Source organism: Globicephala melas, chromosome 10 (genome assembly GCF_963455315.2).
Source record: "Globicephala melas chromosome 10, mGloMel1.2, whole genome shotgun sequence".
Classification (NCBI taxonomy): domain Eukaryota; kingdom Metazoa; phylum Chordata; class Mammalia; order Artiodactyla; family Delphinidae; genus Globicephala; species Globicephala melas.
Genome location: NC_083323.1, coordinates 61,888,562 through 61,954,101, shown reverse-complemented (window position 1 = coordinate 61,954,101; position 65,540 = coordinate 61,888,562). Strand labels below are relative to the sequence as shown.

At 38.4% G+C, this 65,540-nt stretch overlaps 1 protein-coding gene across 7 annotated transcripts; it reads left to right on the top strand.

The window, feature by feature from the left end:
- The first annotated feature begins 10,845 nt into the window (after positions 1-10,845).
- Positions 10,846-65,091, top strand: ATF1 (activating transcription factor 1). 7 transcript variants are annotated; one of them, XR_009565588.1, is made up of 9 exons: positions 10,846-11,070; positions 17,848-17,946; positions 43,680-43,799; positions 46,067-46,167; positions 55,587-55,717; positions 58,520-58,702; positions 58,788-58,947; positions 61,573-61,692; positions 63,595-63,713. XR_009565588.1 is itself a non-coding variant. In XM_060306748.1 (9 exons), the coding sequence occupies exons 2-8, from the start codon at positions 17,854-17,856 to the stop codon at positions 61,651-61,653; spliced, it is 837 nt and encodes a 278-aa protein (XP_060162731.1). In that variant the 5' UTR covers positions 10,846-11,070; positions 17,848-17,853; the 3' UTR covers positions 61,654-61,692; positions 63,595-63,713. The 7 variants fall into 7 exon arrangements, 6 of the variants coding, with proteins under 6 accessions (XP_060162731.1, XP_030690933.1, XP_030690940.1 ...); XM_060306748.1 differs by having other exon boundaries at positions 61,605-61,692; XM_030835073.2 differs by lacking the exon at positions 61,573-61,692 and having other exon boundaries at positions 63,595-65,091.
- The last annotated feature ends 449 nt before the right edge of the window (positions 65,092-65,540 follow it).

Genomic DNA, 65,540 nt, shown 5'->3' with positions numbered 1-65,540 from the left:
GGAATGTTTTCATTTTCTTTGTGGCTGAGTAATATTCCATTATACATATGTATATATGTGCCATATCTTCTTTATCCATTCATCTGTCGATGGAGACTTAGGTTGCTTCCATGTCTTGGCTATTGTAAATAGTGCTGCTATGGCGCATGTATCTTTTCAAATTATAGTTTTCTCTGGATATATATGCCCAGGAGTGGGATCACTGAATCATATGGTAACTATATTTTTAGTTTTTTAAGGAACCTCCATAGTGTTCTCCATAGTGGTTGTACCAATTTACATTCCCACCAACCATGTAGGAAGGTTCCACACCCTCTCCAGCATTTATTATTTGTAGACTTCTTGATAATGGCCATTATGGCTGGTGTGAGGTGGTACCTCTTTGGAGTTTTGATTTGCATTTCTCTAATAATTAGAAATGTTGAGCATCTTCTTATTTGCCTATTAACCATCTGTATGTCTTTGGAGAAATGTCTATTTAGATATTCTGCCCAATTTTTAATTGGGTTGGTCTTTTTTTGTTTTTTTTTAAATATTGGGCTGTGTGAGCTGTTTGTGTATTTTGGAAATTAATCCCTTGTGGGTCACATCGTTTGCAAATATTTTCTCCCATTCTGAGGGTTGTCTTTTCATCTTGTTTATGGTTTCCTTTGCTGTGCAAAAGCTTTTAAGTTTAATTAGATCCCATTTGTTTATTTTTGTTTTTATATCCATTACTCTAGGAGACAGATCCAAAAAAAATTTCTGTGATTTACATCAAAGAGTGTTGTGACTACGTTTTCCTCTAGGAGTTTCATAGTATCCATTCTTACATTTAGGTCTTTAATCCATTCTGAGTTTATTTTTGTATATGGTGTTAGAAAACATTCTAATTTCATTCTTTTACATGTAGCTGTCCAGTTTTCCCAGCATCACTTATTGAGGAGACTGTCTTTTCTCCATTATATATTCTTGCCTCCTTTGTTGTAGATTAATTGACCATAGGTGCTTGGGTCTATTTTCTGGGCTTTCTATCCTGTTCCATTGATCTATATGTCTGCTTTTGTGCCAGTACCATACTGTTTTGATTACTGTAGCTTTGTAGTATAGTCTGAAGTCAGGGAGCCTGATTCCTCTAGCTTCATTTTTCTTTCTCAAGATTGCTTTGGCTATTTGGGGTCTTTTGTGTTTCCATACAAATTTTTTTAACTTTGGGGAATTTCCCTGGCAGTCTAGTGGTTAGGACTCAGCGCTTTCACTGAAGTGGGCCTGGGTTCAATCCCTGGTCAGGGAACTAAGATCCAGCAAGCTGCATGGCGTGGCCAAAAAAAAATTTTTTTAATTAAAAAAAAAATAATAAACATTTTTTTGTTTTAGTTCTGTGGAAAATGCCTTTGGAATTTGATACGGATTGCACTGAATCTATAGATTGCCTTGGTAGTATGGTCATTTCAATAGTATTGATTCTTCCAATCCAAGAACATGGTATATATTTCCGTCTGTTTGTGTTGTCTTCAATTTCTTTAAGCAGCGTCTTCTAGTTTTCAGAGTACAGGACTTTTGCCTCCTTAGGTAGGTTTATTCTTCGGTGTTTTATTCTTTTTGATGTGATGGTAAATAGGATAGTTTCCTGTTTGCAGATGACATGATACTATACATAGAAAATCCTAAAGACTCTACCAGAAAACTACTACATCTCATCAATGAATTCGGTAAAGTTTCAGGATACAAAATTAATATACAGAAATCTGTTGCATTTCTATAAACTAACAGTGGAATAGCAGAAAGAGAAATTAAGGCTTCTTTGATAGATAGATCATCTGTTACAAAACTACAATAAAAAATACTTAATGGTGATACTTTAGAAGCACTACCATGAAAGTCAAGATTATGATGAGGATGCTTACTGTCTATCACTGTTTCTATTCAGCATTGTACTTACTATTATAGCTAGCATAATTAGGGGAAAGAGAATGAGCTATATGAATTGCATACAAAGGAAGAAAAACATTAATATTTGTAGACAGTATGATAGTCTGTGTTGAAAATACAAGAGAATCTACAAATTTAAACAAATAGGAATTTAGCAAGATTGCTGAATACAGGATAAACATATAAATATCAATAGCATATGTCTCTAGTTTATGATAATGGTGGAGTTAACTTGGTCAGATTAACCCTCCCAAAGATAGAAATAACTACATTTGAAAAATGAAATGCAATAGGTGACATTTGTGTGTTTGTGACTTTGTGTCTGAGGACATCCCCATAACTCCAAATAGCTTAAGTGGTAGAGAGCCACACCCTATTGGCTTAAGGTGTAAAAGGACAGAGTCTCAGGTTGGCAGAGCAGCCAGAGAGTGGTTAGGTGAGAAATCTATGCAGGGAGAAAGCCTCAGAAGATGTAAGTCCCCAAATCTGCATATAGAATCTGTCAGAATCTTTGACTAATAGCTAAACTAAATTATGTGGAGAAAAACCCAGAGTTCCTGGTGAAACAGAGCATCAGCTAGAAGCTGAAAGAGTTAAGCAGAGATTTCAGCCATTGTCCATGACAGAGGAAAACGAGATGGGAAGTTAAGCCCTCTCAAATTAACTGCCTTCTGGAATAAAAATCACTCTGTAAAAGAGTATAATCCATCCCAATGATAAAACTACTAGAAACCTGAAGAAACAGAAAAATATGACTCATACCTAAGGAAAAAGAAAATCAGTCGATAGATACCAACTGCAAGATCACTCAGATGTTACAATTGGTAGTCAAGAGCTTTAAAACAGCCATTTTATATATATATATATATATATATATATATATATATATATATACACACACACACACACACACACATACATACATACATACATACATACTGGGACTTAAAGGGAAATATACACAAATGGATAAACAGATAGGGAATCTAGCAGAGAAATAGGAACTATAAAAAAGAATCAAATGGAAATTCTAGGACTGAAAAGTACAATATTGAAATGAAAAATTGAGGAACTTAATGAGCTTAACAACAGATTGAAGATGGTATAATAAAGAATAAATGGGGCTTCCCTGGGTGGCGCAGTGGTTGAGAATCTGCCTGCCAATGCAGGGGACACAGGTTCGAGCCCTGGTCCGGGAAGATCCCACATGCCATGGAGCAACTAAGCCCATGCGCCACAACTACTGAGCCCACATGCCACAACTTCTGAAGCCCACGCTCCTAGAGCCTGTGCTCTGCAGCAAAAGCCACCGCAATAAGAAGCCCATGCACCGCAACAAAGAGTAGCCCCTGCTCTCCACAACTAGAGAAAGGCTGCGTGCAGCAACAAAGACCCAACACAGCCAAAAATAAATAAATAAAATAAATTTATTTTTTTAAAAAAAGAATAAGTGGACTTGATGACTGATTATCAGTCTGAAGAACAAAGAGAAAAAAGACTGAAGAAAAAAATAATGAAGAAACCTTTAGAGTCCTTTGGAGTTCCAGGTGGGAAAGAGAATGGGACATAAAAAAATATGTGCAGAGGACTTCCCTGGCAGTCTAGTGGTTAAGACTCTGTGCTCCCAATGCAGGAGGCATGGGTTCACTCCCTGGTCAGGGAAATAAGATCCCGCATGCCACATGGTGCGGCCAAAAAAATAAAAAATGTGCAGAAATAGTGGCAAAGCCCCCCATATTTGGAAAGACATATATTTACAAACTGAAGAAACTCCAGGAACCCCAAGTGGTATATAGAAAACCACACTTAAACATGATCAAGGGCAAACAGCTAAACTTCAATAAAGCAAAAGTCTTAAAAGTAGCCAAGGGGAAGTGACACATTATATACAGGAGAACAATGATACAATTAATAGCCAACTTCTCATTAGTAATAACAGAAGCCACAAGAACAAACACAGAATGATATATTTAGAGTGCTGGAAGGAAAAAAAAAAGCTATCCAGTTCTATAACTCATCAGACTATCCTTCAAACATGAAGGTGAAACCTCAATCCGATAAAGACCGTCTATAAAAACAAATTCACTGCTTACACCACACTTAATAGTGAAAAACAGGATGATTTCTCCCTAAGGTTGGGAACAAGGCAAGAAAGTCTGTTCTTACCACTTTTATTCAACATTGAATAAAAGGCAATTAGGCAAGGAAAAGAAACAAAAGGCATCCAGATTGAACAAGAAAAATTAAGGCTATCTCTAGTCCCAGATGAAATGACTTGTATATATGAAATCCTAAGGAATACACACACCCAAACTATTAAACAAGTTCAGCAAGGTTGCAGAATACAAGATCAATAAAAAAGATATTATTTCTATTTACTAGCCACGAACATTCCAAAAATGAAATTTAAAAACCAATTCTAGGACTTCCCTGATGGCTCAGTGGTTAAGAATCTGCCTGCCAATGAAGGGGACATGGGTTCGAGCCCTGGTCTGGGAAGATCCCACATGCCGTGGAGGAACGAAGCCCATGCACCACGACCACTGAGCCTGCACTCTAGAGCCCGCGAGCCACAACTACTGGAGCCTACATGCCACAACTACTGGAGCGCACATGCCACAACTACTGGAGCGCACATGCCACAACTACTGGAGCGCACATGCCACAACTACTGGAGCGCACATGCCTAGAGCCCGTGCTCCACAACAAGAGAAGCCAGCAAGATGAGAAGCCTGCACACTGCAACGAAGAGTGGCCCCTGCTCGCTGCAACTAGAGAAAGCCCACGCGCAGCAATGAAGACCCAACGCAGCCAAAAATAAATAAATAAATAAAATTTTTTAAAAATTCTATTTAAAATAGCATCAAAAGGAATAAAATATTACTTATTATAACCAAAGTACAAACTTGTATACTAAAAACTATGAAATCATTGATAGAAACTAAAGACCTAAACAAACGGAAGTTCATCCCCATGTTCATGGATTGGAAGATTTAATATTGTTAGGATGGCAATATTCCCCAAATTGATCTACAGATTCAATGCAATCTCTATCAAAATCCCAGCTGACTATTTTGCAGAAATGGATAGAGTGATCCTAGAATTCATCTGGAAATGTAAGGGACTCAGAGTAGTCAAAACAATCTTGGAAAAGAATAATTAAGTTGGAGTACTTACACATCCATATTTCAAAACTTACTACAAAGCTATAATAAGGAGAGTGTGATACTGGCATAAGGATAGACCTATCAATCAGTGGAATAGAATTGAAAGTCCAGAAATGGGAAAACCTCTGAAACTGTCCCCAACCCAGCCAAGTTAATAAAACAATAACAATATTAATATTGCATCTCGGGGGGAATGGTGGAGATTAGTGCCATTCATAAGAATGTCAGATTCAGAGGCGTTGGTCCTTGTTTAAATTCACCAGTCTGGTCCCTGCAGAAATTCTTGGATCCTGGGGGATGGCAGTGCACTACTGCAAATTCAACCAGATAGTAGACCCAGTTATAGCTGTTGTACTTGTATCTTTGCTAGATCAGATTAATAAGGTCTCAGGTACATGGTATGTAGCCATTGATTTGACAAATGTGTCTTTTTGTATTCCAATGAAGAAAGAAAATCAGTTCTCATAACAAGGAAAATAATTTGCAACTATGTGTGGTGATGGATAGTAACTAGACTTATTGTGGTGATCATTTTGTAATATACACATATATTGAATCTGAAAACTAACATAATGCTATATGTCAATTATATCTAATTTTTTTTTAATTTTTTAAAGAATCAGAAGTAGTTCACATTCACATAGAAGGGACAGGAACATACATTTATAGCTTTGCCCCAGAATTACATTACCTGACATCACTCTGATCAGACAGACAGAACAAGAAGTGGTTAGTACGCTGAAGGTCTTGGTAAGCTGCACGCAATCCAGAGGATGGGAAATAAACTCTATGAAAGATTCAGAGGTCTAGTGGTCAGGGGCGTGCTGACATATCCCCTAAGACAGAAAAAAAACAAATGACTGCATCTTGCATCCCCTTTCTCAAAGAAGGAAGCACACTCTTTGGTAAGCAGGCCTCTTCAGGTTCTGGGGACAGTACATTCTATGCCTAGTAATAATGCCCATGAAAAAGTAATACCAGGTGACAGCTTTAAGTCAGGCGTGGAGTCATATGATATTGCAGATTCCGTGGAGGTGACAGTCGTGGAAAAAGAAGCAGTGGGAAGTTTATGGCAAGACCCAGCAGGAGAATCACAATGCAAGCTATTGAAATCCAGGAGCAAGAATATGCCAGTTGTAGTAGAGAATTGTAAGCCTTTTGAAAATAGCGACTGGTGTGCTACTGGGCCATGATAGAGATGGAAAACTTGACCAGGGGACCCCAAGTGACTATGCATCTGGAACTGGCCATCATTGGCTGGATTCTGTCAAATGCACCAAGTCGTAAAGTCAGATGGGCCCAACACCAAGACGACATAAGACAGGAACATTACACCTAGGACCAAGCCTAAGCAGAATCAGAGGACACAAGCACTATGCGTGCAGAGACAACCCAGAACCCACTGTTACCCACGGCAGTTGCACCTAAGTGTTCTTCACTCAGCTCACACCTATGGCCATAGTGGTGCATGGGGGTGGCTCCAGCTGAAGCAGGTGTAAAAAGCCTGTTTGGCTATGGGTGGGTTCTGACCATTTTCAGGGGTAACTTTGAAAGGCAGTTGCAGTGGAAATCTTCCCAATTGGCAGATATTAATGTGATCACCCATTTTGTGTGGAAGGAGAAGTGGCTCAAAGTGAGAATATATATGAACTCATGGGCAGTGGCAAATGGCCTGGCCAGTTGGTCAGTGTCTTAAAAGGAAAAAGACTGGAAGATTGGCTGCAACAAGGTCTGCAGTAGAGGTATATGGATGGATATAGGGGAGGGAAGACAGATGATGAAGATCTTTGCTTCATATATCAATGCCCATGAAAAAGAATTCACCATGGAAGAGACACTGAACATCCTAATAGACAGAATGACTTGGCTGGCTGATGTCAGCCACATACTGGCCATCTCAGTATCGGCACGATAAGCACATGAATGGAATAGATACAGTGGTAGAGATGGAGGCTATGCAGAGGCCCAATGGCACGGACTCCCACTTACCAAGGCTGACGTAGCTACTGCTGTCTCTGAATCTTCAAGTAAATATTGACAGAGACCAACACTGAGCTCCCAAGGTGGCACTATTTATTTAGGAGACTAATTGGCCACTTGATAGTAAGTTGACAACACTAGGCTTCCTCCATCCTAGAAGGGCTAGTGATTTGTTCTCATGTGAATAGACTTACCTTTTCTGGATAAGAATTTGACCATCCTGCCCTCTGAGCCTCCCTCAGCATCACTACCTGGGGGCTCACAAAGGGGCATGATACTTGCAGGCTGCTCTGACCAACATAAAGAAGTTTCCTCCAGGAAGCCGAATTTCATTTCCAAGCTGTCTTGCTACAACTCTGTCATCATAATCTTGAAGGTAAATAACTTGATTGCATACACTCCAACTAGCACAATAACTAGTACTTGTCCATTGCAGGATTTTTCTAGTGGAACCAGCTAGGAGTCTACTGCAGTTCACAATGCAAGAAATAGTGATAGGTTGGATTTAGGGGATAGTGGTGAGGTACACAGAAAGGGAGGAGGTCACATGGAAATAATTTCTCCTGTATCCAGGTGTATTAGTTAGGATTCTAGAAATAATAGCAATCAAAGTAAGCCAGTTTAAATAGAAAAGTGCTATTCATTAGAATGACAAAGGGTGGCTCATGGAACCTAAGGGCTGAGGCAGGCAGCAGGTTCTAGAACTGGGGCCTACAAAGCCACTGGGTAGCTCTCAGCTCATCTGCGTCATTCACAGATGGAAGAGGCTCATTACAAAGCTCCTAAGCTTTAGGATCATTTAACTAGAGAAAGACTAATTTTTGTCCAAAGACAAATTTCCATAGGGGAGACTCTGATGGCCCAGCTTGGGTCAGGTGCCTGCTGTTGGTAAGATATGGATGACTGTGAGAAGTTTCCATAAAAAGGAGGAGGGATAGATGGACAGCCCTGTAGTTGTCCACTACTCCAAGGGCCTCACAGACTAGCTCTAGGAGTTCAATTCAAGCATAGTTAAGATGAAGCAGCAAAGTTTCAGAGCTAAGTTATCTGGGACAACTCTGTTTTAGGAGTGTTTGCTGAAACAGTACGATTGTAGTTCATACAATTCCTGCAGGCATTTAGGACCTATCCGTATTTAGGTTTTTAATTTTTGTATTTATTTTTTAATTTTTGGCTGCATTGGGTCTTTGTTGCTGCACGTGGGCTTTCTCTAGTTGCGGTAAGCGGGGGCTACTCTTCATTGCAGTGCACGGGCTTCTCACTGTGGTGGCTTCTCTTGTTGCTGAGCATAGGCTCTAGGCGGCATGGGCTTCAGTAGTTGTGGCACGCAGGCCCTGGAGCGTACGGGCTTCAGTAGCTGGGGCTCGCGGGCTGTAGAGCACAGGCTCAGTAGTTGTGGTGCACAGGCTTAGTTGCTCCGTGGCACATGGGAACTTCCCAGACCAGGGACTGAACCCATGTCCCCTGCATTGGCAGGCAGATTCTTAACCACTGCGCCACCAGGGAAGTCCCCTTAGTTAGGTTTTCCTGCGAGTTTAGACTTGAGTATTGAGAAAGGACAAAACAACAACAAAAAAATTAAGCCTATTTTTAGACCACAAAGCCTACATTTACTAGCTTTAAATAATTTCTGCCTTTTGAGAGCTACCCTGTTCCAGATACTGTTTCACAGCTCTCAAGTCCTCCACTCCAGTTCAGTCCTCTTGTTAACCCATGAGGCTTCTCAGGGTGTGCAGCCAATTCATGTTTTTAGCTAAGTTTCCAGCAGTTATATTGCAGTATCTTCCATACTAATATCCAACATTTATTTAGTGCTTACTCTGTGTCAGGCATTGGCTCTAACTTTACAGGTGTTAAACTCATTCAATCTACAAAACTCCATGGGATAGGTAGTATTGTTAAACCCATTTCATTATAATGTCCCTCTCTCCTAACTAGAAAACAGTACTGCAGGAGAGCCCATGAGGTGTCACCACTGGCTTGACCAGTTTATTTTAAAAGTTACCTTTGAAAGGTAATTGAAAGTTAAATTTCTTTGTTTCACTCTACTTCCTCCCTTCTGAAGTCAAAGAACTGTCCATCTGGTTTTTAAAACTCGTACTATTTGGATAGAACTATGTGCATCATAACCAATACTTTTTTTTTTTCTTCATCTTCAGTTATTCCTCAAGTTGCAGAAGAGTAGTAGGTACAGCTTGTGACACTTCTATGAGAAACAAGGCCAGTGGAAATACTTGTGAGTGGCAGTGTTGCACAGCATAATATTTGATTTAGACTTAAGATACTTTATGGGTGGAAGAGGAACTAAAGAAGGAGCAGTCCATTAACATTTTGAACGTTTCAGTAATTTAGTTTCTTTTGATGGTTGACGTTTTCCAGTCTCCCCATCCCTCTTGTCCTGATCAACATTTGTTAAGCATTCTGTCTTCTAAGGAAGAAACAACTGAACAAGAAAAGAACAATAAACTTAGAACCAGCCTCCCAGCCATTAATATTCTGGATTCTAGAACGACTGTCGCTGGACTTTGTTAATCATGAAAGGCCGACGTCTGAGAATCTCTTCTCCACACCTTACTTTTATAGGGCACTTTGCTTTTCTGTGATATATGACATTTTGATTCTTTAAATAATGTTGGGATATGGGATGAGTATTACACTTTTCCCAACTTTGATAAGAAGAGACACTTAAGAGAGGCTGGGTGATTTGCCTAATCAAAAATGTAAAGTAAGGGCAGTTGCCTATTGTAGGTTTTAATAGGTAGTCAATGAACGACAACTGATAAACATTAGTGAGTTCTTAGGACAGTCGGGCAGAGTAACTCTTGAGCTTTAAATCACATCATCTGGCCCTAAAGGTCAAACCAGGAACGGCTCTATCCACTCAATCAGTTTTACTTGGAGATCTCAAACTAGTAAAATTTCAGAAAAATTCTTGAACTTTCTATAAAGAGCAAACTGAAAGGTTTATCATTTGTTGTTTATTATCACTAGAAAGCCATCAAAGATTTTGCAAGGAAATGAATAAAGAAAAAAATCAGAATAATGCATAATCCCTTCTCCATAAAGGTGGACACACATTAAAAAATATTTTTTTAAGTTTCTGTAATGTATTAAAATGACGGTGTGATTTTATTTTACGACACTCGATCGTACGTAACTTTTTTCTAGTTTAAAAGCTGGGGTAAATCTGTGCTTCAGCGTGACACACTTAAGTCCCACTAACACACTAACCCTACGAGTACCATGTGGGTGTGGCTTTTTAATCCTTTCACGTGTGTTGAAAGATACAACTCTTAACGCAGATTTCCGGGATTAACATTAGTCTGGGTGGTAAGAAAAGCTGAGGACAAGCCTTCAAGCTTCAAGTCACTCTGTCTACAAGAGGCGGGCAGGTCAGGCGTGGGTCAAGGCCGGGGAGGACTACACCTCTAGGCCACAGCAAGTAGGGGCTGAGCGCGACGCCCCAACCGAAGAAAACTGCCCCACACCGAGCGGTCTCCTGACACCCCGAGCAGGTGCCGGCCTCCGAAAACACGTGTGGGAGCAGTGAGGACAGAGCTCCTGAAGTAAAAAGGAACCGCAGGTAACTGTTACGCCCCGCTCTCGCCAGAATATCACCTCCGCGATACTAACTCGCCACACCGGAGTGCCCCGGCACAAGATGGCGGCGCGTCACGTGCGCAACGCGGTGACGTAGGACGGCGGCTCGCAAGGAGGGACGGCCCTAACCTCACCCCCCACGCTTAGTTACTCAGTTTTGCCCCCCTTCCCTCCCCCGCCCCCGGCCTGGTGTAGATCATGCCGCCAGTGGCGGCCCTGACTGCCGAGGAAACGGTAGCCTAGGACAGTTAGCTGTTACGTGACACTGATTCTCCCCGCCCCGCCTGACCCCCGAGAAGGAGGCACGTCCCCGCCAAGTGAGGGGGTGGGGAAGTGGGTAGTGAATTCGGATCCACCTGGGAGGGGGGAGTGGAAGTTCCCACCCCGGACTGCGGCGAGGCGGCAGCCACAGGTAAGCAGGGGGCGGGGGTGGGACGGGCTCCCGTGTCCCCGGGCAAGGGGAGGGCGCGGGGGCGCGGCGCCGGCGGGGACGCCAAGCCGGGTTGCGCGCCTGGTGGGGGTCGCGCGGGGCGGCCAAGGTGGGGGAGGGGCGCGGAGGGCGCGCGGCGGAAGGGGGAGGGGCTGCTCGCGGTTCCGGTTCTCCTGCCTTGGCGCCCGGTGCCCCTTCAGTCGACGGTCTCCTCCTTCCTCCCTCTCGCCTGCTGCCCCCCCCAATGAAAAATAAACCGAAGACCTCCTGCCGCAGGGTGGCTTTCGCCTCTGAAGCCGCCGCGCTGTGGCCCAAGGCGAGCGCCCTCCGTCGAAGGTCTCGGGGTTGGGGCGGGAGCCGCGGGGAGGGCGGCGTGGCCTTGGCCTCCGCGCGTCTTCCGCCGAGCGCGGCCCGCGACCGGTTATGTCCGCCCGGGACCCCGCAGAGCGCGCCGGGCGCCCTCGGGGTGCGGGGCCCAGGACGCTCGCTGTGTGGGCAGAGCCAGCCCTTATCCGCTGGGAGCTTCCAGTCGAGTGGGGAGACGTAGAATAATCACACACACCCTAAATAATCACGGAAAGGTGCAGCCGGCAGGCGAGGAAGGGGAGTGTGGAGTGACAGAGCTCGTCTGTTTACCCCCGGACAGACAATCAAACTGAGCAAACGTTCTCTTTGATTTTCTCCTGTATCACGAAAGTAAGCATGGTATTTCATAGCGTCAACTACGCCGTGGAGCGTCCCCCTTGATCTCTTTACAGTTATTGTAGATGTTAATCACTAGTTGTTTTGTCAGCTTTTGAGGCGTAATGGGCTAAAATAGTCATTGGGAGCCTTTACGTTTCTGAGGCTTATTCAGCATAGATTTGGCAAGCATCTGTCAAACTGGCCTCGTTTGTGGTTAAGAGTTTGTACACTATGTTTGCTTATGTTCGCAAAATTCGTTTTATCCTGAAAATTTCATTACCAACAGAAATATGCAGTTTTATTAAAATGCTGTTTTTCCTATAGACTTTATAACATGCAGTTTACTCGGTGTCTCAATTAGAATCACTACTGTGTTGCTAAGACGAGTATGTTAGGTCTGTTATTTGCAGTTGTCCTTTAAGGTTCGGCTTCGTCTGTGCTACATCTGTGCAGTACTACTGTATCACCAGTAGGTGGTAGTACCTTCAAAAAATGCTTTTTTTTTTTTTCACATGTCATCCCATTTATTTATACTAATGAATTTTCAGCTCTAAAGTAGGGTGTTGTGCCTGAATTTTCCTGTTCCTAAAGCTAGGCTGGAGTAATTGTCTAAAGATATTTTGTTAACCATTATTTCTATCAGTTTTAAGTAGGTAAACCCAACTAAACACATTGATTTATTCAGCAGTAGTTAAGTGCAAGGTATATTGGGAACAGGAAGTGGTCTTTGACTCCCTAGAGCTTGCATTCTGGTAGAGAGACAGAAAACAGGCCATTACTATACTGTGATAATAAGTGCCATGAAAGGTGGGGGAAGCATGTGCTGTGGGGATACAGCCAAAGCTTCTAGACCAGTCTAAAGGAGTCATGAAAATTTGCCTGGAACTATAACTTATAGGAATAGGCCGCTTGAAGAGGAACAGTGTTTCTGGCAGACGGAATAGCATACATGAAAGCCTGAAGGTGAGAGAAAGCAGCGCAGGCACATTTGAAGATCTGAAACAAATTCAGTATGACTAATAGCAATTTTGAGGGGAGATTATGAGTTAAGTTGTGGAAATGTTGAGCAAGAGACTTCTTGCCCACAGGCTTCTACATCATCTGTAGGTGGAGAAACTTAAGACCCTCTTCATTCATCAGATGAGAAAACTATATTTGTTGATGTTTACTATTTTACTGCATACGTGACAGTCTGCTGGGCACAGAGCATACATTCACAAGATAGAGGCCCTGTTCTTAGGCACCTTAAGACTGGCGAAAACAGACATGCCTATAAACACAGTTCAGAATGTTAAGTAACCTCATTAGAAATATCTGCAAGGCACAGTGGAACAAGCATTAAGGAAGGAAGGACCTAGAGCAGTTGGGAACATAATGTTTGGGATGAAACTTTGAAAATGAGGAGTTTGCCAGGTGGACGAGTTGGGGATGTGAAGGTATTCTTGGAAGAGGGACAGTGTGGAATGAAAGAACATGGATTTTGGCTTAAAACAGTTCTGGCTTCAGATCTTGCATTCACATCTTACTGTGAGATCCACAGAAATGGCAATTCCTTTGATCCTCAGTTTACACATCTCTAAAATAGGGAATCCAAAAACATAATAATAAAGAATCCAGGTGATGATATATAAAGAACTCTTAGTTTAGTGCCTAGCATATGTTCCTTTCTTAACAAGCTTTCTTAAAGTGCCATGCCTTTACTTTAACATTCTTCATATGTCAGCAGGATCGCAGCCTGCTGTGATTTAGCTCCCCAAATTCATTCCCATTGATGGTACTTTTTTTTTCTTCTTTCAGTCTGTTTATTTTATTCATTTGAAATCCAGTTCGATTCTTTTTTTTTTTTTTTTTTTTTGCCACGCTGCGTGGCTTGCAAGATTTTAGTTCCCCAAACAGGGATTGAACCCTGGGGCCACGGCGGTGAAAGCACCGAGTCCTAACCACTGGACTGCCAGGGAACTACCCCATTGATGGTACTTTTGAAGCTGTGTTTCACTGCCCACTTGTGATTCTGCCCAACTTGGGATTGTTTCATGTTAAGCTTCCATCTGCTGCCTTGGGCTTACTTTATTTTTACAGAAAATGTATGCATAAAATTCTGTGTTGAGCAAGTTTTTAACAGATTGTTAATCTTAACCTTAATTTTAGGAATAATAGCTTTAAAAAGTAAGCAAATAAAGGTTACACATTCTGATAACGTCACTAAAAAACTATGTATGTATTGTTAATAATGAGCCGAAGGTATAAAGGCTGCTTTCATTTTGGAAAAAAAACTGATTGGTTAATTCCTCTTTTAAAAAATCATAGAGGGCTTCCCTGGTGGCGCAGTGGTTGAGAGTCCGCCTGCCGATGCAGGGGACGCGGGTTCGTGCCCCGGTCCGGGGAGATCCCACATGCCACGGAGCGGCTGGGCCCGTGAGCCATGGCTGCTGAGCCTGCGCGTCCGGAGCCTGTGCTCCGCAACGGGAGAGGCCACAACAGTGGGAGGCCCGAGTACCGCAAAAAAAAAAAACAAAACAGAAAATAGACTGTCTTCTTTTCTGTAGGAAATATAGTTGTAGTAATTGTCCAAAGTGTTATTTGCTGACTGTAGTGGCTTTTACTATGAAATGTCAGATGTTTTGTTGATGATGTTAGTTTCCATTAGATATAAAATTTCTTAATAATATTCTTATGGGGGAAAATCAGTGAGTCACAGTGAAACAGAAAAGTATCATTTTCAGTAATTTAACAAGGTATTATAAAATCTTTTATAGTTTCTTTCAGTGCTTTAGCACTACATCTTTTTTTTTTCTCTCTGCTCTATATTCTTATGTCTTCTGAAATGGAGTGTTTAAAAAGGCATTTTCAGTAGCGATAGTATGTAGAAAGTATAAAATTCCATCTTTGATGCTGTCTGTATGTTCAGTCTTTGGAATTACACTTCTCTTAGTGTAGATTAAAAATCACTGCACTCTTCCTAAAGAAGGGACTATATATAGCTTAAAAGCAGTTCAAGCAGTTCCCTTAAAAGCAGTTCAAACAAGGGGAACACTAGATGAACTTGTCAAAATTTAAAGTTTTAAAATCATAGTTACTGGAAACATTTGTATCAAAATGAAAGAAATAAAATTTATATGAAGAAATAATATAGGGTAATAAGGAAAACACAAGATCTGATAGATGGATGGACAACTAATATGAACAGAGAGCTCACATAACTAATAGAGAATTAAAGAAATGTAAAACAATGTACCATTTTCCATCTATCAGGTTAGTCATGACTAAAAAATTCACTGGACTTCCCTGGCGGTCCAGCGGTTAAGACTTCACCTTCCAATGCAATGGGTGCAGATCCCTGGTCAGGGACCTAAGATCCCATATACCTCGGGGCCAAAAAACCAAAACATAAGAAGCAATACTGTAACAAATTCAATAAAGACTTTAAAAAAAAACCCTGAATTCTTAAAAAAAAAAAAAAAAATTCCCATTGCTTTCTCATGTGCTTCTGGTGGACTGTAATTCTTTCAGAAAACCTTAAATATTCATTCTCCTTAACCAAGTAATTCTCATTTTTAGAATATATCCTGTGGAAATAATTTTAATTACAGAAAAAGCTTTATATGCTAAACATATTAATCTCAGTATTGTTTTGTTTGGTAAAAAATGTGAATTATGTACATTCACTGGATGGAATATTATGTAGCATTTAAATATGTTTCTATTTGAAACCTAGAAAATATTTGTGATAAATGAAAACAGGATACAAAATTGTACGTACAGTATGTTTATGATTTTTTAAAAGTTGTGGAAAGAGAAGACTGAAAAGAAATTAGACAATATTATAATTAAGTTTTTATCATCCTTTCTCTTTCTGTTCTACATTTTCCATGTTAGAAAAAAAGGCTCATGACATATTTAGAGGGAAAAGCATTAGAAGCACTTTATGTTTGAGGTGATTTTATACCTTTTCTCAATGGCTAAAAACAGTAGCATCAATCCAGAGTTAAGAATGAATTTATTTTCTGCTGTCCAAAACGGGAAAAAAAAAAGAGAAGAAAGAATATGCAGGCTTAAACTTCACAATTATTAAATTAATGATGCTAAGGGCTAAGTACCTAGTTGCCCCCTCTCTCTCTAAAAATTCTTTGAATTGTGGTAAAATACACATAAAATAAAATTTACTATCATAACCATGTTGAAGTATACAATTCAGTAGTGTTTAAGTACATTACATTATTGTGGTGCCAATATACAGAACTTTTTCATACCCATTAAACAACTACCCATCTCCCCTCCCTCCAGTCCCTATTAAGCACCATTCTACTGTTTCTATCGGTTTGACTACTAAGTACCTTAAATAAGTGAAAGCATTCAGAATTTGTCTTTTTGTGACTGGTTTATTTTACTTAACGTATGTCCACAAAGTTCATTCATGTTGTCACATGTGTCACAATTTCCTTTCCTTTCTTTTTAAAGCTGAATAATATGCCATTGCATATGTATATCACATTTTGTTTATTCGTTCATCCACTGATGAATATTTGAGTTGCTTCCACCTTTTGGCTATTGTTAATAATTCTCCTATGCACATAGGTGTACGAATATCTCTGTAAGACCCTGCTTTCAATTCTTTTGGATATACACCCCAAAATGGGATTGCTGGATCGTATAGTAATTCTATCTTTAATTTTTTGGGTTACCACCATATTGTTCTCCATAGTGACCGCACCATTCTACACTCCCAACCAACAGTGCACAAATGTTTCAGTTTCTCCACATCGTTGCTAACACTTACTTTCTGTTTTTTTTAAAAAAAATATTAGCCATCCTAATGGGTGTGAGGTGATATCTTAATGTAGTTTTGATTTGCATTTCCCTAATAATTAGTGAAATTGAGCATCTTTTCATTTGTTTGCTGGCCGGCCCTCTCTCTTTTTATGTCTTTTCACGTAATTAGAAAAACCTTAAATTCTACCCAAATCTTTTACCAGCCTCTTTCTACGTAGTTCTCCTATTTGACATATTCCATCTCTCATAACCCATTTATTCTCATTCTTACCCAGCCTACATGTCCTGCAATTGATTATCTAGATCATCTAGATCTTCAGAAACTCCTTAGTTATGGTTTCATTTATTTATTTATTCTGTTCAACCTTTGCTCAATAAGTTCTCTATATTAAACTATGTATGCAATTAGAAACTGTTCCCTAGGGGACTTCCCTGGCAGTCCAGTGGTTAAGACTCCGCACTTCCACTGCAGGGGGCACAGGTTCAATCCCTGGTCGGGAACTAAGATCCCACATGTTGCAGGCCAAAGAAAGAAAAGAAAAGAAAAACTGTTCCGTAGACTGTAGAAAAGAATGCTTGGGCTTCCCTGGTGGTTAAGAATCCGCCTGCCAATGCAGGGGACACAGGTTCGAGCCCTGGTCCGGGAAGATCCCACATGCCATGGAGCAACTAAACCCGTGCGCCACAACTACTGAGCCTGCGCTCTAGAGCCTGTGCTCCGCAACAAGAGAAGCCACCACAATGAGAAGCTCGCGCACCGCAACGAAGAGTAGCACCCGCTTGCTGCAACTAGAGAAAGCCCGCACGCAGCAACGAAGACCCAAGAAAGCCAAAAATAAATTAAAAAATTTTTATTTTAATTTAAAGGAAAGAAAAAAGAAAAGAATGCTTGTGTTCCTGCACAGAAGACTATCTTATGTATACCATTTATTAAATTTAAACATGTTCATGTGGATCAAAATTCAAAAAATTTAAAGGCAAATCTCTTTTCTCTCTCTGTACCGTAGCTACCAATTCTCTTCCGTGGAGGTAACCAAGTTACCAATTTTTAAGCAACTATAGAGTATACTATCCATATTCTGTAGCACTTTTTATTTTCCATTTTAAAAGCTCTTATCATAGGTCACTACACACCCAGAGCGAAGGTGTGGAAACATGAGTCTGGATAAATTGAGCTCAGCCCTTAGTATAGAAAAGCCTGTTTTGTTCCTCTTAAAAAGTATGCATGTTAAGAAAAGAAATGTCTTAAGATTTTTTGAAAATGAAGTTAGAAAGCATCTTTTAACTTTTTTTTTCCCCTTACAGTTGATTATGGAAGATTCTCACAAGAATAACGCTTCAGAGACAGCACCTCAGTCTGGTTCAACAGTTCAGGGAGCTCATATTTCTCATATTCCTCAACAGGTAAGGCAGGAACGAGCCAAAACATTGAACCAGTTAGGAATATTTGTTATGCAGATTAAGCTGTTGTTGCAGATCACCAATTACTAACGTTCAAAAAAAGAACCAAGCAAAAGAGGAAAAAGACCCTGTAAAATGTTGAAATGTATGGAAGGAAGGAATTATCTGATTTAAATATCTTGTCAAGATCATTCAGTTTTATTTTCTGTTATAACATATTTAGTGTTTTAACATGTATATACTTCTCAAAACTTGGGGAGGTAGAGTTCATTTTATGCGGTACATGATTATTTTAGGTTTTTTTTCAGACTAATTTTGTTGCTGCATAAGACAAATGAAAAATTATTTGGCCCTTTGGGCTGACTTGAAATAGAGACTAATAGTTTCAGGAGGCAGACCATCTTCAATTCAACAGATGTATTGTGGATATAAAAGAAATATTTTTGCTGAACTGGAAAATAGGCATATTCATTAGAGAATTTAAATTGACAGACATGCATATTGCAGAACTGATGATATTTTTAAAATTTCAAGTTGTCTGATCCATGCACCTGACCCACTTCAGGGAAAACAACTGAAACTATGTATTGCCAGTGACAGGATTTGAACTTTCAAGTAAAAATTAGAATTTTGGATAACTTGTATTCACCATCATGAACTTGACAGCTTCCCAGTAGCTACCAACTTTTTCGTTACAAAATTGTGTTACAAAATCACGCATGGTATAAGATCCATTCAGAATGCGAGATACACCAATGGATTTTAATGTTAACAGAATACACAGAGTTCAAATTGTACATTGCAGACAACCTTTAAGAAACGGCAACCTGTCAAGTTTTAATGTGGTTTCAAAGGAGAATATCCATAGTTATCTGCAAAAACAATTAAAACACGCCCCCCCTTTTCTGACTACATACCTGAGTGAGGCCAGACTTTCTTCATATACCTCAACAAAACCACATATGGCAAATATTTAATGTAGAAGCAGATAAGAGAAATCAGCTGTTTTCTATTAACTCAAACATTAAGGAGATTTGCAGAAATGTAAAACAGTGTCATTTCTGTCACGAATTTGGGGGGGTATATTTAGTCATATTAGTGAAAATATATCATTTATGTTAACATGTAATGGATTTATGATTGTTGTTTTTATTTTTTTATTTTTTATACATTTATTTTATTTTATTTTTGGCTGTGTTGGGTCTTTGTTGCTGTGTGCGGGCTTTCTCTAGTTGCTGTTTTTAAATGAACTGTTAAATAGTTTTAAAATTTCTGTTTAAATTTTAAATGTAAGTATTAGATTAAAAACTGACATAAATGAAATTTCTTTGGGGTCCTTAGTAATTTTTAAGAGTATAAAAGGGTCTTGAGATGAAAAAGTTAGAGAACCAAGCAACTAAAGGATTAATCCTTCAAGCTTGAGGTATCCTTCTCTTATTTGGCTATATCTGTGAAGAATAATGATATCTTCCCTAGATGGTACTGGAAAAACAATGATAGAGTCTTTCATTTACCTTCTGTTAATAGGGCCCTTCACAGAAATGTTTTAATTCAGTTGGCTTACATACACATTTCAGTTATGTTGGTTAGATGTGAATGTTTTACAGGTTTCCTCAGAAGCATATTTACAGAGATAGAATAAGTAAATTTCTAGGCGGTAAATAATTTTATAGTGATTTTAAAAAATAATGTCACTGACTTGCTATCCAAATTCTTGTGGCTTGACTGCTTTATTAGACGCTAACTTCTGTAAGGAAGAAGTATCTAATAACAGTAGTATTTATTCAGTCATTCAGTATAAGGTGGGGATATAACAGTGAACAAAAGTTTCAGCTCTCATGGAACATACATTCTAGTGTTGGGGAGAATAAAATGTATCAGTTCGTAGTATGTGCTGTGGAGGCTGATAAAGCAGGGTAGGAGGAATAGGGGGTTGTTGATGGGGATGGGGACTTGCCTTTTTATGTAAGGTGGTCTGAGAAGTCGTATCTGTGGAAATACCTCTTCAATTATATGGACCAACAGCTGTAAACTCTGAGACTGATATGTGCTTGGCATGGTTAAGGAACAGCAGGGCAGCCAGTGTGGTAGGAAAGGGATGAATGAGGGGAGAGGGATACAAGATGAGGCAGAGAGGTTTGGGATGGCAGAGGAGAGTGCCAGATAATGTAGGCCTTGTATGCCACTGTAAGATTTCTGGCTTTTAATCTGGGTGAGATAAGGAACCTTGGGAGTGGTTTTTGAGTAAAAACCTGATTTGACTGATATTTTACAGAGAAAGCACTTTGATATTTTAATAGGATTCCTCTGGCTGCTTTGTGGAGTGGAAGTAGGAAAACCAGTTAGGAGGCTGTTACATTGATTGTGCATGAGACAGTAGTGGCTTGGACCAAGGTGGTATTAGTGGTGGTGGTGAGATAAAGTTAGATTCTGGGGCTTCCCTGGTGGCACAGTGGTTGAGAGTCCGCCTGCCGATGCAGGGGACACAGGTTCGTGCCCCGGTCCGGGAGGATCCCACGTGCCGCGGAGCGGCTGGGCCCGCGAGCCATGGCTGCTGGGCCTGCGCGTCCGGAGCCTGTGCTCCGCAACGGGAGAGGCCACAACAGTGAGAGGCCCACGTAACGCAAAAAAAAAAAAAAAAAGTTAGATTCTGGATATAATTTGGTTGTGAAGCCAACAGTGTTTGCTTTTTTAAAAAAAAAAAATTTATTTATTTATTTGGTTTCACCGGGTCTTAGTTGCGGCAGGTGGGTTCCTTAGTTGTGGCATGCGAACTCTTAGTTGCAGCATGCATGTGGGATGATCTAGTTCCCTGACCAGTGATCGAACCTGTGTCCCCTGCACTGGGAGCACAGAGTCTTATCCACTGCACCACCAAGGAAGTCCCCCAGTGTTTGCTTTTGGATTGGATGTAGGTGTAGAGGGAAAAAGGAGTCAAGATTGACTCTACAGTTTTTGACTTGAATAACAGTAAGAATGGAGTTGCTGTTTACTGAGATGGACAACATTGGCACATTTTTTTTTTCTTTTTGGGGAGATGTTGGCAATCAGGAATTTAGCTTTTGGGCATGTTAAATTTATGATACTATTTGTTAGTTTTCTTTGCTGCAAAACAAATTACGACAAATTTAGTGGCTTAAAACAATACAACACACATTTATTATCCTAAAATTTCTCTTAGTTGGGTTCTGTGCTTCAGAGTTTCACAAGCTGCAGTCAAGATGTTGGCTAGGGCTGGCTTCTTACCTGGAGACTAGAATGGAGAAGAATTCACTTCTAAGCTCACTCAGGTTGTTGGCAGAATTCATTTTATTGCAGCTGTAGGACTGAGAACTTTAATTTTTTTAGCTGGAGGCCACCCTCAGCTCTTAGAGGTCGCCTGCAATTCGCTGCCACCTGGCCCTCTCCAATAAGTAGTTCACAACATGGCAGCCTCCTACTTTAAGTTCAGCAGGAGAGTGAGAGTGAGTCTGCTGACAAGACAGAGTCTTATATAATATAATCAAGGGAATGATATCCCATTCCTTAGCCATAAAATGTGACATAATCACAGCAATGACGTCCCATCATCTTTGCCTTATTCTGTTGGTTAGAAGCAAGCCACAGATCCCTCCCACACTCAAGGGGAGAGGATTACACAAAGGCATGAACACCAGAAGGTGGGGACCATAGGGGCCGCCTTAGAATTTGTCTGCCAAACCATACAAGTAGATTTGTCCAATAGGTAGTTGGATATATATGGTCTGGAGTCCAGGGGAGAGGTCCAGACTGGAAATGTAAATTTAGGCATTGTAGATATATAGGTGGTATTTAAACTCATTGGGTGATTTCTGGCTTCTCTTTAGGACGTAGAAAGCTGGAAAGCATATTGCTCCCACTGTAAAACAAGAGTAAGCTATAATATACAAAAATCATAACTTCTTTCAACACATTAGTAGTGGCATGTGGGCATGGCTCACCTGTAGCAGTAGCAGAGTACAGGAAGAAGGCAGGGCTGTCATACAGGGGGAAATAAGAATTTAGCTAAATTGAGGCTTCGCCGGTGGCACAGTGGTTAAGAATCCACCTGCCAATGCAGGGGACACGGGTTCAGGCCCTGGTCTGGGAAGATCCCACATGCCGCGGAGCAACTAAGCCTGTGTGCCACAACTACTGAGCCTGCGCTCTAGAGCCCGAGAGCCACAACTACTGGAGCCCACGCGCCTAGAGCCCATGTTCCACAACAAGAGAAGCTACCGCAATGAGAAGCCTGCACACCATAATGAAGAGTAGCCCCCGCTCACCGCAACTAGAGAAAGTCCGTGGGCAGCAACGAAGACCCAGTGCAGCCAAGAATAAAAATAAATAAAGTAGATACAACATTAAAGAAATTAAAAATGGTCAAAAAAAGAGAAGAATTTAGCTAAATTTTTATTGAATTGCTAAAGTCTAAGTGTAGGCTAGTATGAGAACATAGAACCCTTGGGAGCTGCAGACACAGGGTAGGTAACACCCACTCCAGGGATCCCCAAGAGTTGCTCATGAGAAAGATTAGGGGAAGCAAGGGAGACAAGAGAAAGCCTCTCTAGGTGGTACAGGCCTGCCTGGACCCTTCTTCCCTGTGGAAAAGAGCTTTAAGCCACTGGGGGAAGGGAATAAACCCCATTTTCCAGTGTGGGTAGAAGTGAAAAGAAAAAGAAAATACATAAACCCTGAGGGAAGGGCAGAAAATTTTCCTGGGTTCAGACCATTAGTTTTCCTACTACTTGGAGAAAGCCCTACCCCCTGAGACTGAGACTAGGCCAGGATAACAGAGCAACTTCTCAGTCTCCCCTTAGCTCCTCCAGCAAGTAAAGCAATAGCAGTTTATCCCTGGGGAGGACTAAGAGTATGGAGAGACACTCTGGGTCAGGTGCACAGAGAAAGCCTAAAGCTGAGGGTGGAGCAGGATCACTGAGAAAAACCCTCTGGCAAACCAGGCCCCACCCTAAGCAGAAGGTCACACTAGAGGAATTTAGAGCTGGTTGTGTACTTAAGGTAATCATAACAAAACCCAAACCCTGCTCAATTCTTGGATAGATTGACTCATCCCTCCCCCAGCCACCACCTGCACTAAAAGCCTAGTAGAAGAAGTACTGAAGAACTACCACGCCATTTTTAGGCATGAATACTGTTTCCTCAGTCTCTACTATCTTACTACACATGATGTCCATCATTCAGGCAAAAATTATGAAGCACATACAAAAAAGCAAGGAAATAATCACCCGCTGTCAGAAGTAAAAATGATCAGTAGACTCAGGATGACTAGTTGTTAGAAGTATCAGATAGTGAATTTAAAATAATAATAATATATTAAAGGCTATAGTGGAAAAAGTGGACAACATGTATGAACGGGAGGTAAATTTCAGCAGAGGAATAGAAACTGTATGAAAGAGTCAAATGGAAATGCTAGAAATAAAAATTGTGACATAGATGAATTATGTTTTTGGGCTTATTAGTAGATTGGACACAGCTGAGGAAAGAATCAGTGAACTTGAAGATAGGCCAACAAAAATTATCCAAACTGAAAAAAGAAAAAAAAGTGGGGAGAAAAACAGAACAGAGCATCTGAGAGCTGTGGGACAATATCTAAATATTTAACATAAGTGTAATTAAAGTCATGGGACTACATGACATTACTGGGGGTGAGTGTAGTCAGAGATGAGGTCAATGGATTTGACTCTGGGACTTTCCAACATTTGGGGGTTGGGGAGATTGAAGAGGGATGGCCAAAGCAGTAAAAAGAAAATCAAGAGAAATGGGGATCATGGAAATTAGGAACGAGGTGATGATCAACTATGTAAAATGCTGCTGGTAGGTCAAATGAGGAGTAACAGTAACTGTTATATAGTCTATCTTCATTATTCAAGGATTTTTTTTTTTTTTATTGGCTGCACCTTGTGGCATGAAGGATCCTAGTTCCCTGACCAGGGTTCAGACTTGCACCCCCTGCAGTGGAAATGTGCAGTCTTAACCACTGGACTGCCAGGGAAGTCCCTCAAGGATTCTGTATTTGCAAATTCACCTACTTGAAAAAATTCATTTGTAACCCCAAAATCAGTATGCACTCTTGTGGTCATTAGTGGACATGTGTGGAGTAGTGAAAAATTTAAGTCACTTTCTCAGTTGAGCTCGAACAATGCAATACTCTGTCTTACAATTTTAGGTCTCATACTATAAACAATTCTCCTTTTTGTGGTCTAGTTAGTGCTGTGTTTTTCACATTATTGTGCTTTTTGTTGGTGATGTTGCTGTTTAAAATGGCCTCTAAGCATAGGGCTTAAGTGTTAAGTGCAAGAAGGCTGTGATGTACCTTATGTAGAAAATACATGTGTTAGATAAGTTTCATTCAGGTGTGACTTGTAGTGCTGTTGACCATAAGTTCAATGTTAATGAATTAACAGTACTATATTCCAGACTACCAAAATAAAGCTAATATTGCAATAAAACAAGTCACACAAATTTTTTGTTTTCCACTACATATAAAAGTTATGTTTATACTATATTGTAGTCTATTAAAATGTGCCATAGGGCTTCCCTGGTGGCGCAGTGGTTGAGAATCTGCCTGCCAATGCAGGGGACACGGGTTCGCGCCCTGGTCTGGGAAGATCCCACATGCTGCAGAGCAGCTAGGCCCGTGAGCCACAACTACTGAGCCTGCGCATCTGGAGCTTGTGCTCCGCAACAAGAGAGGCCACGACAGTGAGAGGCCTGCACACCACGATGAAGAGTGGCCCCCCCACTCGCCACAACTAGAGAAAGCCCTTGCACGGAAACGAAGACCCAACACAGCAATCAATCAATCAATAAAAAAAATGTGCCACAGCATTCTGTCTAAACAATGTACATACTTTAATTAGAAAATACTTTATTGCTGGAATTTCCTGGTGGTCCAGCTTTCACTGCCGAGGGCCTGGGTTCAATACCTGGTCAGGGAACTAAGATCCCACAAGCCATGCGGCCAAGGGAAAAAAAAAACCTTTATTCCTAAAAAGTGCTAACTTTTTGTGCCTTCAGTGAGACTTGCTCTAAGCAAGGTTGCCGCGGACCTTCAATTTGTAAAAAATGCAGTATCTGCAAAGCACAATAAAGTGAAGTGCGATAAAACAAGGTATGCCTGTATTAAATAAGGTGTCTTTAAACAGAAACACACTTAAAACCAGGTTATACGTTAACCGGTTGATGAAAATATTGTGCCCAGAGGCTTGCAGCAACCTAACGCTGTATTTCCCCTAGGAACAATGGTTCAGCATTTGCTCATTCAGTGTACATGGCAGCTTCATAGAACATAACCACAAATAACAAGAGTTGACTGTATTTGGCAACATGGAGTTCATTGACAACCTTGACAAGAACTGTTTTCAGTCGAAGTGGGGATAAAAATCTAATTAGATCTAAGAGAACATGGGAAAAAGAAAAGAGGGGAGAAAATGAGTAGAGAGGAGTTTTGCTGCAAAGGGATCTACAAAATGAAGTGCTGGAGGGGGTTTTATAAGTCATGGAAGTTTTATTTTTATTATTACTTTTTATGATGGGAGGAATTAACAGCCTGTCTATATACCAGTGGGAGTGATGCAATAATATTTGATGACACAGGACATATAGAAAGGACAATCTGGGATGATGTCCTTCAGGAGGGGCGGGGATGAGCATTAGTCTGCAAGTGGAAAATTTATTTTACATGAGCATAGGTACCTCATTCATAATAAGAAAGCAATCAAATACAGGTTAGGTAGGTAGATTGGGAATGAGGTACTCTGAAAGTTTCCTTTTGATAACTTCTTTGTTTTTCAGTCAGATAAAATGTTTTGAGAACGTAAGTGGACTAGGGATATATAGTAGGATTGTTGGAGAGCATTAACAGTCCACTTGAGGTTACTGATCATGAACTTAAAGTGTGACCATTAAGTTCAGTTGTGTGTCTTTCTCCAGTCAGATTCAGGTACTTGCATACAGGTTACAGGCATAGAGTATGTGAGTTAACAGGTTGCTGTTTAGTCCAGGGACTACAGCAAAGCAAAAAAAGACAAGGACATTGAAGGTTATGTGATACAGTGATTATAATGCTGTACCATGAAATTTAAGCTGTATAAGGAAGAAGTGGGGACTTGATGGGGTCAAGAGCAGGGAAAAGATAGTAGACTCGATGGATTATAAGTTCCTGTGGAGTCCAAGAATTGTTGAGAGTCCAAATAGTAGAGGTAGTGAGTTGGAAGTAGGTGGTACTCAGAGAGAGGGATACTTGAATTTGAGATTATAGGAGGGGTTATTGGTAATGATAAGGTTTAGGTAAGTAGTTCTCAACTGGAGTGGTACTGCTTCCCCACTGAGATGTCTAGAAATATGTAGGGGGTTAGGGATGGTGGTTGCCACTGGCATTTAATGGGCAATTTAGAGATGCTAAATGTTTTTCATTGTGCAGGATATTCCTGCACGTGGAAGAATTGTCCTACCCCAAATGCCTGTTCAGAAACCCTGTAGGGTATGACAATGGGAGTGGGTGGCCAAGAAGGGTAGAAGACAGGGCTTTGGAGGAGAGGAATCAAAAACTGGCCCAGACATGGAAGGATACTGGATGTTGCATACTGAAATCACCACAAATTACATCAGGAATAGTATTGGAGAGAACAGACTGATCCTGGGGCTAAAGTCTTAAAGAAATGAGGGGACATGACTGCCACAGGGACAGTCTACTGCTCTGAGCCTCAAACTTGGGAGTTTTCAGGTAGAACTTGGGACAGTGGCCTGGAAGTAGCAATGAAGAGCAAAGGAAATACCAACTCTGTCTGTAGGCTCATGGTATGAGTGCAGGAGAGAGGCAGTGTTCTCCAGAGGAGAGCAGAGGTTCAATTATGGCAAGAAGGTGAAGGGGAGGGACTCAGTACTTGATGAATTTCATTTAATTGCAAAGTATATATAGACTGAGAGGCAACCTTGCTTAAGACCTGGTCTGAATCCTGGTTTTGTCACTTAGTGACTCTGGAACATTGACTAAGTCACTTAACTTATTTATTAAATCACTTTTTTAAAAAAATTCATTTTATTTATTTATTTTTGGCTGCATTGGGTCTTCGTTGCTGCACACAGGCTTTTCTCTAGTTGCGGCGATTGGGGGCTACTCTTCCTTGCGGTGCACAGGCTTCTTATTACAGTGGCTTCTCTTGTTGCAGAATATGGCCTCTAGGTGTGTGGGCTTCAGTAGTTGTGGCACGTGGGCTCAGTAGTTGCGGCTCGTAGGCTCTAGGACGCAGGCTCAGTAGTTGTGGCGCACGGGCTTAGTTGCTCCGAGGCATGTGGGATCTTCTCAGACCAGGGATTGAACCAGTGTCCCCTACATTGGCAGGCGGATTCTTTTTTTTTTTTTTTTTTGGCAGGCGGATTCTTAACCACTGCGCCACCAGGGAAGTCCCCACTTAACTTATTTAGACTTGATGTTCAGCATCTGGAAATAAAGGCATCGGACTTGGTGATCTGTAAAGTCTTTTCCAGCTCCTAACTTTCAGTAATTCTCATACCATAGAGAAATTTGTGTACTTTAACTATGTGTGAATGGGGAAAACAATGTTGATAGTAATAGGTAACATTTATTGAGTATCCACTGTGTGCCAAGTGTATTGTAAGCATTTTACATGTTTTAATGCCTTCAAACCTCTTACCAACCTACTGTGCTTTTCTAATCCCCATTTTAGAGGTCACACAACTAGTAAGGCTAGAGACATGATTTGAATTCCAGCAGTTTGACTTCTCTTACAGCTTGGGTTTCCTGAGAAGCAGACAATGCGATGGACATTAGCATGCAGGAGGTTTATTAGGAGGTCCTCTTGGGATTGCCACCTGTGGAAGGGAAAGAAAGGAATAGAGGAAGCAGGATTGAACAGAGGGAAAAGTTGGACTTTGATTCAGTCTCAATGAAGACCTCAACTGACCCTATAGGGAGATTAGAAGCTGAGATAGCTCTTCAGAATTGGGGTAAGGGACCAGCCAGGCCTTTATATTCCTGCATGCACCAGGCATTGGATCTTGACTGACCCGGGAAGGGGTACGTGTGACCTCAGGCAGAGTGACTCTCATCAGCCAGGGCAATTCCAAAGAGGGCTGACAACTGAACACTGTCAGCAGCTGTCTTCCAGCAGCTGGGGAATAAGTCTTTTACCAGAGAAAAGGGGATCTGGCTGTTGCATCATGGTGTCCACTACAACTGCAGACTTTATAATCACCACAGTCCTTTGTTGCCTCCAGGCAGTGGATGATGATAAATGAGGATAATTTAAGAAATTAACAAACAGGCTTGGCTCCAGAACACTTCTAAAACAGATTGATTTTCATTCCATTCATATTTTTGACATGAGAATTTAGCCCAAGGGTTTGTCCAGGGATAAGCTAAGAATGTGTGTGCCCGTGCGTGTGCACCAGTGTTTTTGGTAATCCTTTCTTACCTGGTGATTATCTAATGTTTTGGATGTGCTTGGTCATATTGATTTTACTTTTTAGAAAAGAAAGATTCTTCTATAGAGAGTTAGAAATCTAGGTGAATTTATTTCGATGTTTCCAGTATGAATCGTATGGGGAATAGAAGAATAATTTTTCTTTTTCATTTGCTTAATAGGGTCTTTCACAGAGCTAAAGTTTTTAAATTTTGATTAGGTCCAATTTATAAATTTTTCCTTTTATGGATTGTGCTGATGTTATCTAAGAGCTCTTTGCCTAGAACTAAATTTCAAAGATTTTTTTTCCCTGTTTCTTCCTAAAAGTTTTATGTTTTACATTTAAGTCCACAATTCATTTTAAGGTATTTTTTGTATAGATTTGAGGGGTTTTGTTATGTATGTACAATTGCTACAGCACCATTTGTTGAAAAGAGTATCTCTCCTCCAGTGAATTGCTTTTGCACCTTTGTCAGGATCATTTGGGCATATTTGTCTGTTTCTGAGTTTTCTATTATGTTCCATTGATCTATATGTCTGTCCCTCTGTCAGTGCCACACTGTCTTACCATGTTATAGTAAGCCCTAACATCAGGAAGATGATTCCTCACATTTTATTCTTCTTTTTCAAAATTGTTTTGGCTATTTTAGGTCTTCTTCCTTTTCATATAAATTTTGGAATAAGCTTGTCTGTGTCTGCAAACCTGTAGATCAGTTTGGGGAGAACTGACATCTTGTTGACTCTTCCAGTCCTCAAATATAGTAAATCTCTCCAGTTATTCAATCTCCTTTGATTTCTTTCCATAGCATATTGTCATTTTCAACATACAGATCCCATACATGTTTTGTTAGACTTACACCTAAGTATTTCATTTTCTTTGGAGCAGTTGTAAATAATATTGCATATTTTCTTTGGAGCTATTGTAGATGATATTGTATTAACTTTGATTTCACTTGTTTGTTGTAAGGACATAGAAATGCAGTTGATTTTTGTTTATTGATCTTGTACCTTGCAACATTGCTGAACTCACTTATTAGTTCTAGGAGGGATGATTTGGGGGTTTTGTTTGTTTTTAATATTCCTTAGGATTTTTTATGTATAGTCGTGTCATCTGCAAATAAGAGTTGGTTTTCTTTCTTTTCCAATCTGTATGCATTTTCTTTCTTTTTCTTGCCTTATTGCACTGGCTAGAACTTCCAGAATTATCTTGAATAAAGTGGTGAAAATGGACATCCTTTCATTGTTCCCAGTTTCAAAGGGAAAGCATTCATTTTTTCATCATTAAACCTGACATTAGCTGTAAGTCTTTTATAGATGCTCTTTTTGAGTTTGAGGAAGTTCCCTTCTATTCCTAGTTTTCTGAGAGGTTTTTTGTTTTTTTATTTTTCCCATGAAATGATGTTAGATTATCAGATGCTTTTTCTGTATCAGTTGGTGTGATCATATGATTTTATAACTGGAAGTTTGTACCTCTTGATCCCCTTCACCTATTTTGCCCAACCTTTCATTCCCCTCCCTATGGCAAACCTGTTTGTTCTCCTCTATGAGTCTGTATCTTTTGTTTGTTCATTTTATTTGTTTTTATAGATTCCACATATAAGTAAAATCATATAGTATTTGTTTTTCTGTCTCACTTCACTTAGCATAATACCCTCTAGATCCATCTACGTTGTTGCAAATGGCAAGATTTCATTCTTTTTTGTGGCTAATATTCCTGTGTGTGTGTGTGTGTGTGTGTGTGTGTGTGTGTGTGTACACGTACGTACCTCATTTTCTCTATCCATTCATCTATCAAAGGACACTTAGGTTGCTTCCATATCTTGGCTGTTGTAAATAATGCTGCCATCAACATAGGGGTGCATATTTCTTTTTGAACTAGTGTTTTTGTTCTCTTTGGGTAAATACCCAGAAGTGGAATTGCTGGGCCATATGGTAGTCCTATTTTTAATTTTTTGAGGAACCTCCATACTGCTTTCCATTGTGTTTGTACCAATTTACATTCTCAACAACAGTGCATGAGGGTTTCTCCTTTCCTTACATCCTTGCCAACACTTGTTATTTGTTGTCTTTTTGATGATAGCCATTCTGATAGATGTGAGGTGATATCTCATTGTGGTTTTGGTTTGCATCTCCCTAATGATTAGTGATATTGAGCATCTTTTCATGTGTCTGTTGGCGATCCTGTATGTCTTTTTGGGGAAATGTCTATTCTGGTCTTCTGCCTATTTTAAAATTTGGATTGTTTGGGGTTTTTTTGGTATTGAGTTGTATGAGTTCTTACTATATTTTGGATATTAACTCCTTATTGGATATATCATTTGCAAATATCTTCTCCCATTTAGTAGGTTGCCTTTTTTTTTTAGTTAATTAATTTATATTTGGCTGCACTGGGTCTTCATTGCTGCATGCAGGATTTCTCTAGTTGTGGATAGTGGGGGGCTACTCTTCGTTGTGGTGCATGGGCTTCTCATTGCAGTGGCTTCTCTTGTTGTGGAGCACAGGCTCTAGGCACACAGGCTTCAGTAGTTGTGCACACAGGCTCAGTAGTTGTGGCTCACAGGCTTTAGAGCTCAGGTTCAGTAGTTGTGGTGCACTGGCTTAGTTGCTCCACAGCATGTGGGATCTTCCCAGACCAGGGCTTGAACCCGTGTCCCCTGCATTGGCAGGTGGATTCTTAACCACTGTGCACCAGGGAAGTCCGGCCTTTTTGTCTTGATGATATTGTCTTTCGCTGTGCAAAAGTATTTAAGTTTGATGAAGTACCATTTATTTATTTTTGCTTTTGTTGCCCGTGACTGAGGAGACAGATCCAAAAAAATATTACTAAGACCAGTGTCAAAGAGTTTACTGTCTCTTTTCCTCTAGGAGTTTTATGGTTTCAGATCTGGCACTTAGGTCTAATCTGTTTTTTTTTTTTTTTTTTTTTTGCGGTACGCGGGCCTCTCACTGTTGCGGCCTCTCCCGTTGTGGAGCACAGGCTCCGGACGCGCAGGCTCAGCGGCCATGGCTCACGGGCCCAGCCGCTCCGCGGCATGTGGGATCTTCCCGGACCGGGGCACGAACCTGTGTCCCCTGCATCGGCAGGCGGACTCTCAACCGCTGCGCCACCAGGGAAGCCCTAATCTGTTTTTTTATTTTTGTATATGGTGTAAGAAAGTGGTTCACTGGCATTCTTTCATTTTGAAAGCAGATTAAGAGTTATGAACAGCTTAGATTTTCTCTTCATCTATCCATTTATTTTGCAGACAGTGTGAAATGAGATATTTTGTTATAATGGAATGACTCTTAGCTTGAGAAAGTATGAGAAAATGTATTTATAAGGAATAGCTAATTTCTTCAGTGGGATGTGAGAGTACATATAATTTACAAATATCATGCTATAATAAAAATTTTACCTATAGTAGACATTAGATACATCACAGTTATTATAATAACTGTGTCTGTAGTGTTAATAATACTCTGGACTTGGCCTATGGAACTATTAGATTACAGCCCCAAATTACGGAAAGTAATGACTGAACTAATAGACCAAAAGGTTCTTAATTTTAAGTTAATCAGTATATATGGAGGGGTTTAACATGAGAGGTCTCACTTAACAGTCTGTGGTAAGAGATGAATGTTCCGCAGAATATAGAGTGAATGTTCTAATCTACAACTGAAGTATAGTACGTAGTAGCAAAATAGTATTGTAATGTGTTGATAGACTTAGTGAGGTCACTGAAAATGTCTGAATGTTGGAAACCCAAGAGGTCTTGAGTATACATGAGCTTTTTCAAAGCAAATATGAGTACACACAGTAGCATTCTCTGTTGATGAAGGAGGTTTTTGTGGTAAAAGGACTAAGAAGAACGATTAAACCTTAGAAGAAACTTTGGTACATTATATCACATACAACTATTTGGAGGAAGCATGACCAGCAAGTTTCTATCATTAAGGGTAATAAGACTCCATCTTTGGTGAATTTGTTAAAAAAAATACTGAGTTTCAGGGAATTCCCTGGCAGTCCAGTGGTTAGGACTCTGCGCTTCCACTGTAGGGGGCATGGGTTCAATCCCTGGTCGGGGAACTAAGATCCCACATGCCATGTAGTGCAGCCAAAAAAAAAAAAGAAAACTGAGTTTGTATCTCAGAATTTTCATACTAAGTGCATTTTTCTAAGTAATGATATAATTTTGAGTACTTTTTTTCTTTTTGGCTGCGCCATACAGCTTGCAGGATCTTAGTTCCCCAACCAGGGATTGAATCCAGGCCCCGGCAGTGAAAACACCGAGTCCTAGTCACTGGACTGCCAGGGAATTCCCTGTTTTTTTCTTGAGAAGCAATTTTGTGGTTTCTTGATATCTTTTCCCATGAAATAATAGAATGTGTGTGATTTTGGTCATAAAATTAATAAATTAGAAACTAATTTGCAATACAACTTTGCTATCATAGAATCTATGATAATTTTTAAAAAATGTTTAGTGTGCTCTTGAAAAGAAGGTATATTCTGCATTTAGATGCAGAGTTCTGTGTATTTATTAGTTCAGCTTTGTTGGTCATGTTGTTAAATATTCTGCGTCTTTATCACTTTTTGTCTGTTTGTTCTATGACTAATTTGAGAGCATTGCATTAATCTTCCATTATAATTGTGGACTGATTTTGCCTAGTGGTCCTTCAATTTATGCTGTGTGATTGAAAGTGTGCTATGAGGCTATGTTATTAAATGAATGCAGATTTTATGTATTTATTTTTAAAGAGTTCTACTGGGTTTGTTTGTTTTTTGGCTGTGTTGGGTCTTTGTTGCTGCGTACGGGCTTTCTCTAGTTGTGGCAAGCAAGGGCCACTCTTCGTTGCGGTGCGCATGCTTATTGCGGTGGCTTCTCTTGTTGTGGAGCACAGGCTCTAGTCTCATGGGCTTCAGTAGTTGCAGCGCACGGGCTTAGTTGCTCCACGGCATGTGGGATCTTCCCAGACCAGGGCTTGAACCTGCGTCCCCTGCATTGGCAGGAGGATTCTTAACCACTGCGCCACCAGGGAAGTCCCTAGATTTTAAAATTGTATATTCCTGGAGAATTGTCCCTTTTGTGTCTTTATTTCTAGAAATGCTTTTTACTTTAGAGTCTAATTTGATACTAATTTGGCTTTAATTTAGTATGTTAATGGCATCTTTTTTTTCCTGTGCTTTTATTTTCAAACTTTCTGTGTCCTTAGGTTATGTTTTAGGTGTATCTCTTGTTAACAGTATATAACTAGATTTAAAAAAAAAAAAGATCTAGTTTCCTAGACTTTTTTCCCCTCAGTTTTTACATATTGTGAATTGTGCTTAGTGCACACACTTGTACATGTCTGTGCTGCCCATGAATTGGTCATAGGATATGCAAATGTTCAGTTATAGTAGATACTGCCAACAATTTTATAAACTTACACCAATTTACAACACCACCAGAAGTATATGAGAGCGCTGTTGATACATTTAAGTACCCAAAATTGGTATTGTGAGTTTCTTTAAGTTGTAACCATTCTGATGAATGTGTTGCAGTATCTCATTGTGGTTTTTGTTTTGTTGTGTTTGTTTCAGGTATAATTAACATATAACATTGTATTAATTTCATGTGTACAATATAATGATTTAATATTTGTGTACATTGGGAAATGATCACCACAGTAAGTCCAGTTAACATCCCTCACCACACATAGTTAGAAATACTTTTCTCCTTCTGATGAGGAGTTTTAAAAGGTACTCTGAGCAAGTTTCAAATAGGCAGTACAGTAATTGTTTTTATAAGTGGAAGTTTGTGCTTTTTGCTCACCCCCTGCCTTTGGCAGACACCAGTCTCTCTGTGAGGTGGTTGTTGTTGTTGTTTATACCACATATAAATGAAATCATGTGGTGTTTGTCTTTCTGTGTCTGACTTATTTCACTTAGCATAATGCCCTCAAGATCATCCATGTTGTCACAGATGGCAAGATTTTATTCTTTTTTATGGCTGAATAGTATTCCATTGTAATCTTCTAGACTTTTAACAGAGCTTTGATCCATATACAGTTGACATAATTACTCATACATATAAATTTAGACCTACCATCTTATTTTTTACTTTTTGATCCACGTGTTCCATGTTTCTTTTTCTCTCCTTTCTTGTCTTCTTTTGAGTTATTTCTTCTCATTCCATCCTGCCATCACTTGTATCAATTTGGACTGTACATAAACTCAGCTACTACTAATTATAGCATGCCTACTTAGTAAAGTCCAAAGTTAATACGTTTCCTCTCAGACATTCCAGTAACTTTAAAACATTTATTTCCCATTTATCCTCTCACTTGTCACTGTTGTTAGGATTTAATTTTATCTTTTTCTCTTTTAATCCCATAAAACATCATAATTCTTTTATGTATTCATCATTATTTGCTTTTTTCCCACGTACTTATCATTTCTTTGCTCTTCATTCCTTCTTACATGTCTCAGCTTCCATTTAAGATTACTTTTCTTTTACTTTAAGTATTTGCTTTAGAAAAACCTTAGCACTGCAGGCATTTTGGGCTGCATAATTCTTTGTTGTGGTGGACTGTGCATTGTTGGCTATTTAGCAGCACCCCTGGCCTCTGCCCACTAGATGTCAGTACCAACCACCCCACCCCATTATGACAACCCGAAATGTCCCCAGGTGTTGCCAGATGTCCCTGGGGGGCAAAAATCATTCCTGGTTGAGAACCACTGCTTTGGAATTTACTTTGATGTAGGTCTGCTGCTCTATTTTTATTTGTTGAAAATACCTATTTCATTTTCATTTTTAAAAGGTATTTTCACTGGGCATAGAATTCTAAGTTATATTTTAGCACATTCAAAATATTCTGCTGGCTTCTGTCTTCCATTGTTGCTTTTGAGAAGTAAGCTTAAAACAGGACTGTTGCTATTTTAAATATAATCTTTTTTTTTTCTTTTGGGTGCTTTTATAGTCTTCTTTTTACCTTTCGTTTTTTTGTAGGTTCCACTGTGTTGTGTTTAGGTGTAGACTTTTTTCTTTTTTTTTTTTGGTTGTGTTGGGTCTTCATTGCTGCACACGAGCTTTCTCTAGTTGCAGCGAGTGGGGGCTGCTCTTTGTTGCAGTGGCTTCTCTTGTTGTGGAGCCCGGGCTCTAGGCATGTGGGCTTCAGTAGTTATGGCACTCGGGCTCAGTAGTTGTGGCGCACAGGCTCTGTAGTTGTGGTGCACGGGCTTAATTGCTCTGCAGCATGTGGGATCTTCCTGGACCAGGGATCGAACCCGTGTCTACTGCATTGGCAGGTGGATTCTTAACCACTGCACCACCAGGGAAGTCCCAAGGTGTAGAATTCTTTTTATTTATTCCACATGGGAGTTACTAGGATTCTTGAATGTACAGATTGGTGTCTGTCATGAGTTTTATAACACTTTCAGGCATTATATCTTCAGATTTTGCCTGTATCCTACTCTTTGTTCTTCTCACTCTATTCTCTGTATTTCTTAACCTCTCTTATATTTTCCATCTGTTTGTCTCTCTGTATTGCAGTTCAGATAATTTCTTCTTACCTGTCATCCAGCTCACTAAGTTTCCCTTTAGCTTTGTTTGGTATATCTGAACAATGACTTTTTTGGGGGGCGGAGGGCTGTGTTGGGTCTTCGTTGCTGCACACGGGCTTTCTCTAGTTGTGGCGAGTGGGGGCTGCTCTTCGTTGCGGTGCACAGGCTTCTCATTGCAGTGGCTTCTCTTGTTGCGGAGCATGGGCTCTAGGCACGTGGGCTTTGGTAGTTGTGGCTCACAGGCTCTAGAGCACAGGCTCAGTAGTTGGGGCGCACGGTTTTAGTTGCTCCGCGGCATGTGGGATCTTCCCAGACCAGGGCTCGAACCCATGTCCCCTGCATTGGCAGGCGGATTCTTAACCACTGCGCCACCAGGGAAGCCCTGAACAATGATATTTAAAATTTCAAGTATTATATCTTAATTTTTAGAAAATCTGGTTCTTTTTCAAATCGACCGTAGTTTTCTATTTACTGAAGACATTTTCAAGCTTGTCTTGAAACATAATCTGCTGTTTCTTTAAACATAGTAAGCATAATTGCTTTATAATGTCAATATCTAAAAATCACTTGGGTCTGCTTGTGCTGTCTGCTGTTTTTGCATCTTGCTCCTGGTGCCTTGTTGTTATTTTTTATTCTTTACTGTCCATTAATCTTGACAAACTGTGGGAATTTTTTGTGGCCAAGGATGAGTGTGCCTTTCTCCAGAAAGAATTTACTATTGCCAGGTGCCTGGGGAACCGCCTTCAGGGTTTGAGGCTCTTTTTGTCTTTTTGTACCACCTAGGTGATGTTAATTGGGCTCTGAGTCTGCTGGAGAGCTAGTTACATCTTCTTCAGCCCTTCCCTCCTCCATACCTAGGCAACTTTCCTTCTGTTACTTTACCCTGATGATGTGGCCCTTTGAAAGTCCCAGCTTAATAGGAGGTCCCCTATCTTTACCTAGAGAAAAATCTGGCCTCTTATTCCCGCCTCTCCTTTGAGAGCAGTTCAAATCTACCTTGATAGGTGATTTTGTTTACTCTTTTATTTGTTCTCACTGTACTTCAGATTTTGGCTTGGTGATTTAGAATCTATAGAGTCTTTAGAATATAAGAAGCAGAGGACAGAGAAGTGTCAAGAAATATGAAGCATCTAAAATTTTACCCTGTTTTTAAGTTAAAAATATATTTAGTAACAGCATTGTTTTCATTATATTTATTTTTATAGTTACCATATACTTACAGCAAGTGATACTAGTTTCTATTTATCATAGTGAAATAAGGTTTTCTTTTTCTTTTTTTTTTTTTTTGATGCAGTACGCAGGCCTCTCACTGTTGTGGCCTCTGCCGTTGCGGAGCACAGGCTCCGGATGCACAGGCTCAGGGGCCATGGCTCACGGGCCCAGCCACTCTGTGGCATGTGGGATCTTCCCAGACCGGGGCACGAACCCACGTCCCCTGCATCGGCAGGCAGACTCTCAACTGCTGTGCCACCAGGGAAGCCCTAAGGTTTTCTTTTTAAGTACTTTGAGTTTACAAAAGCAGATATATACTTTAAAGAAAAATAAGAAGTAAATAATAGTATAGGAGATACACTTTCCTGAAAGCATGCTGTTGAGTATGAATTCTTTACTTTGGTCAGTTTACCATGTATAAATCCTCTCTGTCCAAGGATCATTTGAATCTTTTGAGACCTAGGAAGTAGTGACATTTTGGGGCAAGTACAGCGTAGGCTTAACTATGGGGCAAAAAAATTAAAACCACAAAATTACAGTTAAATTATCTTTACATGAAATAATAAACTAAAAGATGTACAGCTCTGGTTCATTTTATTTTTCATTTGTATTTTGAAATAACGGCTCCAGTCCATTAATAACTGTGCAGGATACCCTGGGCTTAAGGGTTTGCCATAGTTGATACTGAAGTAAGTAAAAAATCATTATTCCAAATGTCAAAACAGTCTGTTCTTCCTTTTTCCTTGAAATGAAAAGGCAAAACAAATAAACTTGTTGTGTAGAAAGCAAATTGAGAACATACAGAGTGTTAGAGGTTTTAAAAGTCAGTGGTACCAGGAGGGATAAGATGTCTTGGAAAGAGCACTGGGCTCTGGAGCGACACAGGACCACCCATTATTGTGTTCAATATTTTACTTTTCAAAATACTTAATACAGAAAATTTCAAACATATTCAGAAGAAGAGATGATTAGGTTAAGCCATCATGGTTCCCGTCACCCTGTTTCAGCACGGCTCCTTGTCCCCCCTAACCCACCACCAACTGGATTATACTGAAGCAAATCTAGGTATCATTAAAGCCTTCAATATTTCAGTATGTATCTCTAAAATATAAGAACTCCTTTAAAGAACATAACTACAATACTATTAACACACCTAAAAAAATTATTCCTTAATATTATCAAATGACCATTCAGTGTTTAAATTTTCTAAATTGTTATTTATTGTGTGTACACAATTTTTTTAACACACCTTTTGTTTTTAACTTATTATTTAATTTTCACTGTAACTCTGAAAAAGGTATTATTAGTTCTATTTACAAAGGAGGAAACTGAGGTCCTGGGAAGTTAAGTAATTTGTTTAGCATCACAGAGCAGCAAATGATTGCCTTAAGCTAAAAATCAGCCCAAGCCTGTCTGACTCCAAAATCTGTATGCCTTTCTGGATTTAGAAGACTTTGGATTCAAACTCTGTTAAATAGAGGTTTCTTTTCCCTTGCCACTCTACTAACTTCCCACCCTCCCTCACCCAAGTGTTTGTGGTCCAGGGATCCCCTAATTAGGGAGCTAAGGAGAATGCTAATTTTTGCCCAGTCACTTGAATAAGAGTGAGCTCAGCTACCCTGTGGAGTGAGAGGCAATCAGGGGGCCTTAGTCCTACAGCTCCCAATTTAATCAGAGCAGCTCCAAAAAAAATCCTTTTCTACTTCTTCTAACATCTCCTAAGAGGGGTTCTGAGGTTGGTGCTATAGTGTACTAGCACGTGCTACAGCTCTAAGATCTCAGACTGCACTGTTCAGTATGGCAGCCACAAGTGGATATTTCAATTTTAATTTGAATTACTTACAGTTAAACAAAATTAAAAATCAGTCTTTCAGTCATACTAGCCACATTTCAAATGCTTGATACTGACTACTATATTGGATAGTGCAGATTTAGAACATTTCTATCATTGCAGAAGGCTCAGACAGCACTGAAAAGTAACAGGTGAAGGCAATCATCTGTGTTTCAACTGCAGATTAAAATTGGGGGGTGGGGAACAGCAGGTCCCTCTTTTCCTTCTTTGAGAAAGATCTCAGGATTTAGATGATCACATTTGAGAGTGGCAGTGGGAAGACACCAGGCTTTGGGACCCTGAGTGATGAGCATTTTGTGAGGTTAGAACAGTGATAATAAGGGGAAGTGATGACTGCTAGCTAAAACAAAATCTGGTGCTGTTTTTCCTTTTCTGCCTGCCAGATCCTCAGTCTGCACAAAATCACAAGGATTGCCAGAAACTCTGGAGGAATGATTGCTTTTATCCCTTTAGAAACGTAAATTAACCCCCTCACAAGCTCTCCTCATTATTTGAGTGAGTGGCTTTAGTTAGGGTCTGAAAAGTAAGGGGACCTCTGAGTGTAATGATGACTCTAGAGCTGGACTCTTCAGATTCATGAATTCTGTTTATTTTTACTCATTAATTTCTGTGTCCCCATATTGGGATATTGTCAGTGAGAAACAGAGCCAGACACCTGTTAAAGGCAGCAAGATAGATTTCATTCAGACTAGTGCAGTAGGGAAGAGAGACTCCAGCATAAATTGAGCTCAACTCTGCTGAAACAAAAGGTGGGTCCCTTTTGAAATGCTGGAGTGTGCTAAAGGAAAAGTACTGAAGATGTTAGATGGAGAGGTTGGTCACTGTGATTCAGCCATTTGTGTCCACTTGCTAATTGGTGCTTATCAAATTTAGGCTCCCATCCTCCAACAGAGACTGGTAGACAAAGGCCCTATCCTTCTTGATGCCTACATTGCGAAGGGATGACTCCCAGGTCCTTGAGAAAGACATTTCTGGGTTGTACAAGATTTGTTTATCTCCAGGGTCAGAGATTGACAACTGCAAGTTTTCTAAAGTAAGTGCTCTAAGAAAAGTGAGGTCAAAGGCCTATAGTCAGGTTTTGGCTAGAACAAACAGTTAATTATTTTGGCAGCATTGAGCTTTCTCTAGGAGGCATTTTAAGGAGGCTGGGTCATCCTAGGGACTCAGCCTTGAACTGATAGAAGCTGTGGTAGAGTTTGGTCATGTCTCTTAGTGTGTGTGAGGGAGGTTGAATGGAGTTGTTTGTGCTGAAAGTCTGCAGTTTTCAGTACCTGGATAAAGGTTGGTTTGTTTTGTTATTTGTTTTGTTTTGTTTTTTTAAATTGAAGTATAGTTGATTTACAGTGTTGTTAATTACTGCTGTACAGCCAAGTGATTCAGTTATACATATATATACATATATATATACATTTTTTTATATATTCTTTTCCATTATGGTTTGGCATAGGATATTGAATATAGTTCTCTGTGCTGTACTGTATACCTTGTTGTTTATCCATTCTATATAGAAAAGCTTATATCTGCTAACCACAACCTCCCATTCCATCCCTCCCACAGCCCCTCCCCTTGGCAGCCACCAGTCTGTTCTCTCTGTTTGCAATTCTGTTTGTTTCATAGGTTCATTTGTGTCATATTTCCACATATAAGCAACATCATACGGTATTTGTCTTTTTCTGATTTACTTCACTTAGTATGATAATCCATTTGCATCCATGTTGCTGCAAATGGCATTATTTTGTTCTTTTTTATGGCTGAGTAGTATTCCATTGTCTATATGTACCACATCTCTTTACCATTCATCTGTCAATGGACACTTAGGTTCTTTCCATGTCTTGGCTATTGTGAATAGTGCTGCTATGAACATAGGGGTGCATGTATCTTTTTGAATTAAAGTTTTGTCTGGATATATGCCCAGGAGTGGGATTGCAGAACCATATGCTAATTCTATTTTTTAGTTTTGAGGAACCTCCATATTGTTTTCCACAGTGGCTGCACCAACTTACATTCCCATCAACAGTGTAGGAGGGTTCCCTTTTCTCCACACCCTGTCCAGCATTTGTTATTTGTAGACTTTTAAATGATGGCCATTCTGACTGGTGTGAGCTGCTACCTCATTGTAGGTTTTTTTTGGCCACACCATGTGGCATGTGGGATCTTAGTTCTCCAACCAGGGATCAAACCCATGTCCCCTGCAGTGGAAGCACAGAGTCCTAACCACTGGGCAGCCAGGGAATTCCCCTTCATTGTAATTTTGATTTGCATGTCTCTCTTACCAATGTTGAGCATCTTTTCATGTGCCTATTGGCCATCTGTGTTTTTTCTTTGGAGAAATGTGTATTTAGGTCTTCTGCCCATTTTCAGTTAGGTTGTTTGTTTTTTTGTTGTTCAGTTGTATGAGCTGTTTGTATATTTTGGAAAGTAAACCTTTGTCAGTCACATCATTTGCAAATATTTTCTCCCATTCCTTAGGTTGTCTTTTCGTTTTGCTTATGGTTTCCTTTGCTGTGCAAAAGCTTGTAAGTGTGATTAGGTCCCATTTGTTTATTTTTGTTTTTATTTTTATTGCCTTGGGAGACTGACCTAAGAAAACATTGGTACAGTTTATATCAGAGAATGTTTTGCCTATGTTCTCATGGAGTTTTACCGTGTCATGTGTTATGTTTAAGTCTTTAAGCCATTTTGAGTTTATTTTTGTGTATGGTGAGAGAGGGTGTGTTCTAACTTCATTGATTTATATGTGGCTGTCCAGCCTTCCTAGCACTACTTGCTGAAGAGACTGTCTTTCCCATTGTATATTCTTGCCTCCTTTGTCAAAGATTTTTCTTTTTAATATTTATTTATTTATTTGGCTGCACCAGTTTTTTTTTTTAATTAATTTATTTATTTATGGCTGCGTTGGGTCGTCATTGCTGCGTGCAGGCTTCCTCTAGTTGCAGAGAGCGGGGGCTGCTCTTTGTTGAGGTGCATGGGCTTCTCATTGTGGTGGCTTCTCTTGTTGCAGAGCACAGGCTCTAGGCGCATGGGCTTCAGTAGTTGTGGCGCACGGGCTTAGTTGCTCCACGGCATGTGGGATCTTCCCGGACCAGGGCTCAAACCCATGTCCTCGCATTGGCAGGAGGATTCTTAACCACTGCGCCACCAGGGAAGTCCTGCGCCAGGTCTTAGTTGCAGGGGATCTTTGTTGCCACATGCAGGATCTTTAGTTGCCGTATGTGGTATCTAGTTCCCTGACCAGGGATCGAACTCAGGCCTCCTGCATTGGGAGCCTGGAGTCTTAACCACTGGACCACCAGGGAAGTCCCTTTTATCAAAGATTAATTGACCATAGGTGTGTGGGTTTATTTCTGGGCTCTCTATTCTGTTCCATTGATCCATATGGCTGACTTTGTGCCAATACCACACTCTTGATTACTGTAGCTTTGTAGTACTGTCTGAAGCCTGGAGGGTTATGCCTCCTGCTCTGTTCTTTTTCTTCAGGATTGCTTTGGCAATTCTGGGTCTTTTATGGTTCCATGTGAATTTTAGAATTATTTGTTCTAGTTCTGTGAAAAATGTCATGGGTAATTTGATAGGGGTCGCATTAGATTGCTTTCGGTCGTATGGCCATTTTAACAAATTAATTCTTCATTTCCAAGAGCATGGGATATCTTTCCATTTCTTTGAATCATCTTCAGTTTCCTTTATTAATGTTTTATAGTTCTCAGAGTATAAGTCACCTCCTTGGTCAGGTTTATTCGTAAGTAATTTTATTTTGGGGAGGTGTGATTTTAAAAGGTACTGTTTTTTTTACATTTCCTTTCTGATATTTGGATAAAGTTTTATATACATATTTCCCTGACCTGGGCATTTGGGAGATAATGAGACTGGAATTTAATCCAGTCTTGGGAAAGGGTAAAGAACCTTCAATGAAACAGAATAAGGCATTGTTCTGGGGGCCTGATGCAAACACAGAAAAGAGTCATAAAGGTGTTTTTCAGGACTTGAGAAGCAGCCTTGGATTTTATTTTGTGATTTAAGCCCAAGATGGATGGTATGAACCAGGATAGTGTAGAGGAAGGTGAGAGATCTGAAAATATCTGGGAAAGCTTCTTGGAATAGGTAGAACCTGAGCTGAGTCTTGAAGGATGACGGGTGGGCTTTTCTTGGTTTAGCATTTTATTGTGGTATTTCCATGAAACCCCATCTACTTTCCACAGAAATAAAATATTTCAAGTAAATAATTGAATCATGAAATTATAATTTATTTTTCTTTGAAGATACTGCCCAAAGTTGGTATTTCGCTCACTTTTTGATTCTTGATTTCTTAATTGTTTTTTAACCAGATATCTTCAGAATGACATGTTCTGAAGAGCCACCATGTTTTTACACAATCAGTTCCTCTGCCCCAAATACCTTCCAACCCTATCCCCCAAGCACACCTTCAGGGAATTGTATATCTTTCAAGACCTAGCTGAAGTAGCACCCTTTCTTTGCTCCCACAGTACAGTGCTGTCTACTTCTCTGCTTATATTATAGCTCTTATTGTTTGTTTAGTTTTTACTCTCAACCCCCTAATGCAGTCTCCTGCCCACAGAAGATACCTAATATGTGATTAATAGATGTGGTTAAATATAATAAGCTCTGAAATGTATTTTCCAGTATTAAGAACTCAGCTTTCTTACGTGCACAGGTATAATTATATTATGTTAATTGAATTTTTATTTGTTCTTAGATGTCATTAAGAGGATCTGCGCCAGTGACAATTGTACCTCTTCCTGGAGAGCAAGTACAGGTTCAGGGGGTCATCCAGACAGCTCAGTCTTCTGTAATTCACCCACCACACGTGCAAACGGTACAGAAATTCAAAGACTTAGTGGTTGAGAGAGGGGACTTTTGAACCCTGAGTCTCTGGACACACTGAAGTTGCTATAGTTATAATATTGTAAAACAAGATAATAAAGTTGTCTTAGAAATTAGATTTTAGAACTTCTAGCTTCATGTATATACTACCCGGTAAAAATATAAGGCAATTTTGGGAAGAAGTTATTGCTTAGAATTTAAGGAAATGAAAAATTTTCTGAAGGGAAAGCACCTTTTTATCCTAGTGGTATCCTTCATGAAAAAGAGAATTCTGAAGAAAGGGTGATGATGTGAGCATTTTAGCAAACTAAGAAAGTACCTACCTTATGCTTTATGGCGATCAAATAAAAGAAGTTCTCTCATAGTGAAGTTCTTATTTATATCTATCTACCTTCATATTTACACCTGACAACAGTAGGGAGGAAAAGGCCATCCTGGGTTCCTTTTCTTTTTACTCTTTCTCCCCATTTTATCTTCTGGCTCCTGTGAGTCTCAGAATGCCTTTGGTCATCTCTCATTTTTAGAAGCAGCTATCCTGGAAGAAAAGCTGTATAACTCATTTTTTCCTCTTGAATGTATACAGTGTCTGGCAGTGTTGTCAGCTCTAGAGCTGCATCTTTATGTGTTTTTTGTTTTTGTCTTTGTTTTTGGTTTTTTTCCTATAGGAAAGGTGACTGCTGCATGGATTTTTGAGGTTTTATATGAAGATTTTACTCTTATTAGTGCTGTTATTAAAGAGAAATACTTGATCTTAGTTATAAGGAATCTCTTAGTTTTAGAAGTGATTTTCTTACTTGAGTTCAGTGGGAGGCTTTGGAGTAAATTTAGGGACAGACAGGGAAAACAGCTAATATTTAGATTAGAAATGGCATATCTGTGGTGCATGAGGAAATATAGAAGTGACAGATCTTCCTTAATTATTACTTTATTATTCATTACTGCGATTATTTCTTAATTATTACAGATTGTGATCTTTCTTTCCTATCTAAAGACAAAGATTTAAGATACAAAAAAGTAGAAGTACACTAGACCTTGTTTTTGAAGGAGACTATAGAATGTAAAACAAGCTTCTCTGGAAATTTAAGATCTGAGTCTACATAGTTCAGGGGAAGGCCTTCTGTAGAGAGTAAGTAAGGTAGAGAATTTATGTCCGTTCTAGAAGCCTGTTTTGTTTATTTTTTTTAATGAAGATGAAGTCAGGTGTCACAATGCAACTTCAGAAAAATGCTGAGAAATTTAATACATTTTAAAAATTGAAAATAAGTCGTTTCCTCAATTGTAAGATATCATAACTTAAAACTTGCATATGGTTATTGTAGTAACTAGTTTTAATAGGTTTATTATTAATAAGAGTTAACATTTACTGTGTGCTTGCGCTGTGCCGTGCACTAAGTGCTTTACATGTATTAACTCATTCAACTGTGAAGTGAGATACAGCTAATTATTACAGATATTTAAGTTGCATGTGTTTGTACCTGCCCTTGCCAGTGACCTCCACTTTGCCAAATCTAATGCTTGTTCTCAGTCCTTGTTTTACTTCACCTGCTAGCAGAATTTGACATGGTTGATTATTCTTTTTTCCTCAATACACTGTCTTCGCTAGTTTTCCAAGGACACTTTGCTCATTTAGTTATTCCTCATGGTGGCTTGTTCTTGGTCTCATTTGCTGGTTCCTCCCATTCTTTCCAACCTCTTACTGTTAGAGTGTCCCTGGGTTTTGTCCTATATTTATCCCCTTATTGAGCTCACTGAGTCTTGTGGCTTTCAGGACTATCTAAAGAACTGTGACTTCCAATATATGTCTCACCCAGACCCCTTCCCTGACTCACAGGCTTGTATATTCAGCAGTCTCCTCAATTTCATTATCTAATAATTAGATATTGGTTGGATATCTGATAACATTTCAAAGTTAGCATGTCCAAAATCCAAATCAGACAGCATTAATGATTAAAAAAAAACTTTGAATAATGTGCATCAGTGTAGAGACTGATCTTTACAACTCTAGTGAAGTAGTATTGCTTTATTTGGGGGATAGACTTTCTTCTTAGTTCTAAGCCTGCTGTGTTGTATGTTCCTTTAGTTTGGGCTCCTGAAATAAACTTTCTCTTTTCCTTTTATTTCTTTCTTTTCGACCTTAGATTTAATGACAAAGGAATTTGGGTGGCAGAAGACAGATCATTTTTTCTGAAAGTAAAAATTAAATTTAATTCTTTTTCTACCTGCTTTGTTCATCATAGTAAAACCAGTTCTGTTTTTCAGGTATCATCTTTATCAGAAAGTGAAGAGTCTCAGGACTCATCTGACAGCATAGGCTCCTCACAGAAAACCCACGGGATCCTAGCACGGCGCCCATCTTACAGGTGAGTACTCGTGTCAAACCCTGCATGTGTTATATTACCATATGAGTTGGAATGGTGCTGGCAAAGCAAATTATATCAAGAAGGAGCATGTGTTAGGGCCCAAGTTGCTGTGCTGAAGAGGAATTTAGACTCATCTTCTGGCAAAGTATTAGATATCCATATTTACTAACTTTAATAGTAATATGAAAGAATTAAACTACTTTGTGTTCCCTTTCTTAGCTTCCTAGCTCTGAGCCTTTGTCTTTCCCTTGTGTGTGTGTCCCTTTGCTAAAACACATTCTTCTACATTCTGCACATACTTTAGGCCTCATTTCCTCCTGGAAACCTTCTCTGTTTACTTTTTCTTCAGCCTCCCAAGACCAGGTTAGGTCTTTCTTCTGTGGCATCTTTTTACTAACCCCTATTATAGTACTTATCTCATGCTACTGGAATTCCAGTTTATTTATGGGCATGGCCAGTGCTTTATTATTTTTTGTCACCTCAGGGCCTAGCAGAATGACCAGATGAGAGTAGATGCTTAATAATTACTTGTTGAATGAAGAGAAAGCTGAAGTAGTACAACTAACTGACAGAAAGCTTTTGAAATAATCTGGGTGATTTCATATAGGTAGTGTGGTATCTTTGGCATGGCTGGATCTGAGACACTTCTGTGGTAGAACTGACCAAACCTGATGACTAGATGGTAGGAGGAAAGGGAGACAGAAAAGGATGAAATGCTCTTTTGAAACACATAGACAAATGCAGTAAGGTTTTCGATGTTACGAGAGAACTTTTTATAGGGTGTATTCATTCCTGCCTGACGGAAGAAGTAGGAAAGACTTCATAAAAGATGTAATTTAGGGCTTCCCTGGTGGCGCAGTGGTTGAGAGTCTGCCTGCCGATGCAGGGGACACGGGTTCATGCCCCGGTCTGGGAAGATCCCACATGCCGCCAAGCGGCTGGGCCCGTGAGCCCTGGCTGCTGAGCCTGCGCGTCCAGAGCCTGTGCTCCGCAACGGGAGAGGCCACAACAGTGAGAGGCCCGCGTACCGCAAAAAAAAAAAAAAAGATGTAATTTAGTTCATCATCAATCTGATAAATTCTGGAAGCAGGGAGGGGTTTTGTAAGGCAGGAAGAGAGCTTCTTAGGCTGAGGGAACAGTGTGTAATGAAAGGTAGATTGTATGATATCAAAGAGGTTGGCCTGTTCTGGGAATTGGCAATTTTAAGGTACAAGGAAGAAGGGGTGGTTTAGCAAGAAAAGGTAAACAGGAGCCACATTACTTAGAACCTTGTTACCATGTTAAGGAATTGGGACTCTACTGAATACACAAAAAATTTTGTCTGTGAATTTTTGGGGGAGTGAAAAATAAGCCTACTAAAATGAGTTCAATTTGAAACTATAAAAAAATAATCCAGGGACTTACCTGGCTGTCCAGTGGTTAAAACTCCGTGCTTCCACTGCAGGGAGCATGGGTTCGATCCCTGGTCAGGGAACTAAGATCCCACATACCACGCGGTGTGGCCAAAAAAAAAAGTAATCCATTATGAATTTCTCAGCCTTAGAAAGCAAGGTTCCAACCATGTAAGTTAATCTAAACCTACATCTAGATATATCTTATGAAGCAAAATTGGAGGGCACCAAAGATAAAAATAAGATCTTAAAAGCTTCCACAGAGAAAAGACAAATTACCTAGAAAGGAGTGACCATTAGGCTGACAACAGATTTTTGAATGGTAATATTAGAAGACAATGGACTAAAATCTTTAAATGCCAAGAGAAAGTAACAGTTGGCCTTGGAATTATATACCCACCTGAACAATCACTCATAAATAATGGTGAAGTTAAAATCATTTCAAACTGATTTAAGAAATTACTAAAGGGTACATGTCAGGAAGAAGAAAATGAAACCAAACAAAAGGAACGTGAATATAAGAAAGAATGGTGAACCAAGACATTCATTTAAGTTACCATTGACTTTTTAGAATAATACTAATAATGATTGATTAATTTGGGTAGTTTAAAAACAAATGGAAAGAAATATATCAGGCAGAAATATATAAGACAGGAATGGTCTACTAGAGTCTTACATCGACTACCTTTAGACTTACCTTAGACTGTTAGAGGTAACTGGCAAAAGAATACAGATAAAAAGTTTAATTTCCAAATAGTGGGGCTCTTTTGGCACAAAACAGTTATTTAGCTCCTAGATAAATACTTGTTAATGAATTGTGCATTTATAGGAAATAACAGAAATGTCTTATCAGCCTACTCTAATAAACATAAAACCATATACATACAAATACATGAGCTGAAACTAGAATGGGAAGCAGAAGCAAGCATGAAGACCAAGGTACACCCATTACTTTAGGTCTACTGCAGGAAGGGACTACGAACCTGAGATTTTTGTGTTAAGCTGAGATCCCTACAGCAGGCTAGAGCACCTGAAACAAAGTTTCCCCAAGTTAAGCTTTCCGAATTACCAAAGATAGGATCAACCAAATATGAATTTACAGTCACAAATCATCAAGCATACAAAGAAATAAACCATTATAAGTGAGAATCAGCAGAAACAATATACAATGAACTCAATAAATGCAGAAAAGTATTTGATAAAATTCAGCACCCACTCAAATTTTAGCAAATAGGAATAAAAATGGACTTTCCTAGCATATACAGACTTTGAGAACTGAACTATACATAGGACAGATCATAGCTCAAGTTCCAAACATGGTACACACGTGGACCAAATCTGAATAGCACTGCATAGTCTTTGAAAACTAAATTGATGGAACCACGACCCACAGAAGGCTGGTCAGAACTTGCAGCTTGGACACAACCAGGCTGATAGCCTGCTAAAACAAGAATATCAAGAATTCTCCATAGGATTTAAACAGGAGTCTAATATAATATTGAAAATGTCTACCATTACATGGCATACAAAGAACTTGGAAGAATCTTAACTTGTAAGGGAAAAGATTATAAGCAAATGCCATCTCCTACATGACCCAGATGTTGGAATTATATGACAAAAACTTTAAAAGAGCTATTACTGAAATGTTCTAACTAACAAGTAAGGGTGAATTCTCTTGAAATGAATGGAAAGATAGGAACTCTTAGCAAAATACAGAAGATATAAAGAGAACAAAATAGAAATTTAAGAGCTGAATACACTAACAGAAACAAAACCTCACGGGACGGATTCAATAGGAGAACAGAGATAAAGAGTTAGTCAACTTCAAAGATAGTTCATTGGAGATTATCCAATCTGAAGAATAGAGATTGGAAAAATTAACTAGTTCTCAGGGACTTGTGAGACAATATCCAAAGATCTAAACTGTGTCATTTGAGTTACAGAACAGAAAAATGTTGCAGAAAAAATACTTGTAGAAATAATAGCTGAAATGTTCCCAAATTCGGTGAAACCTACAAACTGAAAAAGCTTAGCAAATCTTAAAATAGATAAAATGCAAAGAAATCCCTGCCCAGACATATATCATAATCAAACTGCTGAAAAATGCATAAATATTGTGAGCAGCCAGAGAAAAATGACACTACTTATAAGGGCATGATGTGAATGATTATAGATTTCTCATCAAAAACTGTGCAAGCTAGAAGAAATGAAATAGCATTTTTAAAGTGCTAAAGAAAACTGTTAATCCAGAATTCTCTATCTAGTGAAAATAACCTCAGAAATGGAGGTGAACTAAGTATTCTCAGATAAAGGAAAACTAAGAAATCATTGACAGCAGACTTGCTCTAAAATAACTGCTAAGAAAGTTAAGACCAAAAGAAACTTGGAAGGTTAGGAATGAATAAAGGCAACAGCAAGATCTGGGCAAATATAATGGACTACTCTCCTATTAAATTCTTTAAAATATGTTTGATGGTTGAAAAAAATGACACTGTCTGATGGGGTTTCCAGTGTAGGCAGTTTTAATATGTAAGACAACTACAACATAAATGGGGGAGGATAAAGAGATTTAATATGGTGGTAAAGTTTCTAACGTTCACTTGAAGGGATAAAATAGTGACTATAAGTAGACTAGGCATCTATACTGTAACACCTAGAACAACTACTAAAGAAACTACAAAGAGATTTAGTCAAATACACAATAGATATATTAGAGTTTTGAAAAATCTTAACCCAAAAGAATGCAGAATTTTTTTAAAAGATAGCAAATAATAAAATGGTAGATCAACCAATATCAGTAGTTATATTAAGACAGCATGACTTAAACTCACTAAAAGACAGATTATAAATAGACACAAAAATCCTCAAGAAAATATTAGTAAACCAAGTACAACAACATATAGATGGTATTATACACCATAATTGAGTAAGATTTATCCCAGAGTGCAAAATTGGTTTAACATCTGAAAATCAATTAATGTAATACATCGTATTTATAGAATAAAAACAAAAAACTTATAGTCATCTGAACAGAGACACAAAAAAGCATTTGATGAAATCCAGTACCCTTTAATGATAAAAATTCTCATCAAACAAATTGATGGGAGTTTCCTCAGCCTGATAAAGTGCATCTACAAAAGCCCAGAGCTAACATCATATTTAATGGTGGAAGACTGAATGTTTTCCCCCCTAAGGTCAGGCACAAGACAAGGCTGTGGATGTCTGCTCTCACTATTTTTACTTAACGTTTTACTCAGGAAATCAGGTAAGAAAATGAAATGAAAGGCATATTGGAAAAGAAGAAATAAAAGTTTGCAGATAACAATGATCTCATATATAGAAAATCCCAAAGGATCCACTAAAATAGAACTAATAAATAAGTTCAGCAGGGTTGTGGGATACAAAATCAACTGGTTTTCTACACACTAGCAATAAACAATCCAAAAATAAAATTAAGAAAACAGTCCTACTTAAAATAACATAAAATGTATAAAATACTTTAATACTTGAAATTAAATTTATAAATTCAAATTATATAAAACAGAAGTATAATACTTGTGTATTGAAAACTACAAAACCTTGTTGAAAGACATTTTTTAAAAATCTAAACAAAAAGACATCACACATTCATCAGTTGGAAGACTAAATATTGTTAAGACAAATAACCCAGTTAAACAATGAAGAAAAGATTTGAATAAACATTTCTCCAAAGAAGATATACAAATGGTCAATAAGTATGTGAAAAACTGATCAACATCATTTGTCATTAGGTTAATGCAAATCAAAATAATGAGATATGACTTCAAACCTAGTAGGATGCCTAAAAAACAAACAAAAAACCCATAACAGGTGTTGGTAAGGGGGGCAGTGGCTGTGGAAACAATCTGGCAGTTCTTCAAAATACTGAATATACATACCTTATAAGCCATTACTACTATTGCTATATATATAAGCAAGAGAAATAAAAACATAATCAAAAGAAAATTGGCTATATTAATATCATACAAAATAAGACTTAAGGGCTTCCCTGGTGGCGCAGTGGTTGAGAGTCCGCCTGCAGATGCAGGAGACACAGGTTCGTGCCCCGGTCCAGGAAGATCCCACATGCCGCGGAGCGGCTAGGCCGGTGAGCCATGGCCGCTGGGCCTGCGCGTCTGGAGCCTGTGCTCCACAACGGGAGAGGCCACAACAGTGAGAAGCGCGTGTACTGAAAAAAAAAAAAGAAAAGAAAAGGAAAAGAAAGCAAACAAAATAAGACTTAAGAGCAAAGAAGATTATCAGAGATAAAGAGGGAGTCAGTTCACCAAGAAGACATAACAATCCTAAATAGGTACGCATCTAACAACAGAGCTTCATAATACATGTATCAAAAACTTACAGAACTGGAAAGCAAAATAAATCCACCGTTATAGCTGAAAATTTGAGTACACCTACCTCAGTATCCGACAGAACTTGTAGCCAGAAATTCAGCAAGATTATAGAACAACTGAACAATGCAATCAATCAGTCGTATCTAATTGACATTTTTAGAACACTTTACCCACGTGCACAAAGAACATTCACCAAGAAACACCACATCCTGGATCATAACAAACCTTAACAAATTTAGAAGAATTGAAATTGTGCAAAGTTCTTTTATATTTGAATTAGACTAGAAGCCAGTAAAAGAAAGATAACAGGAAAATCTCCAAACATACAGAAATTAACACACTTAGAAATAATCCATGGACCAAACAGAAAATCTTAAGGGAAATTAGAAAGCACTGTGAACTTAATGAAAAATGAAAATATCAAAATCTGGAGCTGTAACCAGTGGGAAATAATTAGAGGAAAATTTACCTTATTAAATAAAAACTTATAAAAGAAGGAAAGTCTCAAATCAACAAGTTTCCACTTTAAGAAACTAGGGGAAAAACAAAATAAGGTCAAAGCAAGCAGGAGAAATGAAATTATAGAGATTAAGCGCAGAAATCAGGGAATTCCCTGGTGGTCCAGTGGTTAGGACTCTGCACTTCCATTGCCAGGGGCCCGGCTTTGATCCCTGGCGGGGGAACTAAGATCCTGCAAGATGCATGGCACGGCCAGGGGAGAAAAATAGAGAAGTCAATGAACTTGAAAAGAGAAAACTAATAGAGATAATATAACTGAAAGGTGGTTCTTTGGGGGAAAAAGAATTAGTAAAATTGATAATCCGGTAGCAAGATGGGGGGAATGGTGACTATAAAGGGGAGAGTGGTCAGAGATGAGGTTGGGGAGGTCACAGGGACAAGTTATGGCCTTGTAGACTGTGTCATTTATTCTGATAGGGAGCCACTGCAGATGAGTGACTTGATCTGACTGACATTTTAAAAAGATGACTGGTTGTTGATGATTGGTGTGGAGAATGGAATGTAGCAAGAGAAGGGTAGACTAAAGGAGGACCTGTTAGAGGCTACTACTATTCAGTCAAGAGGACGGTGGCATGGACTGGGGTGTAGCAGTGGAGGTGATGAGGGTGGGTAAGATTCTGGATATATTTTCAAGATAGAGACAATGGGATTTGTTTATGAATTGGATAAAGGTTGTGAGAAAGAGAGAATGACTCCAAAATTTTTGAAAAACAGTCGATATTTACTGACGTGGGTAAGACTGCAAGCAGTGGAAGGATATCTGACATTAGATTTGGATGTATTAAGTTTGAGGTGCTATTGAGTGGAAGTATTCAATACACAATTGGATATAGGAGTTTCGAGTTAAGGAGAGAAGTTGAGGAAATATCATTTGAGGGGTCATCAGTATACACAGGTATTCAAGCCTATGGGACAGATGAGCTCATTAGAAAGAATACAGATAAAGAGAAGTCCAAAAGACTAAGGTTCTCCAAGAATGAGGCAGGAGGATGAGGAAGAATGCAAAACAGTGGCAAATAATATCTCAAAATATAGTAAAAATAAAGTAATATATATGGGAATGGTAAACAACAATTTAGATAATGGTACTCTTTAAGGGGGGAGAAGAGCAGGGAAAGGAATTGGTACTGACATTTTGGTGTATCTGTAAGTTAATTCCTATTAAAAATGAGATATCTAAAGCAAACATGGCAAAATACCATCTAATGGTTCTTGGTACATGGTACATTGGTGTTTTATTTTCTGTACTTCTCTTTATGCTCAAAATGTTTCGTAACTTAAAATTGAAAAAGAAATGGCCACAGCGTTCCACAGTCTCATGCGAGGCTGGCTGCTTAAGACCATGCAGGCAGCTTGTTAAATGGATTCTGGAGCTCTGTCCACTCGATCATTAGGGTTACCAGTTGGGAATCTGAATTCAGTAAACCTCTCCAGCTGATTCTGGTACATAAGCAGGTTTAGGAACCACTGTGACAATTCTACAGATGGCTAACACAGAGTCCTATAGGACTGCCACCTCTCTTGCTCTCTGTGTGGGACTTCTGTTAGTACAGTCTACACTTGCAGGTCTTTGTGGGAAGACTGTCCAGAGTAAAGAGACCAAGCTGGAGAAGGATCTTCAATGTGTGGTAAGAGAACAGCTGAAGGATCTAAAATTATTTGGCCTCCAATAAAGAAGACCTGTAGCAGTTGTCAAATATTGCAAAGAAGGACATGGATATATTGGGTCGGCCAAAAAGTTCATTCGGGTTTTCCTGTGAGATGTTATGGAAAAACCCGAATGAACTTTTTGGCCAAACCAATTAGGGTAAAGCTTAACTTTCTCTAGCTTCATTGGGTGGAATTAGCTTTGAGTCTAAATAAGGATGAGCTCTAACCATCCAAAAATTGAATAGTTTGCTTTTTGGAAGTTGTAGATGAATTATTCCTGGAAGTAGAGGCTGTTAGCAATGCTAGAGAATTCCTCCACTTGGCTGGAGGGTTAGCATAGATAACATGAAAGATCCCTTTTAATGCTGAGGGTTTTTTTTTTTCCTTTGTGATTCTTTTTTATTATTGTTTCCACACAAGTAGTTTAGGTTTTCTGATTTTTCTACAATAAACACAGAATTCTTGAGTAAACATTTTTTTCCTTTTCTTTTTTTCCCCAGAAACAAAATTATGCTCCCTCCATCCCCAGCTGTGTTTTGGAAGACCTTTCTTTTCAGCAAGGCATCTTTTTCCATCCCCTTATTCTTGCCATGAGTCCCTTTTTTTTTTAACCAAGTCTGAGGGATGCCTGTGGAATCAAATGTACTTCTCGTTAAAATAAGCAATTTTATTTATCACTGATAACTGCATTTTTATAGTAGTTTTTTTTTGTACTTTCCATCAAAGTTAGGAAAATGGGGTTTTCCCCCCAGTTATACATACATATATACCTTCTTTTTCATATTCTTTTCCATTATGGTCTATCACAGGATATTGAATATAGTTTCCTGTGCTATACAGTAGGACCTTGTTGTTTATCCATTCCATATATACCAGTTTGCATCTGCTAACCCCAAACTCCCAATCCATCCCTCTCCCACCTCACTCCCCCTTGACAACCACCAGTCTTTATAGTAGTATTTTTTTTTATTTTCATTTTAATTTTTTGGCCACACCACGTGGCATGCAGGATCTTAGTTCCCCAACCAGGGATCGAACTGTGCCCTCTGTAGTGGAAGCGCGGATTGTTCTACTGGAACTACTGGACCCGCCAGGGAAGTCCAAAATTTAATCTTTTTAATAAAGGTCACTGACACTATTTAGAAAATGAATAGTACTTTGTTAATTAATGAAATACCTCACAATGGAGCCATCTCTCCTGTAGGGGAAGGAGACATTTTATACCTCTACAAGGGCCTTGTATATTGAAAGGCACTCTGTACGGGTATTTGCTCAGTGTCTCTTTTCATGTCGTCATAAACTAAAATATAACCAGCCTGCTAATAAACAAAGTCTAGTTTGTGCTAAAACACAGTATGTGCTAAACAAAGGATTCCTTGACATAAGAGTTTAGGTGTCTACCAGATTACTGAGATTTAAAAGGTTTAGTAATTTCTTTGTAAAGCTGTCCTCATCACCAACAGTAATAATAGAGTTCTGTTTTTCACAGAAAAATTTTGAAAGACCTATCTTCTGAAGATACACGGGGCAGAAAAGGAGACGGAGAAAATCCTGGAGTTTCTGCTGTCACTTCTATGTCTGTTCCAACTCCCATCTATCAGACTAGCACCGGACAGTACAGTACGTATAGGAATAAATTTCCCACCCGATAGACACACACAAACTAACCTTTCTGTTTGAAGAAGTGGTGTGTAAACTGTCATACTTTATAGTGATGATTATTAAAGGATAACATTTTGAGCCAGAAATAATGCAAAGTTCTTTTTCAGTATTATCTCATTTATTCCTTACAACTTTGTTGTGAGGTGGGCAGTTATCAATTTATGAGGGAACCGAGGCTTAGAGAGTCAGATAATATCCCTGAAGTCATACAGCTTGTAAGTGATACATGGCTTGTAAATGATATACTTACTTTAGGGTATAAGTCTGTGAGTTTTGACAAATGCATGGAGCTGTCTTAAGCACCACCACAATCAAGACACTCCATCACCCCAAGAAATTCACTTGTGCTGTGTCCGTTTGTAGATAATCTCTCCCTCCTCTCCTAACCCCTGTTCTTCAAGTTTTATTGGCGTCCCATCTGACCACCTGTCACCATCTCCAGTCATCCTCTCCACCACCTCAGTCTACACTCTCATCTGAATTACTGCAGTATCCGATTGGTCATCTTGCTTCCATTCTTGCTCTAATACTTTTCCATATCTCAGCCAAAGCAGTTTATTTAAAATGTCAATTAGATCACACCATTCTTGCTCAGAATCTTCCAGTGACTTTAGAATAGGTCCCACAAAGCATTACATTCAGGATCTGGCTTTGCCTGCCACTCTGATCTCATCTCCTACCACTTGATGCCATTCTGGCCACACAGACTTTCTTGCTGTTCCTTAACACATGAAGCTTGTTTCTACCTCAGGATCTTTGGAGGTGTCATCCCTACTACCTGCGCGTTCTTCATCAGATCCTCACATGCCTTACATCCTCACTTTTTATAATTACATATAAATGCCATAAAATATAGTAGCTTAATTACAGAATGTATATAATTATAGATTAGCTTATTTATGATCTGTTCTCAAGGAATGTAAGTTCACAACTATGACCTTGGCATACAGGGCCTGGCGCATGTAGGCTTTCATTAAAATGTGTTATGAATATATGATTTTAAGAATATATGTAGAATATTTCTGTGAGGACACATAAGAAACTGGGAATAGCAGTTGCAAGGAAGGAAACTTAGGAGCAGAGATCAGAGGCAATTGGGAGGTTCACTTTTCATTTTAAACAAAACTGAATTTTTTTTTTTAATCATATACATGTATTGCTATTTCCAAAAAAAATTTTTTAAGGCAGCATATTAGCAAGTTAAAAGTTATGATATATTAAATGGTTTATTATTCTAAACCCATTAAAAATTAGAATTATGAAAACTACAAAGAAACTTGGGCTAATATTTCATATGTTGCAACTGAAGTAAGTACAGTACAAGTCATATTTAGGGCAGCATGATCCAGTAGAACTTGATGATGCAAACGTTCTGTATTTGCATTGTCTAGTACAGTAGCTGCTAAACTATCTGAATACTGAGCACGTGACATGTGGCTGGTGAGACTGAGGAACTGAATTTTTTATTTTAATTTTAGTTAATTTAAATAGCCACGCATGGCTCATGGCTACTGTATTGAACAGTACAGTTGAGTTCTTCAAAGAAGTAAATTCAACCAGGTAAATATACATTTGTTAAGCAAGTACAGGAAGATATGTTGCAAAAATGAAAATATTCTGTATTAACATATATATTTAACATCAAAAGATGTGTATCTATAATGTGTGTAAATAAACCTATTTCGATATTTATATATCAATCTGTGTGAGCATAGGAAAAGATTAGGAAGGTTGTGCACCAAAATAATGTTTACCTCAGGAGGGGGGTGGGGAGTGGACAGTGGAATAAATAGGGATAATGGGACTTTTTATATATATATTTATATATGTATGTAATGTGTGTTGCAGGGAAGGAGATTGAAAGTAATTCCTAGTATAAGTTTAAAACGAATCTCTGAATCTAAAAAATGTTTTGTTTTTTTTTTTTGCGGTACACGGGCCTCTCACTGCTGTGGCCTCTCCCGTTGCGGAGCACAGGCTCCGGATGCGCAGGCTCAGCGGCCATGGCTCACGGGCCCAGCCGCACCGCGGCATGTGGGATCTTCCCAGACCGGGGCACAAACCCGTGTCCCCTGCATTGGCAGGCAGACTCTCAACCACTGCGCCACCAGGGAAGCCCCTAAAAAATTTTAATGTCTTTACTTCTAAAGTCATTTTATAAATTAAAGTATATGGGAATATTTGTTGTGTGGTAGTAGGGAAAGGATAAGGGTAATCAGAAACAGTGGTCACCACTAGAGAGTGGAGCTAAGAAAGAGTATGAGGATTTACTTTTTCATTATGTAACCTTTTATCCTTTTTGAATTTTCTTCCATAGGCACACTTATCTATTCAAAAATACTTTAAAATACAATCTTTTTAATGCTTTTAAATAAAAATTACAAACTATGTTAATATTTCCTACTACTTATTTTTCCTTTAAAAGTTTGTCATCGGTGGTACCCTCTTCTAATGGCCCAAAATTGCTGTGACAACATTAACAGCATGGAATGCTCTATAGAGCCCCAAATGGGTTTTGACCAGTCAGTTATTGTACAGTTTGAGACTAAATTTAAGATTAGTGCATCTGAAATACAATATTTTCTGAAGAAATGCTGTTTTACTTGTTTTACATATAGCTCACCCAAAGTAGTCAACAGTTATCAAGTGGAATTGCATTTAAACCTGTTTTAATAAATAGCAATTTTTTTTTTTTGCCAATCCTTTGTCATTAGTGTGTTGTACAGCCTTATATTAGCTATGTTCTCTCTTTGGTTTAAGTTGCCATTGCCCCAAATGGAGCCTTACAGCTGGCCAGTCCAGGCACAGATGGAGTACAGGGGCTTCAGACATTAACCATGACAAATTCAGGCAGTACTCAACAAGGTACAACAATTCTCCAGTATGCACAGACCTCTGATGGACAGCAAATACTTGTGCCCAGCAACCAGGTGGTTGTACAAAGTAAGTTTGCTTAAGTATCTATGGAAAGCATCACAAAGTACTTTCAAAGACACTTACAAATTAACTAATTCTTTTGACCACACAGCTGCATCAGGAGATATGCAGACATATCAGATCCGTACCACACCTTCAGCTACTTCGCTACCACAAACCGTGGTGATGACATCTCCCGTAACCCTTACATCTCAGACAACTAAGACAGATGACCCCCAACTGAAAAGAGAAATAAGGTTGATGAAAAATAGGTAGGTAGTAAAATTATACTATCAGAATGGGTAATGTTTTTATAAACCTCAAAATATAACCAGATATTAACTGAGATTGTATATTAGAAACAAGGAGAGGGGATTATATCAACATTATTTTAAGAGTTTTAGATTATGTCTAGTACATTTCCAGTGGATCAGTGAGTCCCTTTGCATAGTTTCTTTATTTAATATATAACCTAGAGTTCTTCTATTTTTATTGTGTCCTTTGAATAGCACTGTTAAGCAAAACTTTTCAAACAATATATTTTGTTCTTATTCAGATGACAAAGTTAAGTGAAAATAATAATTTGCTGCTTGCTGTTGACCAGAGTAAGAATAGGCAAGAATTAGTAGGATTCTGCATAATACCTAATATACTTCTGGATACAGAATTGCTCTTAAAAATGAATTTTGATCATGAAATATAGTAGTCATTTAACCCCCAGAAACATTTGTTTGTTTTAAATGTATTTTAAACATTGCTATATGCACTACATATACATCAGGCATTAAAAATCACTAGTTCTTTGAGAAAAAGAATATGATGGGTAGCCTTCTGCAGTGTGTTCAAGGGAAAAGAAAAGACACCAGTAAACTATATTAGAAACAAAAAAGGGTAAATAGCCACAGATACAACAAATTTTTAAAATTATAATAAGGTTCTATTTTCAGGTCCTCTCCAGTAAGTTAGAAAATTAGAATAAAGGATAATTTTCTAGAGCAATAAAAATTACCATAAAAGGACCAGATGGATACATTTAATTACTTCAAGATAAAATGTTTCTTTACTAAAAACAAGAGGAAGCATCACTGTAAATGACTTGGTAACAAGGCAGGGACCATCTGTTGTTTTGGAGGTTCCAACAAATACAAGTAAATGAAGTAAGTTATGTAAATTATTAGAAAAGAATTGTATCTTGTTGCTGATGATATGACTGTGTACCTAGGAAACCCAAAAGACTTGTTAAAAATTACTAGAGTGTGACTTCTCTTTCTGACAATGTAACGTCAGCTACATAATAAAAGCTTGATGAAATATAAAAACCATCCTTTTAAATGACTGGATGAGCATGCAGAAAGTAAGAGAAATCTATTGAGGTTAGATGTGCAAACCAGAAGCCCAGGACCATGATGTTAAATAAGCACTTAGGCAGCCCCTGTATATCCTAGGGATAAATTCAGATCTTTGTGATTGGTATAGCTTTGGTATGCAGAGGGGACTCGGGACAGAGCCTGGGGCCTCTGCAGGCTGGAGAACTGGATCACAGATTATTTTTCATGAGGTCAAGACCCAAGAAGTACTACATCCATAAGCTGAGAATTGTAATTTTAAAAATTAGTGCCCCCAGTTGGAGAAAGCAACTTCAACACAGGCTCTAATGAATTCCCATACATTGAGTTCTAACAAATATAAGTTGAAAAATCAGACTACCCAAGGAATTAGGCTTCCATTATATGTGCCAACCCCTTAGGCAACTGTCACAAAAAATTATTTCCATTTTTTTGAGATGAGGAAACTGAGGCCTAGAGAAGTTAAGTTACTTGACCAAGGTTACACTGCTTAGTAACTGATAGAGGTAGGGTTTAAATTCATGGGTCCAAGTTTTAGAGTCCAAAGTCTTAGGGAATCCCACACTGCCTTTCAGGAGCAAGAGTCAGCAGAAAGAGCAGACGACAGAATGAGTTTTGTGAAGTCTCAGTAATCGAGTGGAGAGAGGGAAAGAAGTATGTCTTTTGTATTTAAAAAAAAGGATGTCATTGTAAATCATCAAAGCTCAAGAGACTATAAAAATGATAAAAATTGGAGAGGAAAAATAAAACTATTATTATTAGCAAAGATATATTCATCTGCTTAGAATATCCAGGAAGATCTGTCTGCAAACTATTTGAAATTGAAAATCAACATTTGTACCAGAAGCCCTTGCCAGTTTAGTAAAACAGGAAAAGGGAGGGGAAATTACAAGGATTTAAATGAAAAAAATAGAAACTATTACTATCTATCTTTTATACGATTGCTTGATTTAAAAAAAAAACAAACCAAATGGACTTAGAGAAAAATTATTGTAAGTAATGAGTTTACTAGATGTAAAATCAGTTTAGAGAAAAATTATTGTAAGTAATGAGTTTACTAGATACAAAATCAGTTTTCAAAAATCAACTGTAGGGCTTCCCTGGTGGTGCAGTGGTTGAGAGTCTGCCTGCCGATGCAGGGGACGCGGGTTCATGCCCCAGTCTGGGAAGATCCCACATGCTGTGGAGCGGCTGGGCCCGTGAGCCACGGCTGCTGAGCCTGCGCGTCCGGAGCCTGTGCTCCGCGGCAGGAGAGGCCACAACAGTGAGAGGCCCGCATACCGCAAAAAAAAAAATCAACTGTATTTCTTCACATCATCAATAAAGAGTTTGGTAAATAATTATTTAAAAGATATCATTTATATTATCAATAAATAAAATATGTGAGAATAAATCTAACAAAAGCTGTCCAGGACATTTACAGAAAACATTGTAAAATGTTTTTGAAAGACATTAAGGAAGATCTAAATAAATGGAGAAATATACTATGTCCATAGATATGGAAACTCAGTATTATAAAGATGACTATTTTTCCCCCCAATTGATCCATAGATTCAATGCAGTTCCAATCAAAACCCAAACAGGTTGTTTGAAGAACTTGACAAGTTGATACTAAAATTTGTAGAAGAGTAAAGGGCCAAGAGCAGCCAAAATATTCCAGACAAGAATAAGGTGAGGAGATATCAAGTTTTGTTTAAAGCTGTGGTAATTCAAATCATGTTATATTGGCATTGAGATAAACAAAATCACCAGTGAAATAGAGTAGGGAGCTCAGAAACAGATCTGTGAATACATGAAACCCTGGTAGGGAAGATTATTGGGGGAAGGAGGGACTCCAATAAATGGTGCTAAGATAGTTATTTATATGTGAAAAAATATATTGGATTTCTTCCTCACACCATACACAAAAATCATACTAAATGGATTAAAAACATATATGTGAAAGGTGAAATTTTAAAAACTTTTAGGTGAAAATGTATAACCTCATGGTTTCAAGTATAAGGAAGATTCCTTAAAACAACACACATAAACACACAATAATTAACATGAAAAATTGATGAATCCTCATTAAAATGAGTAACTTTTCATCAAAAGACAAAGTGAATGAAAATATAAGCTTCAAACCTATAGAAGATATTTGCAACATGTCTAACCAAAAACAACAGATTTGTTTGAAAAAATATAAAGATCTTCTGAATTAATCAGAAGTACAACCCAACTGAAAAAATGTTGAATATATTTTTGAAATGATACTGACACAACTCCACATCTGGGGGAAAATTAAATTGGACCCCTATTTTATACCATATACAGAAGTAATTGCAGATGGATTAAAGACTTAACTGTGAAAATTAAGCAATAAAATCTTTAAGATAAAATTTAGAGAGAAATACATAGTGTATCACATTTTAATTTAAGCCAAGAAAGAGTTTAAAAAAGAGCATTTATTGCATTAAGAAATAAAAATATCAGAAATCAAGTGGTAGATTAGAAAATAATGTAGAAACAGATAAAGGGTTACTGTGTATAATGCACTGAGAGTTCTTAGGTTGTTCATCTTTCAAATAATTTCTAATTGTAAAATGGGCAAAATGTATGAATGGAAAAGGGTATGAATAGGCAAATTATGTAAGAGCAGATCTGAAAGACCGTTAAATTTTTGAGAATATGCTCAATCACACTAGTAGTTAGGGAAGTGAAAATTAACAATGAAATGTCCACATGCAAAGAACTGTGTACCAGTATATCAGTAGAAACATCATTAAAATAGTATGTGTAAAAAAAGCAAGTTGCAGATAATATCTACAGTCCGTAGTATAAAAAATACTCAAAGTAATACTTTTTACTTCTATATGTATGTAAAACTTGAATGTAAATCCATAGAAATATTCTAACAGGACATGTACAAAACTGAGAATGAAATCACTGTTTGTAATTAAAACTCAATAAATAAAAATTAGAGAGTCTATGTGCCAAAAGTTAATGAGGACCCATAAATTTCATTTCTTGGTATTTATCCAAGAGAAATGGGACATATGTTTACAAAGAGACTGGCACAAGAACATGCATAGCAGCTAAAACTAGAAAACAGCCCAAGAGAATGGATCAGCAAATTGTAATGATGTTCATACAGTGGAATATGCCCAACAATATAAAGGAGCAAACCACTGCACAGTAACACAGATAAACCTCAAAAATATACTGAGTGAAAGGAGATGAGACACAAGAGTACATTCTGTATGACTCTGGTATCTGAAGTTCTAGAATAGGAAAAATTTCATCTATGGTGATAAAAATCAAACCAGTAGTTGCTTGGGGAGATGAACGGGCATGAGGGAACTTTCTGGGGCAATAAAAATGTATGTCTTGATGAGTGGGTGGGTTATACAGGTATATGCATTTGCCAAAACTGATTGAATTCTGCACTGAAGATCATTGTGTTTCACTGTATATAGATTATACCTTAATTTTTTTTAATGAGGAAAATGACCAGGGAAGATTACTGAAGTGCATTTACCATTTAAGGAATGTGAACTTTTTTCTAACATTGGTTTTTTTAATGCTTACATTTAGAGAAGCTGCTCGAGAATGTCGCAGAAAGAAGAAAGAATATGTGAAATGTCTGGAAAATCGAGTTGCAGTCCTGGAAAATCAAAATAAAACTCTAATAGAAGAGTTGAAAACTTTGAAGGATCTTTATTCTAATAAAAGTGTTTGATGCTTAAGAAAGAAAATATTTTTGTGGACTTGCCTAAAAATTAGACGGAATTTCTTTTCTTTTTTAGTGGAGTTTTATGAATTAAAAGGTCAAAAATGAAGCTTTTTATTTAGGCTTTTGCAACTTAAAGATAAATATCTTATGCAAGAGATCTGGTGACAGAGGATAAAGTGGAAAAAGACCTCAAGGAGGTTACTGGCACAACTGGAAACTCTGTAAAAATTAAACATACTCAAGAAACAAGAAATAAACTTTCACAAATTCAAATTTTCTAAATAACAATAGTTGTCATATTCCAAAAATGGCAGATAAGATGAAATTTGATAAATCAGATTTTTAAAAATAAATCAATTTACCCTATAGGTTTGCATTTCTTACCATTTCCTAAAATTTACCTTTTTCAATTGTGTGTGTGTGCAACTTCTGCCAATAAATTCTAAATTACAAATAGAAAAAAGCTAATATACAACTAAATATATAAACTATGTGTTCTGATTATGTATACTTGCTCTATCATCAGGTCTTAAATGGGTGTTTAAAAGTTTGTTTATTGAACTTGAGAGGATTTTTGAGACTGGGTTAACTATTTTTGAGGCCTTGTCCTAAAAGGCATCTAAGGTACATGAATGGAGTGTGGTGATTTTTGTAACATTTTTTTTATCAGAATGGAAAGAGAATTGTTTAAAAGTTTGATACTTTTAAATCGTTTGTTTTTTGGTTACTCTGGGAATGGTGATTTTCTACAAATATTTAATAAATTGTTTTTTGATTCTATATTCTGTATGCAGTTAAATATACATTACTTATTCTGTTGTGCTTTAATAGAATGGAATGTTTACAGGCCCTTGAGATGTTAGAGTATTTTAAAAACCTTCTGAAGATGCATACCAAAGTTTTCCAAGAGGATTTTATAATTGGTTTAATGTAAGGTTTATCAGATTCTAAAATAGTACAGTTACTAAGGCAATTTTATGTGAGAGACTATTTTGTAATGTAGTGAATGGTACATTTATAAGAAATGTGACTGCCAATATATTTTTATAGCTAATCTTTATAAATTCTAAAGTTGAGTTTTTAATGATTATTTTAAATGTTTATATAGTTTGTTAGTAAAAAATATTTTGCATCTCAAAGTATCATTTTTATATTATAGGAAGTAAAGTTTCCAGGTTGGCTAATATTTGAATTGTAAGTTTTGTATGCAGTTTATCCAGAGTTCAAAAATGCTGTCAGCACACCAGTGTTTAACCTCTGTATTCCAATTTGTATACACTTTGAAATTGTACTGCAAAACTATTGTGTGCTTCTTATACAATATGTATCATATTGTTGTCTATGAAATTAAAGGACATTTGATAAAAATTAAGTTTGCCGAATGTAAAATATATTGCTTGATATACGAATGACAAGCTTCCTGATAGCCATTGTGTTAATTATACTAACTATAGTGCATTTCTAGTTTTAAAATGAGGATAAATTTAAAAATCTGGGCTACACTACCTATTTTAAGAAGGGGATATGTTTATATGTTTTGATTCAGTCAGAACCAATTATAACAAACTGAAGATAGCTAAATATTTTGTTCTACAAGTGTTTAGGACATGGTTAAGGAGCCTGTCGTGTAGAAATCTTAACCTAACAGATAAATTTGTGATTAATCCTAGTAAAATTTTTCATTAACGGCATCTTTTAAAATGGGATTTTGTTGACTTGGCAGCAGTTTATGTAAAGAAAGATAAAGTCTGATCACCAGTGGGATTACTTATATCCCTGTGTAAAGCCTGAGTCTCAAAATAAGTCA

Excerpts from the sequence above, each read along its gene's own strand:
- ATF1 (XM_030835073.2), top strand. The coding sequence starts at position 17,854 with ATGGAAGATTCTCACAAGAATAACGCTTCAGAGACAGCACCTCAGTCT. Across the intron at positions 46,168-55,586 it reads GCACGGCGCCCATCTTACAG|AAAAATTTTGAAAGACCTAT; the intron begins GTGAGTACTCGT and ends TGTTTTTCACAG. Across the intron at positions 58,703-58,787 it reads CAACCAGGTGGTTGTACAAA|CTGCATCAGGAGATATGCAG; the intron begins GTAAGTTTGCTT and ends TTGACCACACAG.